The following is a 72,089-nucleotide window of genomic DNA, read 5'->3' as shown; positions in this document are numbered from 1 at the left end:
TGTTACGATGTTTATTTTTATGTATTGAATTTGTATTAACACTCATATATTCCACAGGGGGTGCCGGCCAGATATAAATTTTACAAGTTATGAACCAACAGACAGTTGTAATATGCCTAGTTTTGGTGTGTTGGATCATGGCGGTCCATCCGGGAGTCATCACCAATAGGATAATATGTATCATGGGATATCAACACATTATGATTTATAAGTGAAGTGATAAAGTGTATATGTAAAGTTTGTATGAATTTGAGAAACTCACTATTTTATTGGTTGTGTGGTGAAATCGAGTAACTTGATGGTCCTGTCCTGACTCAATTACCCGAAAGAGAATAGTGATTATGATAACAATGCTGATGAGTCTGGAGATGACACACCCTTACCTGATAAGGGTGATGATGATGATGAGGACGAGAATGCTGAACCCGATTTGACAAGGGAGCATGCTCCACCTCCCATTAGACCAAGAGTGTACAAATCCTATGTGTCGTTTCATTCAAGGGAGATTCCCTACCTTGATCATTTTCCAAATATGCCAGATGTAGATTCCCTCACAAGGGTTCTTGAAAAAATTCGGACAGCAATGTGGGATGAATCTAGAGTAATGGTGTTGTCAAAAGGCATGCTTTTTGCTGATAAAGCGCACCTAAGCAGGAGGGTGCGAATGTACATCATAAAAGAGTGTCGTGAGATCATGGTTCATGAGTCATCTTCGGAAGTATACAAGGTTATTTATCATAGATAGTTTCAAGGTTGTAATTGGATGCTGCGTGCGAGAAAGTTGAAAACAAATATGTGGATTGTGGGGAAATACATTGGCACCCACAATTGTGAAATGGACACATTCAGTGGGAATCATTTTAACTTGAATGTTGACTTGGTTTCTCTTGTCTTGATTCCACACATTGAAGCGTCCATAAGGTACAAGATCAAAGAGTGTATAACATATGTCCACCAGGTACATGGATGTATCATTAACAAAAGAAAGACATTTCTCGGGCGCAAACGTGTGTTTGAAATTATTTATGGTAACTGGATAAGTCCTTTGCCTCTCTACCCAGGTACATGGTCACATTGCAACACTTTAACCCCGGGATTGTTGTTGAATGGAAGCTTGAGTGGAGTCCGGGAATACCATAACACATATTTAGATATGTGTTCTGGGCATTTAAACCAACCATTGATGGTTTTATGCATTGTCGGTCGGTAATATTCATAGACGACACTCATGTCTATGGAAAGTATGATATTAAATTGTTGATCGTCGTTGCAGTAAATGCTAATGGAAGTATATTTCCTCTAGCATTTGCTATTTGTGCCAGTGAAAGCCAAGAGACGTGGACATTATTTTTAAACCACTTGAAGGATCACGTTGTCAGACATCGTTCAGGTATTTGTCTAATATCTGATCTGTATGGCGGTATTTTAAGTTCTGTACAGAATTTGCGTGCATGGCAGGAACGGTATGCCTACCACCGTTACTGTGTGAGGCACCTGAAGGCCAACTTTCAGGGGGCTTATCCGAACAAGGACTTGCATGATTTAATGTGGATGGCTACAACAGATCACCAAGAGTGTAAATTCAAGAGGCGAATGGAATTGATCAGGCAGGAAGACTAATGAGCGTATAGTTGGTTGATGCGACATGAGCTTGACAAGTGGACTTTGCATGTAGATGGTGGTAGAAGATGGGGAATTCTGACTACAAATGTGTTAGAGTCTTTCAACGGGTTATTCAAGTTTGCACATGGATTGCCTGTCAGTGCCATGGTGCGGATGTCATTATCACGCGAAACATAGCGCACCACCAATATGCGTTATGTTTATTGTCTTGTCGACCTGAAAAGCTTCCATTCTGGAAAAGCTGTCTTGTACCCTAAAGAACCATTATCACGCAAAACATAGCGCGCTACCAATATGCGTTATGTGTATTGTCTTGTCGACCTGAAAAAGCTGTCGTTCAGGAAAAGCTATCTTGTACCCTAAAGAATCATTATCACACGAAACATAGTGCGCCACCAATATGCGTTATGTGTATTATCTTGTCGACCTGAAAAAACTGTCATTTTGGAAAGGTTGTCTTGTACCCTAATGAATCATTATCACGCGAAGCATAGCGCACCACCAATATGCATTATGTGTATTAGCTGCCTATAAAAGCCTAGCGCATTTTAGTTATTATTTGCGCTTAACAAAAAAAATAGAAAAACTTTCCATTAATTTTTTATTTTTCTTGCATTACAAAATGTTTGGACGCAATGACGTACCAAGGTGTTATTGTGGCAAACGTGCGATTTTGAAGCCATGTTGGTCAAATTGCAATCTGGGGCAGAGACGCTGGATATGTCAACAACTTGTAAGTTATTATTTTGGAAAAAATGTTTGTTAATATTTTTTATATAACATGTTAATGAATAGTGTTGTGTTATAATACACATTGGTAGAACGAAAATAAATATGGATTTCAAGAATGGTATGATGAACCCATTAACCAGGAATACTACAAATCATGTTTGCACTATGTTTGGAATATGACCGGTGAATACGAACTCCAGATCTTTAAACTACAACAACAACTTGCGGTTGTGAAGAAGAAACTAAAAGAGGCAGAAAAAGAAAAAAATAGGTTGGAAGAGAAATTTAAGTGGTTGAAGCACAGAATAATTAGCGATAGTGACTAAACAAACACATGGATATATTGAGTGTAGTATTTTATCTTTATGTTTTACGTGTCATGTATTATCATTAATTGTACCGAATTTAAATTATGTTAAGTTGTCATTTTTTATTTGTGTTGTAGTATTAAACTAATAAATAACCCGAGAAATAAAAACACATGCGCAAATTATGTAAAACATAAATAATGTTGCTATTATATATTTAATGGTATATATACAGATAATAATAAATGTCAATGTGTCCCACAACCTGTATGCTTTAAAGCATTGGCTGGCCTGAGGCGCATCCCATCCCGCTAAGCTACGCTATCAGGATCATCCTCATCGCGTCGCCTCTTTATCGGAGGATGCGCTGCAGCATGATCGTCGGTAAGGCTGGCAGACTCGATAGAAGCGGTCGTCGGTCCAACAGTAACCTATAGAATAATAAGACATTTTAGTATATGAAATATAAATTACTAACGTACGTGTTAGCTAAAAAAAATTAATGGTCATACCATGGTCTCGGCGGGCTCCTGAATAAAACCAGTCGTGTCCGACATGTCAGTATCGCACAAAGTGGCCTCCATGACGGGCGATGATAATGTCTTTAAAAAGAAAACTCTTTAGATACTGATGACTAATTAATGAGATAAAAACAAATAGAAATAATAGTAATACAAACAAACTTGCGCTTGAGTAGCGACACACTGCTGCGCCTCAGCAGCCCTCGATGATGAGCCATAACTCAGTCATCCCCCACTATGCACCTCTCATATTGGACGATCGATGGACCTGGTCGATCAAGAAAATATGGATCCCACTCCTGCTGCGTAATTGTCGTGCCCGTGATCAACAATGGAGCTGACGGGGTCAACTTCGAAGTCCCTGGCGACAGCTGCAGGCCGAATGACGGCATATCATGAGGAGCATCGTGTGAATTAGGGTGGTCACCCGACTGATCTTCTCTAATATCCTCCACGGGTGCCTCAACGCCCCCTTGCGGGGGACCACGTCGCCGCTGACCACCACAACCTCGTGGGATACCCCTTCCTCTCTTGCGAGGCCTGCCACGTCTACCACGTTCAGGCTCCACTGGTGGCACGCAATGGTAGTCCTCTGGCGGCACATAAGCAACCTCGTATCCTAATCGCTCATCATTCGAGCACGCCTCAATGTCCGGGCAGCCAGATTTGTAACTTGACGGCCATACTCGTGTAAAGTTGCCGCTCCCTCACCGGTATTCTGTAGTATCTGCAGTCCCAGCTGGTAGAACTAATTTAATCCAATAGCCTACATAACATGTCAAATATTAATTACGGAATGATAATTTAACGTTATAAGTAAGTATAACAAATAACATACCAGTGACTCATGCCTCCCAGCGTATGGAATATACCGACCACCAGCGCGATGAACGGGATTCCCGACATAAAGACGGGTAACGTTGCGATGCCAACCCATATACTCATGCTCGCCATCCGTACGTCCAGGTGCAGAGAGTGGAGGAATCAGGTCATACCTCTGGTCCCAAACCTCAATCTGGGTCTCTATCCAGTCCACGTATGTTTGGTCGACCCTGGAACTATCATCCCGCTGGTAATGTGTCCTAAGCCAAGCGGATGGGATAGGTACAAGTTGCGGTCGACCAAACTGGCGAAGGACTCGCTCGGTGGCATGATGCTCGATAATATCGAGACATATCAGTGGGACAGAAGAGCTCCACATAGCTCGGTCGTAGGAGCAATAATCGGGCAAACCAGCTATGAGTGCGTCACTGTATGGCCTCCATATGAACTATTAATTAAACACAACAATCGTGAGTAAACGCAACACATATAAAGCCATGCCAAGTAAACTTAAGTATACATGTACCTGCGCGCCTTCAAGCAAATCCAACAAATCCCTGTAATAGGGGAGATGATGTCGAGCCTCGACCTTGCATCTGTAGCCTCGCCTATCAATCGACCTCCTAGCTAAAGGCAGAAATGGTGGAGGTGGTGCATCTGGAGCGATGGGTGGTAGAGGTGGCTGGAACTGCAGGAACCGCTCCCAAGCCCAAACCTAATATACATTGTGGACGTAAAATTTAAGTTATTATTTTACTATGTATGTTATAATCATGAAAATAATTGACTGTGTTTTCACCTGCAGCAGCGACAAAAATCAGGCAACGTCTCTCTGGGTGCCCATGCTCGCCCGACACATCTGCCTATACAGGTAACCTAGAACAGTTGCACTCCAGCTATAACTAGGTAAATCATCTAGCCGCTCAAGATGATGAAGAAATCTCAAGATGACTAGGTTTTCCGAAGTGTTCGGGAACAATACACCACAAAACATCAGCAACATCAATAATCTCGTGTACTGGTAGATAACCGCCGCCGGTGAATCATCTGCAATGTCCGCATCCATTGCCTCCAGATGCTGTCAGACGGGCGTCAACTGCAAACCACTGGCCCCACTCATTGCAGTCTCCTCCGCTGGCTGGAAACTGGTGAGCCGCTGCAACATCTGCAGGTAATGCAATCACGTATATTCTCTAAGAGCATGCGGGTAAGCTACAAGTAGTCCATCAACCGGCAGACCAAAAAGAACCTCCACGTCCTCAAGCGTGATGGTAGCCTCGCCGATGGGTAGATGAAATGTGTGTGTCTTCGGTCGCCACCGCTCTATCATAGCCGTTATCAACGCCCAGTCGAACTGCAACCGGCCGATCTCTATGATCCTGTAGAAACATGTATCCTAAACGCATCTAACTATACGGGGATGGAGTTGGTGGGCCTTAATGAAGTACCACATATCGTTTATACGTCTGGCGCGGAATGTCTGGGACAAACACTGCCCATCTCATACGTATGAAGATCTATGCTCGGCCTGTAGCAACAGTAGCTCTAGCGATGCAGGTCCGGGATGCACAGGCGGAACCTCCATGACGATGACTGTAAATTGAACAATATTAATTAAAGTATTTTTCTTTTTAATTGGTTAACATCTTTAAATTTATTGCAATATCTTTAATATTAAAATTTGTTCGATATTTTTACTATATTGTTACTTAGGTTGATACATTTTCTATATTATAATTTTATAAGTTAATTTATAATTGTATATGTGTTGGTTTATCATTTTATATATTAGTTTATTATTTTATATGTTACTTTATTATTTTATATGTTAGTTTACTATTTTATATGTTTGTTTATTATTTTATATTTTAGTTTCTTATTTTATTTGTTTGTTTCTTATTTTATATGTTAGTTTATTATTTTATATGTTAATTTATTATTTTATATGTTGGTTTATCATTTTATATGTTAATTTATTATTTTATATGTTAATTTATTATTTTATATGTTGGTTTATCATTTTATATGTTAGTTTATTATTTTATATGTTACTTTATTATTTTATATATTAGTTTGACAAATATTGTTATTTTTTAATGTTATTTTTTACGTTTGTTGACTAGAATTCGAGAGAGTTTGTGTTTGAACTATCATCTTCTTTCAGATATATTTTGGTTTAACAAATAATTAAATAATTAATTTCAATAACTACAAAGATACTACGCTAAAGGGCACTACATTTTACTACGCTAAAGGGCACTACATTACAAATACATGCACTACATTAAAATTACGGGCACAACATAATACTTCATGAAACTAAACAATATTAAAGTCACATATTAATATATGTACAACAATAACATCTAAATAAGATTAATTATTCCTAAAATAACAATTTATCTATTTTACTAATCTTTTAGCACATAATAATCTAATTCGGATAAAACACAACAAATTGATTTAATCACAAAACAATCACGAAAATACATATACCGAGTAAAAAATAACTAATTAACATTTTTTATAACAACTAAAAACATTAATTATTCATAAAACAATAATTTCTCTATTTTACTCATTTGTTTAGCACACTAATAATATAATCCGGATAAAAAATAACAAATTAATTAAATCGCAAAACAATCACGAAATAACATAGAACACAGTAAAAAATAACTAATAGGCATTTTTTATATATGAGTTTTAACAAAAAATAAGTCAGAATACCTCGATTTTAATTTTTTGGAAAGTTGAAGATTTGATGATTTGGAGCCGAAACGAGCAACCCACTACGCGATAACGTCTTAGATACGATGTTAGCTTGCTACAATATCGAGAATCTATACTTTTTGTGGGACCGGTGGACTCCAATCGAGCTTTTTTTCTTTATAAATTGGGGGGGGGGGGGATTACTGGTTCGCGTCTGGTGGGAATGAGAAGGGCACACTTTTTTATATAGGTTTAGCGCTCATATATATTACGTTATAGTATAGCGCGGTATATATGGGCGCTATACCTTCCCGTCCATTTTAGTTCAAATAAAGAGTGATTATTTATCGTGCTATACTTTAACGGACAAACATATCATTAAGAAATCACCGGATATATATATATTATGGTGCCCAATTTTTTTACCTATTTTGCTCGCTTGAGTCCAAAAATATCATACTTTGGTTCAGGACTCGTAAACGGCTGACCCGATGTAAACAAATATCAAAATCTAAATCGATGTCGCATCTGCTTTTTTGTAATCATCACATTGTGAACTTGTCATCCTTCTTTAATTTAAACTTTATAAATTATTATTACTAGTTACATCAGCAATGCAAATCAAACAGTGAAATCACAAACGTATTCTGAATTTCCTCGGATGATACATTAAAGAGAATCAGATCCATAGCACTCAAGTTCGACGGATAGCCCTCTATATATATGCTCTATCATAGGTGTAGGGGCCGGCGACTGTAGCTTTTAGTCTGTTTGTCCGAACAATTTAAATGATTGTTTCATGGTATATAGGAATAGTACTCAATATATAATGTATTAATAAGGTAAGGATTAGTAATGCTGGAATTAGTTATAGTGAGATTATTTTTTATCGACTATTCCCTTCGTTTTAATTTGTGTGAAGCTATTTTCATTTTAGTATGTAATATGTATAAAAAAGAATATCTTTTTTTTATATTTGAAAATAATTTACCTTTATATAATAATTTATAATCACACAAAATATATATGTCTAATTTTACATTACAAGATCAAAAGTCTTCTCTTTTTTCTTAAATTCCGTATCCAATCAAATAGATTCATATAAATTGAAACAGAGAGAGTATTTAGTTTGGTGTATTAGAAGTTTTGAAATGACAATTTTATCTTTGTACATGCTTATCCATATATTAAAAATCATAGTATTGCTAACAACATGGTTTACTATGTATAAGAATAGTATTGAATAAGGTGTATAACTAATTAATAAGAATAAAGCATCATTAGGTAGGGTGTAAAAGTATAATACTAAATATGGTGTATTCGTAATGTTATGATTAGTTATGATGAGATTATTTCTTATCGAATATTTAGTTTGGTGTATTAAAAATAATGAGCATTGCATAATTTCTTACAAAAATTATTTGTTTACAAATATACCTTTTATATTTTTCACCACAAAAAAAAACTGGAATTAGCTACAAACGTCGTCGCTAAAATGCTCGTAGCTAGTAGAATTTCTTGATAATCCGTCGCTAAATGAGATTAGCGACGGAATTTTCTATTTAGATACAGAATTTGTCCGTCGCTAAAACCTGATTTTTTAGTAGTCTTTGAAAAGGATTTGGTAAAGGTTTTAAAAGGGCAATTTTATCTTTATATATTATGTATTGCTAATGTCATGATTTACTATGTATAAGAATAGTACTGAATATGATGTATAACAAATATATGTATTAGTTATATATTGATTGAAAAATACTATTAAAAGATTAATAATACCAAAGCTAATACATGTATTATTTTCTATAATACATTCTACCAAACTAGTTTTATACATGAACTAAATATTTAAAGATAAAATTATCCTTGAATTAAGTAATTCCCACCATAATAATCCATATGCATAACAATTCTTTTATTATTATTCCCGCATAAACAACACCCTATATAATAATCATATTTTATAATTCTTGCATAACTAACATGTGGACCATATATATCATAAACAACCCTATGTTGTCTTACTCTATACTCCTTGTGTATATGAACTAAAATATATAATTGAAAACATTTCAGATACATACTATTTCATTTTTTTTAGATATTGTAAAGTAAACCAATTAATTAGTTCGCGTACTAGTTAAAAAAGAACTAGTTTCTCGACACGTGCGTTGCACGTGTATGTCGAGCCATGTCGAACATGGTGTAAATAATGTTAATATTATTAAAACAAAAATATTTGAATATGATAATTTTCTTATCGAGATTAAGATGATTGGATATTGTCTAAGGTTATGAATATGAACAATCAAAGTATAATTAGATACATGTAGTTCTTATACTAAGTCTAAACACAATATAGTAGCAAAAAATTGGATCCTTTCTAGATAATTAACAAAATAACTTCAAACTTAAATTTCTTATTAGGTCAAGTTCGAAATCAGTGCACCATAAACAATCAACAGAAATTTATTGATAATCATAACTTTTATGAAATTTCACTCTCTCTTATCTAACGTCAATTAATAAAAGAGCACTTTTTCTAAATAAGAACTTGGAGAACATATTAAAATTTGATGTCACTGAGAGTAATTGAAAAGTATACATTGTTTCTGACTTGCACATTTACTATAGCATTAACTTATTTTCTAAGATAAAATATTTCTCACAAAAAGTTTTATCTAGATATTCTTTTGCATATGAAACTCACTCAAGATGGGACACGTCAAAGGTGAGAATAATCAAATTTGTGAAAATTTAATCAAGAATAAATAATTAATAAATTAAAAGTACTAAGTCTTACACATCGAAAACATTTAACTTATCAAATGTTGAGCACTACATCTTTTCCAAGAACTACCAATGAAAGTATAAAATTTCATAAAAAAAGGAAAGTCAAAGAACAAATTAAAATTGGATATAAGTAAGTATTTGAATTATACTACCTTATTTGCGACCAATAATGAACTGTGTGACTATAACATTAACTTCTCTTTTGAAGATAAAAATATTTCTCCAAAAATCTGCATCAAAATATTTTTCTCCATACGAAAGACGAAGCTAGCCCAAATCAACAAAATTGGACACTTCAAAGTTGAAAACTTTATTATTTTATATAAATAAAATATGTCAAAAACCAATATCCGATGAATTACAAATATTAATAGGGATTTTTACACAAATAGTCGGCCATATTCATTGTTTACTTTTTCTAGCCATATACATAAATTATACATTAAATATATACAATTATATACATATAATACATAAATTATACATATATTGTACTTACACCGGACATTTTTAATTTAAGTGGTTGGGTGAGCGACTATTTGGATTAATTCTTTTATTAAATAGCATCACACACCAAAAATATTTAACTTATCAAAATGTTAGAAGTACACAATCATCTTTTGAGAGGTACATGAAAGAATTAGATCATTCGTTTTAAGCTATGGCAAAAATCTAAAATTGCCTTCATAGCAAAGAGGCCAATACTATTCTTATTTCAATATAGTTATCATGTAATAAACAGACCATCCATTAGGGGTAGTTTTTCAAAAAATTGAATGATATGTACTAAAGAAAAAAAAAAAAAAGAGAGAGGCAATAATAGTACTCAGACAAATATTAATTCGGTGCAAAACCAAATATTTGTCCTCACAAATAAAAGAATAAATATACTAGATACATAAAAAAATTATTGAATGAATAAACCTTTTCCCCAACTGATATGTTAATTCAGAGATTTGCTAAAACTACCATAAAACATTTGTTCTCAACCAATGGCCCCAATATCTAAACATAAAAATCAAATTTTCCATTTCATAGTGAGTTCTTGCTCATGAGAGTGATAAACAAAGATTAGTTGTACATTCACATAATTTAAAATGCTTTATTATAATATTTTAAATAGCCGACTTCAATTTGTTTAAGAAAGTATATAGATATTGTTGCACTACAATACTTCAAAGTCCCAGGTAAACTTGAGTGTAAATGTAAACTTTTTATTTTTCAATTCCATAGTTCCTACAATGTTGGTCTAACTTAAGCTTAACGATTTAATTAAATGCTTCATGCACCAAGAGAAAGATTAAACTAAATATTCTTAATCTTGACTGTCAAGTGACTGTAGCTATACATGTAACACTAAAATGAATAATTAATTTATTAATTATTATATAAGATTCTTTTAATTAATGCGATAGTAGATGTAAGAGAAACCTGGCAGACTCTTGGTGCAATTTCAATTATCCTCTTAACAAAGTTAAGTAAAATATTCTCTAACCAAAGCCTAAGTTATTTAATGTATAGATAATAATTAGGACTTATATAAAAAATTAATATAGATGAAACACTGACTTATTGAGTGTCCCGGTATGGCGGTATCAATCGGCTCATCCTTATACACATACAATTAAGGAAAGGACTTAAGGACATACCTGCTAATTAGTTATTGAAAACTTTGAAAAGTCTAGTATTTGCTATTGTTTCTGTGACGCTACGTAGTAGTATAACCATAGCCATGATTGCAAGAGCCATACCTTAAAGCGAGTGGAATGCCACTAGCATCTTAGTGCAACTTAAAAGTCAAAATCAACGTGGATTTCTTCTTCCTTTTACCTTGAAATGGGTCCGGAACCAAAGTGTGATTCTTTTGGACTCAAACAACATAAATAGATTAAAAAAAAACTGGGTACCATTTTATATATAGCACGATTATTCACTGCGCTATACCTTAATGACAGTTTTGTCCGTTAAAGTATAGCGCGGTGAATAACCGCGCTATATATAAAATATGACCCCACCAATAATTTATTTGCACTTAACTGACCCACCATTAATTCATATGGGTATAGCGCCTATTATGCATGCGCTAACATCAAATAATTGTACCCCCGAACTGATTTTTTTTCTTATTTAAGGAGTTTCAGAATTTGGTAAAAATCTATTCAGGATCCTTCAAGTCTTTCGAAATATTTGTTCGTTAAGTTATTTTGCATTTTATCATAATGTCCGAAGAGCGAAAAATTAGAGTTTTATTATATTGAGGAGGGGGGAGGGGGATGAGGTTGTGGCGGAGAATAACTCAGTATGATATCTCCACAGTGTCATATTAAGTTGGCACTTACAATGGGGTACGATAGATTGGTATCATTGTTATGTAAAAAGAATGAGTGTGAGCAAACGTTCGGTGAATATTAAAGTAACCGGAAGATATCTGTATTCTGTTACTCCATAAGAGGTTGCTTGTTATGCTGAGTTTAACATCGAAGACGATGAAATTTTGATAGATTTTTTGAGGACTCCGGATGAACATCAGGAACTTCTTGTTATAAACATGTTGGAAATGTACTTCAAGGCTGAAGGCGTTCGCAATAATGAGGTTTCGCAAAATAGGAATATCCCTGAATCATTGGGTGATTTTTTTGGAGCATTTTTATCCGAACAGGTTCCGGGTGAAAGAGTTTGGTCAGATCTAAACTTATCTCCACGGGCGAATGAAGACCGAGGACATAATTTCTCCCCAAGTTTACATAATCCAAAAGCCGAGTGGTAAACTTCAATTTTCCTGTGTGTTACGAAGTTTATTTTTATGTATTGAATTTGTATTAAAACTCATATATTCCACTGGGGGTACCGGCCATATATGAATTTTACAAGCTATGAACCAACGGACAGTTGGAACATGCCTAGTTTTGGTATGTTGGATCATGGTGGTCCATCCGGGAGTCATCAATAATAAGATAATGTGCATCATGGGATATCAACACATTATGATTTGTAAGTGAAGTGATAAAGTTTATATGTAAAGTTTGGATGAATTTGAGAAACTCATTATTTTATTGGTTGTCCAGTAAAAACGAGCAACTTGAAGGTCATGTCCTTACTCAGTTGCCCGAAGACAACATATTTAATCGCGATTTGGCAGATGCGCAGAGTTAGGAAGATGATAGTGATTATGACAACAATGCTGATGAGTTTGGAGATGACACACCCTTTCCTGATGAGGATGATGGTGATGAGGATGAGAATGATGAACCTGATTTGACGAGGGAGCATGCTCCACCTCCCGTTAGACCAAGAGTGTACGAGTCCCATGTGTTGTTTCATTCAAGGGTGATTCCCTACCTTGATCAGTTGCAAAGTATGCCGGATGTGGATGCCCTCATAAGGGATCTTGACGAAATTCGGACAACAATGTGGGATGAATCTAGAGCAACAGTGCTGTCAAAGGGCATGCTTTTTGCTGATAAAGCACACCTAAGTAGGGCGGTGCGAATGTACATCATAAAAGAGTGTCGTGAGATCGTGGTTCATGAGTCATCTCCGGAAGTATACAAGGTTATTTGTCGTAGATGGTTTCAAGGTTGTAATTGGATGCTGCGTGCGAGAAAGTTGAAAACAAATATGTGGATTGTGAGGAAATACATTGGCACCCACAATTGTGAAATGGACACATTTAGAGGGAATCATTTTAACTTGGATGTTGACTTGATCTCTCTTGTCTTGATTCCACACATTGAAGCGTCCATAAGGTACAAGATCAAAGAGTGTGTAACATATATCCACCAGGTATATAGATGTACTATTACCAAAAGAAAGGCATTTCTCGGGCATAAACGTGCATTTGAAATTCTTTATGGCAACTGGGATAAGTCATTTGCCTCTCTACCCAGGTATATGGCTGAATTGCAACACTTTAACCCTGGCACTGTTGTTGAATGAAAGCTTGAGCGGAGTCCGGGAATACTAGAATACATATTCAGATATGTGTTCGGGGCATTTAAACTAGTCATTGATGGTTTTGTGCATTGTCGGCCGGTAATATCCATAGACGACACTCATGTCTATGGAAAGTATGATATTAAGTTGTTGATCGCCGTTGATGTAGATGTTAATGGAAGTATATTTCCCCTAGAATTTGCTATTTGTGCCAATGAAAACCAAGAGACGTGGACATTGTTTTTGAACCACTTGAAGGAGCACGTTGTCAAACAACGTTTAGGTATTTGTCTAATATCTGATCGGCATGACGGTGTTTTAAGTTATGTTTTCATGTATGGCAGTAACCGTATGCCTACTACCGTTACTGTGTTAGGCACTTGAAGGCCAACTTTCAGAGAGCTTATCCGAACAAGGACTTGTATGATTTAATGTGGATGGCTGCAAACAGATCACCAAGAGTGTAAATTCAGGAGGCGAATGGAATCGATTAGGCAGGAAAACCTAGAAGCTTATCGTTGGTTGATGTGACATGAGCTTGACAAGTGGACTTTGCATGCGGATGGTGGTAGAAGATAGGGAATTCTGACTACAAATGTGTCAGAGTCTTTCAATGGGTTATTGAAGTCTGCACGTGGATTCCCAGTCACTGCCATAGTGCGTATATCATTCAAGCAGATGGCGGAGAGGTTTGTTGAAAGATCTAGAGGTGCATCGTCATTGATGGAAATGGGTGTTGAATTTATACCACAACCAATGAAACAATTTGAGAAATATAGGAAGCGAGCACAATGGCATTCATTTTTGCAGTATTGCAGTGAGCAAAATATTTTTTGAAGTTCGCACTAGTCTGCATCACAATCGTGGAAATAATACACACACCGTCAATGAAGCCAGAAGATTATGCTCATGTGGAAAATGGTCAATCTATCACTTGCCATGCTCACATGCTATGAAGTGCTTTCAACATACAGGTTTCGCGGCAACGATGTACGTTGATAAAGAATATAGTGTTGCTGCATACTTAAACACCTATAGTGGACAGTTGTAGCCAGTGGGTGCTGAGCATTATTGGCCGCCGAAACCATTTAAAATGGTGTGTAACAAGGATCATGTGCGTCAACGGCAAGTACAAAAACGAACGTGTATACGGAACCAAATGGATGTTGGTGATACCGTTTATGCGCGTAAATGTGGCATATGTTCCCAAACAGGACACGGCCGCCGTAAATGTCCTTCAGCTGGTTTGGAAAGCAGTGGTAATTCAGCTCCAGATGGAAGTTCATCCAATGTGCCCAATAATCAAGGATAAACATAGTGTTTTATTGGAGTAATTTTGTTGTACTAAATTTATGTAAATGTTTAGGTTGTAAAATGTATGAAATAAAATTATGTTTCCAATGGGATTAAATCTAATTGATATTTAGAATTAAAGATTCAATACAACAGTTTAACATACACCCCAAGGAATAAAAAATAATTGTCATTCTCCATTATCGTCGCTGTCTGGCACTATTTCATTGTCACCGACTTTATCTTCTTCGTCAATATCTTGTACGCACCCTTCGGGACCAAGGGCATCGTAATCTAGGCCCCAGTTGACATACATTTCTCGTATTTCATCGCTATCATCAATAAGACCACTTTCTTGATTTCTAAAACAATATGGGACTCCTACGTCCAACGTATATGGTAGAAACTTAGGTAGTCCCTCCCACTCGACAGCTGTTGGGAAAACAAGATAATCATAGTCTCTATGCAATTTTTTATTTTCTAATAAATCCAGTACTGATCCTCCGTTCCTTCCAGGTAGTTAATATTATCGATTGCATGATGAACAACAAATGTCTTTTCCATCTCTAGAATTTCCTTCATCAAATGCCGAATCACTTCTAGTTCATCTTTGTGTGTGTTTGTTTGGAAAGTTGCAGACAATTATTGTGGTACAACAAGCCCGTGCCAGTGACATAGTACTTCATAATCACATCGTTTTGAGTAAAGGGGAACCTATTGTAGTTTTTCGTCCCAAATTTGCATACCTTCAGGCTTTGTAGAATGCACTTCGCCCTCAATAATATGCCTTGCAACTTTGAGATCAGTGTGTATAATGATAGGCTTATTTTCTAAGAGACGCAGAATACCATACCACTTGTCATCAACCAAATCAGTATAGCAATCTAGCCAAATCAGTATAGCAACCTAGCATATTTTTTTCAAGGTAGGGATCGATTATGTTATGACGTGTTCTATTTGGTTCTTTTGAACTACCTTTACCTTTTTGCCTCTTCGTAAATCACTTATTAAATGTTATTGGCATTTCCGAATTGGATGTTGTTCTGGTTCTTCAAATGGTATTTGAATATTAATCTCTTGGTTCAACTTACGAAGAACTAAGCTGCATGTCGACCTGTAAGAACGTAAAACATAGCGCCTCACCAATATGCGCTATGTGTATTGTCATGTCGACCTAAAAAGATTGTCGTCCTAAAAAAGCTGTTGATATGAAATACTTGACCCACTTGTACCCGAATGAATCATTATCACGCGAAATATAGCGCATCACCAATATGTGCTATATGTATTGTCATGTCGACCTAAAAAAGTTGTCGGCCTGAAAAAGCTAATGACCTGAAATGCTAGACCAACTTGTGCCCGAAAGAATCATTATCACGCGAAACATAGCGCCTCACCAATATGCGCTATGTGTATTGTCATATCGACCTGAAAAAGTTGTCCGACTGAAAAAGCGGATGACCTGAAAAAGCTGGATGCACTTGTACCCTAAAGAATCATTATCACGCGAAACATAGCACCTCACCAATATGCATTACGTAACCTAAAATCACTCTTAGCTACCTATAAAAACCTCGCGCATTTTAGTTATTATTTGCGTCGTAATGAAACGAATAGAAAAACTTTCCATTAATTTTTCATTTTCGAGCAATATGACATATTTGGATGCAATTACGTACCAAGGTGTTACTGTGGCAAACATGTGATTTTGAAGCCATGTTGGTCAAATTGCAATCTGGGGCGCAGACATTGGATGTGTAAACAAGTTTTAAGTTATTATTCTTGGAAGAAATGTTTGTTAATACTTTTTATATAACATGTTAATTAATAGTCTTGTGTTATTCTCTCATTGGTAGGACGAAAAGAAATGTGATTTTGATGAATGGTATGATGAACCCATTAATGAGGAATACTATAAATCATGTTTGCTAAACATTTAGAATCTGACCGGTGAATACGAACTCTAGATCATGAAACTACAAGAACAACTTGCAGCATTGCAGGAGAAACTAAAAGAGGCAGAAGAAGAAAAAAATAGGTTGGAAGAAAAGTTTAAGTGGTTGAAGCACAGAATAATAGGCGATAGTGACTAAACAAACACATTGATGCGTTGAGTGTAGTATTTAATTTTTATGTTGTACGTGTCATGTATTATCTTTAATTGATAACGAATTTAAATTTTATGTTAAGCTGTCGTTTTTTTGTGTTGAAGTGTTAAACTAATAAATATCTCGAGAAATAAAAACACATGCGCAAATTATGTAAAACATAAATAATGTGGCTATTATATATTTAATGTCATATATACAAATAATAATAAATGTCAATGTGTCCCACAACCTGTATGCTTTAAAGCATTGGCTGGCCTGAGGCGCGTCCCATCCTGCTCGGCTACACTATCAGGATCATCCTCATCACGTCGCCTCTTTATCGGAGGATGCGCTGCAGCATGATCGTCGGTAAGGCTGGCAGACTCGGTAGAAGCGGCCGTCAGACCGGCATAACCTACAGAATAATAAGATATTTTACTATATGAAATAATAATTACTAACATACGTGTTAGGAATTTTTTTTTATTGTCATACCATGGTCTCAGCGGGATCCTGAATAAGATCATCCGTCTCCGACATCTCAGTATCGCACAATGCAGCCTCCGTGACGGGCGATGCCGATGTCTTTAAAAAAAATAAAAATGCTTTAGATATTACTGATTAATCAATGAGATAAAAACAAATAGAAATAATAGTAATACAAACAAACATGTGCATGAGTAGCGCTGCAAGGCTCTGTCGGAACATCGAGGTGCACTGGAGTAGATGAAGTATGTGCTAAATCCTCAGCATCCCTCGGTGATGAGCCATAACTCAATCGTCAAACCACTATGCATTTTTCGTGTCGAACGAGAATTAGCAACCGTCGATGGGTCTGGGGGATCAGGAAAATACTAATCCCACTCCTGTCGCGTAATGGACGTGCCCGCGATCAATATAAGGCGCTATAGTATAGCGTCTTATATATGCGCGCTATACCTCCCGCCTATTTTAAGGTCAAATATAGCGCGATTATTCACCGCGCTATACCTTAACGGACAAAATGCCGTTAAGATATAGCGCAGTGAATAACCGCGCTATATATAAAATGGTGCCTAATTTTTCTTAACCTATTTGTGTTGTTTGAGTCCAAAAGAATCACACTTTGGTTCCGGTGCCCCTTGAAATAGAATACGTTTATTGGGGCAAATATTCAATGCACGTGTTTTCCAATCAACTTATTGTGATTCACTTGCTTTGTTCAGTGAAATCAAAAATTGTAAGAAAACTTCATTTCCGGCGACAATTTTGAAAGTGTATGGAAGGACATCGTAGCGTTAAAAAAAAAGTATTGATCTAACTTAGCTGAAGGAAAAGTCTAACTTCAAAAAAGAAGATAGATTTGAATGGTTGTGTCTATTACCAAAGGAGTACGAAACGTTGCTATTTGAACCCTAGGCATTTGCCCCATCGTGTATCTTATATTAATGAATAATTTTTTTTATAGAAAAAAGTATAAATTCTTTAGAATAACAAATGTTAATCCTATTTAGTATTTTTTTTTATCTCTCTCATATAATAAATTGTTTTGTCATGAAGAATTGTTTTGTATTGAAGAGGACAATGTCGGCATTTCATAGAATGGCAGTTGTTGGGATGTCCCGGTCAAAATATAGACCAAGAAGGAAAAGAAAAGTCCATAAAAACAAACAAGAAACCAAAGGCGGCTACAACTCTGGCTGCCATTGCCATTTGCCCCCTCTGGTCAAATAAATCATCACTTTCCTTTCTCTTTCCAATTCTACTCCTCTCCCCTGCATTTGCTTATATCATCATTACCCTTGTCCTTCTTTATTTTTTCTCTCCATAGCAAAAGCAGCTAATTACAAATTTTGCTATTAATGGAGATGGAAGTGATGATAGCTTCACCTCCAGTGGACTTCAACTTCGATAGTGCTTGTACTACTCCTTATATAAGTGCTTCTTCAAGCCCTCAACGTTTTGGCAATTATTTTCTCAGCGCCCCTACTAGCCCTGCCCACGGTGGCGATGCCCTAAGAACAACCGGTGGTGAAGTTCCATTCAATTGGGAGGAAAAGCCTGGAATTCCAAAATCAAGAGCAACCCGGGATGAGAATGATGATTTTGCTTTTGATTTTAGTGGTCAGTTGGAGAGAAGCTCTGTATCAGCTGCTGATGAGCTTTTTGATGGTGGAAAAATCAAGCCTTTGAAATTGAAGCCACCACCAAGATTACAGTATGAAGGCAAACCATTTGATTCGCCGAAATCTCCAAAGAAAAAGTTGAAGAAGAAAGAATTAGATCCATTTGCAGCAGCCCTAGAGCAGAGTAGTCGAACAGAAAATGATCGCCCTGGTAGGGAAAGAACTCAGCACTCTACAAGTTCTTCAAGGCACAAAAAGACAAGATCTTTATCTCCTTTCAGAGCTTCCGATTTACTGTTTGACAGTGAAAGCAAGCAAGAAAATACAAACATATCTTCTTCTTCTTCATTTTCATCGATGATAACACTATGGTACAGCAAATGGAAGCTGAAAGACTTGTTTCTATTCAGAAGCGCGTCAGAGGGTAGAGCAAGTAACAAAGATCAGTTAAACAAGTTTTTGAAGAAAACTCATAGTAAAGAGTCAAGCTTTAGATCAACTGGTAGTAGTGTTGGATCGTCATCGGTATCAAGCTCCTTGAGGAGGAGGGAGGTTTCGGCTCATGAGTTGCATTACACGTTGAATAGGGCACTCTCGGAGGAGATGAAGAGGAAAACTTTCTTGCCATACAAGAAAGGCGTACTGGGTTGCTTAGGCTTCATTCCTGATGCAAGTTTTAGAGGTGTTGCTTCTTCTATGTCCATGACTCGTCGTTAATGAGTCTCTATCTGTAAGAAACGAAAAAACATTAAATACTATGGATTCGTTTTCGTGTATTTGGCAAGACTCTTATATATTGTTCATAAGACATTCACCCCAAATCTCCTATGCAGATAATTATTTCTACAATACTAGTACTACATTTCAGATATTAATCTGGGCACGCTACAGGATAGTTCAGAATTTAGAGAATTTATAAACAGACTGTTATTTGATCTCAGAAATCCTAGAAATCGAAGGCGACATGGTGAAAAACAGTATCTGATCAACTCATCATAACAATTCATGTTTAATTTCTGTCCTCTTATGTTAATTACTCGAATTGCTACACTGCTCGAATCTCCAGCCCCTCCGAAAACGAGCACCCCCACAAGAAAAACTGCATGCTGCTGACACAAAGAAAGCATCACGTCATATAAGGGAAATGTTCCTCTCCAATCGATAGGATCTTCATTGTATATCCTTCTTCATGAGTCTCACGAATATGCCTTCATTTTCTTTTGTTTTTGCGTAGGTTAGGTTTTATGTCCCCTCGTTAGTGTATTAACCTCTGAATTTTAATTTACAAGGTAGGGTCCTTGCCAAACCCCGTCACCTAAAGACGGATTTAAAAAAAAAAAAGCATCACGACGCTGTCTATAATATGAAAAGTTAATTGCTTGCAACAAAATAGTTCTTTCTTTTTCATTTTATGTAACACTCTTTTATTTTTAATCCTTACAAAAAATGATATATTTTCTGTTATTTAGAAATAATATATTTTTGAACTTCTTATTTTGTGGTTCGGGGACTTGAAACAGGTCTGTTATGTCATTTGGGATTTGTGTGTAAAATTTGGAGTTATTCTGAGTTGGTTAAGATTGACTTGAGGTGCGATTTGTAGTTTTGATGTTACTTTGTGTGACTTGAGACCTCGAGTAAGTCTGTGTTATGTTTTGGGACTGGTTGGTATAACTGGACGAGGTACCGAGGGGCTCGGGAGTGTTTCAGATGGATTTCAGGTCATTTGAGCTTGGTTGGACTACATAAGATTTGTTGGTGTCTAGATGTTGATGTTTGGCGAAAATCCATGTTTTTGCATGTAAATTTCCTTGCATTATGCCTCGATATTGTTAAATTTAGTACGAATATTTGTGACTCGAGCTTAATAATGATGTTTATATGTATAGGGGTCAATCGGAAGTGATATGGAAGGATTGTGCGCAAATTGAAGCCAAGATGGAAGAATTTAGAGGGAGAATGATTTTTTGCATCCAGGTTTGAGCCAGGCCTCAGTCAAAATGCAAACGACAAACACAAGATAGAGTTGGGCGCCCAGCTTTGCGCCAGGCGTCCTACGTGGCGCCCAAGCAGGAAACCTTTCCTATTTCGGCTATGACTTGGTAGTTTCGAACTTACACTCCCCCAACATGTATAAAATGGTTTCTAAACCTATTTTTGAGGTTAGACATTATTCGCGAGGCGAAAGATGACTGTAACAATTGCAAAGCACCGGATCACACAGGTTCATTCTTCCATTCTTTCTTAGTTTGTAAATTAATGCTTTCAATTATTAACGTGGTTGTTAGCATGACTATGAGTAGCTAAATTTCTTTCTAGGATTTTGATGGAACCTTTTGAAGGATGAATTCTTGATATGTTTTCATATAACTAGCCTTTGGATTTCTCTACCTGTTTAACTACGTACTTATTTTAGTTAATTGATCAGCTCTCAATTAATGGTGCCTATTTATTATGTATTGCTTGGAAAAGAGTACATATTTAGGTGGTTATTGAACAACGTCATTCCTAACTTATGTGAGAAATCAATACGACAGGTTTAAAGGTGAGTTTAGGAGCAATAAAGCCTTGACGTAGTCATAGTAAGTGGTAAGGTAGTACCAGCTAGCGTAGTTCGGGAGAATGTCTATTAAATTTTCTTCAATTCTTGCTCAAGTTTTGGAAGATTAAGAAGGGAAGCTCACTAAGTCTTCATCCTAGAGATAAGATTCTACACCCTAAACCCTAATTTTGAAATTTTCTGAAAGTGGGTAACTAGCAAGATAAATTTCTGGGCATGAGAGGTTTTTATTCTACATGCATGTGTTATCAAAGGGTGTAGGAATATTGTTGAGCTAAAAATGGTAAAGATTGAGTTGTGGGATGATGAAATCCTTCATAAAAATGATATTGAAACCTTATGCACACCTAGTGTTTGATAAAATGCTCAAGTGAGCTAGAGCCATGATCATATTCCTAATTTTGGTTCAATTTGTTATATTTCTACAATAGATTGAGGTTGCTAAGAATTCTGGAATATTTAGAGTGTAAGGAAGCTCAAGTGAGGTATGTTGGCTAAACTCTTCTCTTAGAATTGAATCCCATGATATTCATGTAAATTATGTAGGTCCCGAGTGATTCATTATGAAATTGGCTATTCCGAGTAAGATTGGGTTGGAAGATATATGTTCAACAAGCATCCCAAATGCTCTATTCATGTTATGTTACCAATTGAGGATGTGTTAAAATATGGGCTGTGCATTAATAATGTTTCGACTTTAAGTCAACTTCAAATGAAGGCTATTATGCCAAATTTTGTGAAATATCTCTATGTGCATTAGACTCTAAATTGCTCACATGTGTACTACACACTTTGATTTGAATTGTGTTTATTGTTGATGATGAGGATGATATTGAAATTGATAATGTGAGCATGAAATAATGAATATGGCCAACGTGCCAAGAATGATCTTATAATTATGGCCACTAGTGCCAATGAAATGAAAAGATGTGAAAGTATTATGAAATGCGATGATTGATATAAAAAGGTTGATGTCTCAAATAAGACGGCCTAGCCGGTCGGGTCATGATCGGACACCATGCCGCACACATGGTGGTGATTGTGTTGGAAATTGTAATTGAAATGGTAATTGTGGTTGATGTCCCTAATGGATAGCCTAGCCGATCGGGTCGTGATCGGACTCCGTGTTAAAGACGGTGGTATTGATATTGAGAGAAATTATGGTTGATGTCTCTAATGAGATGGCCTAGCCGATCGGGTTGTGATCGAACTCCGTACTAAGAGTACGTTGGTACTGGTATTGTGAATAATGGTATTGTGGACAATGGTATATCGATACAAAAAATCTCCCAATGTGAGATATAGAAATTAATTTGAACACTGTCTTGATCCTAAATTGAGGTTTGATGTTGATTAAGTCTTTTATTGATATTATGATAATCTTATTTGTATTATTTGTCATTCTATTAAGAGGGTGTTTAGTTATACATACTAGTGCTATTCGACAGTACTAACGTTCCTTTTGCCTGGGGTGCTGCATCTTTCAATGGATGCAGGTGGTTCCACAGCAGAAGATATTGGTCAGTGATAGCAGTGCACCTTCTTCCCAGCTGACTTGGTGAGCCCCACTTCATTCCGGGGTCATGAATTTTTTGTACTTTGTGTATTCTGTTTGAGGTATAGCCGGGGACTTGTTGCCGGCATTATCATTGTACTCTTCTTTATCTATAGAGGCTCCGTAGACATAATGTGGGTTGTGTATTGGTGCTGGAAAAAGACAAACTATGTTATATTATGTTGTGGACGTATTACTTGTCCATTTAAGACTTTAAAAATGATGAAACTATTGGAAATGAATTAGTATTGTAGACATGAACACATTTTCGTCTAATTAATGATAATATGTATTAACTCTATTCATGGATGAGTTTGGGTAGAATGAAATCTAACAAGCTTTCTCGGTCGGGTTCACTCAGTTGAGCGCCGGTCACGCTCGCGTGACAATAACTAACCTCGACGAGGTAATAGTGACAAGAAGTACAAATGATACTTGCTATAACTTGTACATTTCATAAATTTAACAAGTATGAAACAGTAATATGATCAAATCATGAAAACATGGATAAAACCACCTTGGTGCTCACAATTACTCAAGTACTCTATTCAGTCAATGATCCAGCATACAAAGATGATATGCAAGTAAATCAGGTAAATTATCATGGAAATTGCAAGTAAAGATGAGATGCAACAACCAAACAACACTAGCCAGATTTCCTCAAAATTTCCATAATCATACCAAACCACTGATCAGTTTTCCTCAATCCGTGTGTACACCATCAAGAGAGAAATATGAGAGGGTGACCCAAGGGGCATGGATCCATATTCACATGCAGCACAGACAATTCAATGTGCTATCAGCCCGGCATGGTCACAAGCCCAATATCATAATTTGCCCGGCGTGGTCACATGCTATATCACAATCCGCCTGACGTGGTCACATGCATAACAATACAATCCACCTGGCATGGTTACATGCATAAAAACACAATCCACCCGGCGTGGTTACAGGCATAACAACACAATTCGCTCGGTGAGGTTACATGCATCAAGTTCAAATCATATTATATAGAGACAAATATACAAGAACACATGTATATGATCAATGAATATCAGATTTCATGCTCCTGGACTGTTATAAGTGACATGTTAAAGTGTATGCACGTGAAAAGTGTGCTATCATAGCTCAAATCGGTAATTTCATCACGAATATAGCAAATATCAAGTTCAATCAGGAGATTAGACTCTAGGTAATCTCAAAACATGGATCAAATAGCTCACAACAAGGTTACAACTATGAGAAACATCACAACTTATAGCTTAACGATCAATTCAAGGTATGTCATAGCCTAAGCACCACCCCGAGTATGGATAAATACCTCGGTGCTCACACATGGGCTCGATCCCCACACATATGCGCACCTATGCACATAGCTATCACTAATAACTCAGGCAACTAGTGCCTCAACCATGTTTAAGTAAGATACATACCTCAAGCAAGTCAACTCACTCCTCTAACAAGCCTTTTTCACGTGAATCAACCTTCAGACGACCCGAATCTAGTCAAAATAACATAATATAACGAATAAAATCCATAGGAGCCGATTCCAATTGATAAAGCTAAGATCTTGAATCAAATATGCAAAGTTAACCCCAGGCCCGCACCATGAAATTTGATAAAATTCACAAATTCCGAACACCCATTCAAATACGAGTCCAACCATTCCAATTTCATCCAATTTCAACCACAAATCGACCTTCAAATCATCAAATCTCACTCTCCAACAATATAGTCTAAAATCCCCAAATTTCACCTTAAATTCACATAAACTCGGTGTAATAATCAATGGGTAATCAATATCTATCATCAAAATTGCATAATCTTTACTTTCCTCTTTAATTGCAGCATAAAGCCTCCCATAAATTGCCTCCAATCGAGCTCCACAATTCTAATTATGAGAAAAATGACCAAACCCTCGATTTAAACCTTCTTCCTAGTGATCCCGCATATGCCGCTAACTCAGTCGCACCTGCGACGCCGCATTTGTGGTCAAAATTCTGCATCTGCAAAAACCACTTAAATCCCGACCATTCGCACATGCGGGCCCTTCTCCACATTTGCGGGAACGCTTCTGCGATCCAACTTCCGCATCTGCAGACTCCCAAGTCTTCGCCAACGTTCGCTTCTGCGCCCTCTTTATTGGATCTGCGGGCTCGCAGATGCAGCAACCACCTCGCATATGTGCTCCTCCCCAAGTCCTGCCTAGCCTACTTCAGCGATCACCAGGCTGCTTCTGCGGCATCGCACATGCGACCAATCCCTCGCAGGTGCGATTGCTCTAGAACTCCCAAACTTCAGCAATCTTTCAAATTCCAAAAATGATCTGCCAACAATCTGAAACGCACCTGAGGCCCCTGAGACCCCATCCCAACATACCAATAAGTCTTATAACACAATACGAACTTACTCGAAGTCTCAAATCACGTAAAACAACATCAAAACCACTAATCGCACCTCAATTCAAGCCTAATAAAACTAATGAATTTTCAACTTTCAAAACTCATGCCAAACCATATCAAAACAACTCCGAATGACCTCAAATTTTGCATGAAAGTCGCAAATAACTCAACATGCCTATTACAACTTCGAAAACTAAAATCTGAACCCGATATTAACAAAATCAACTCCTGGTCAAACCTCTCAACTTTCTAAACCTTCAGCTTTCCAACTTCAGCCAAAACCAACAAATCAACCTACGGATCTCCAAATCAACATCCGGACATATGACTAAGTCCAAATTCACTATACAAAGCTATTGGAATTATCAAAACACCATTTCAGAGTCGTCCACATAAAAGTAAAACTCCGATCAACTCTTTCAACTTAAACTTCCAACCTTGGGACTAAGTGTCCCAATTCACTCTGAAACCTTTTTGAAACCAATCCAACCACCCCGGTAAGTCACATAACCAAAAATGAACATATAAGAGGTAATAAATAGGGGAACGAGACTACAATACACAAAACTACTGGTCGGTTCATTACAATATTCTAAAATTTGCAATGCTATTTAGGCAAAACAACATTCCTCGATTGAAGGCCAAGAAGTGTGAAATGCGATATTTAGTTTTTGGCTCGCAAGGACTTGTTCCACCATCCCAAGAGCATAATCATAAGCTTGAGTCTAAATTGGAGATCCAATTCATAAGCTTGAGGTGGAGGAAAAAAGTGATTCACGTCGTGTCACGATGTAAAGCGCTTGATAGGAGGCAACACAACTTTACTGTTTTGTTTTATTTTATTTTTATATCTTTAATTTTTATTGTATTATTTTTGCATTGTAAATTTTTTATTTTGTAGGGGCATGGAAAGCTAAGCTATTGGAAGGATGCGACAACTAACTAGATGGTTTGAACTAAGTGTGGGATACCCGCATAAAGTGGGGTACCCGCATAAAGGACTATGCCCGGGAGAAGTTTGAGTATCCCATGAGTTGCTAATGCTTTGGCCTTTGGCCTACCGAGAAGTTTCTTTTACGCTCTTGTTATTTATGGTGTGCATTGGAGATAATGCACAATTTTAAGTGTGGGGTGAGGAGATTGGCTGGGTGATTTTCTATGATATTTTAGTTGTGTTAGTTTAATTAAAGAAAAATTCAAAAACATAAAAAAATAAACTTTTTCCGACGATGGATCTCGCAGACAGCTTTCTTGAGGGATTAAGGTCCAATAAAAAAATCCAAAAATATTATCTTTAGTTATTCATAGGTAGATAATAATCCCCCTTGGGTTTTCTTTGGACATCGGTTCTTTTCCAGGGGATGTAACGTGAAACGTGTATTTTTATTTTTTAGGAAATTGAGGGACAAAAACATGAGTGCTTCTAATTACTTGACTCATTATTCATGTAGTGTTTTATTGCTTAATACTTCTTGACTTTATGATTACTTTCCTAAACCTGAGAGTTAGAATGGAACCGTCCCGATTGGGTCATGTGTTGATATTAAATTTTTTTCTCATTAGCCTTTGTGGGTTGATATACTTTATAATATATTTTTATAAATTTTTAAAGTTTTATTTATAGGATATTTCCCCGCATTATTACTCCATGATATGTTTTAAATATCAAATTATTATATTCATGGCATTTAGTTAAAGTATTATTATGGAGGTTTTATGCAAATATTTTTATCTTATATTTTAATCATTTTTAATTGATTCTAGAATTTATAATTGATAAATAATTTATTTATTGTATTCTTAAAATTATTTACGAGTAACCAGTTAGCCAAACTAGTTATTTATATTTTTATATTACTTTATGCATATTTATATCATTTTCTATAATTTCATTGCATTTTCATATCATTTTTACATTATTTGCAATAATAGCCTATATTTTCGCAATAATTATATTTATTACACTATTTATGTCAAAATAGCATTTTTATATATTTATAATCCTAAGCTACTGTTTTAAGTATTTAATTTTATAAATGGTTATTTATATATATATTTGTAGCTATTTTTACTATTTATTATGAATTAATTTTGTATATTTTAAAAGCTAGCCAGTGTAACGATCCGACCGGTCATTTTGTGTATTATAGCCCCGTTTTCCTATTTATTGACTCTTCTATATTCATTTCTGGTTATGTGACTTACCAGGGTGGTTGGATTAGTTTCGGAAAGGTCTGGGAGTGAATTGGGACACTTAGTCCCAATGTTGAAAGCTTAAGTTGTAAAAAGTTGACTGAAGTTCGACTTTTGTGTAGATGACTTGTCTAGCGCAAAACACCACTTTAATTATGCTCGCTAGTCAAAGATAGTATAGTATAATATCGTATTCACAGAGATTAAATTTAAACAGTGTTTTCGTAGTTTCTAGTTTAATTGCTATTAAGGAGAATCAACGATTTAGATTTATATGATTAATAACTAGAATTAACTAAGAGTCTAAAGCTATTGACTAATGACAATCGAAACAAGGAATAAACACAGAAGGTTATCAATGTGAGAAGATAGGGTTTTGATAGGATAGATGCAAGATAATTGTTTGGGATCTAACTCTTGATAATTTATTTCTAATGTTCAGGTGAGTCTCTTGAATTCACTCAATTATTAGTTCAAACATTCAGCAAAACTCCTCTCTCGATTAAGTTTTAATCTCACAAGATGAACCAATTTAAGCACGTGAAGATATGCAAGAATGCGTAGTGGATTAATCTTTAGGAGAACCTCTCTCGATTATCATCCTAACTAGGTTTAATCAACAATTCAACTAGCCTCTTTCGATTACTAAGAAGAATTAATGAACTCAACCAACAATATAATGCAAAGACATCACAAGTTATGCCTCTCTCGATTACATGAACAAGTGAATATAGATGCAGCAGTTAAATTATCCAAAAATAATTTAATACATAAAACTAGAGTTATAATCCACAAAAAAATATCAAAACACCAAATCCATCAAACCCTAAAGAGAACTACTCCATGGATATGAAGCAATTCATCACAGATATGTTTAAAGTAAAGGAAAACATAAAATGATCCAAACTCGGGTCTTGAGTGAGGAAGGAATGATGAAATCCTTGTGCTTTTGCTTCTCCAACTCCTCCTTATCCTACTTAGGTCTTCAATATGTCAAAAGTCCTAAAAAATAACGTTTTCCATGTATTTATATCAAATAGGGTCGGGCCCAAACGAAATCAAATTTATCTACGCGAAATAGGACAATTACTCTGTAAAATTTGCATAGGTGCGCCACATGGGGCGACACGCCAAGCGGGGCATTTGTGGGGAAATACAGAGAGTCTAAATCTGTCAGGCAACAGAAAAATACACACGTGCGGTGCCCCACGCGCCGCAGCTGTGGGGGTGTCTTAGAGTACGGGGTTTTCCTTGCTTTTTGATATTCAGACATGGTTCTCGACCTCCGAACGCGATCCCAGCTTAATCCCTTGGTATTTTACTCAGACTTCAAAGCTCCAAATAACTCGAATTCATTCCATACATCTACATAGTTCGTAATCACTCCTACAAGGCATAAAAACATAATAAGTACAAAACACTAGCGATTAAAGCTCACACACAATAAAAGTAAAATAAGCGACTAAATACGAGATTATAGCCTACCATCAACACCCCACACTTAACCCAATGCTCGTCCTCCAGCAATAAAACTACACTTCACATAGACACGACCTTTTTAAACAACTCTCATAACTCATCACACCAAGAGTATTTAAAACAGATTAAGCACAATACTGTAACATCCTCGCCTCAAGATTTGACTTACAAGCACCACGCATTATTTATAACCTTCTCACTTACTCTAACAGAGAGGTCAAGCATTACCTTTCCTTCATGAATTAAGTGCCCTCGTGCAACAATAGAGAGTAGTTCCACACATAATGAAATTTATGAAGAATTAGGAACTCAAGATAGAAAGAATTCACTCACTCTCAGAAACAACATTCATATGCCACAAAAGACGTACCATAGGCTTGCCCGTAGTGTACTACTCTACTAATTGAGCTCATTTAGTCATGGATCAAGTAAGACTTTATTTGGTTGTAATGTGGGCTGCAGGACGAGTATGATATATTTGGATAAAAGAGTGACTACACCTCCCTAAGCACTTTAATACCTACATTTCATTGTTCAAAACCCCACTTTTATGTCAGACCAAAACTCCACCTTCACATCAATATACATTAATTCCCTACTTCTTTAAGCACAATTACATCAAGAGTCACCACTATCAAATAATATTTTGCATAACAATACAATATTTTTCTTTTCTCTTTCAATTCAAGTGGCTCTTACTTTTTCAATACAGTGCACCTTTCTCCTTATTTCATTAGTTCCACTCAAAAGCCAAACCAACCACCCCACACTTTAACTTTTACAAAGTTCATATCAAATTCAAGTGCTCACGAGAGGTACAAGGTTCAAATAGATGGTTAATTCGAACAAATGGGTAAGGCTTGTAATATGGTTGCCAAAGAAACAAGATTATAGGCTCAAATGGGTTAACTACGATACATAACAATTAGGTGGGTAAAAGCATATAACTAGCTCAACAAAGAAATGCCTATATCACTTCCAAGACTGAATACAACTACTATTTCACTTTGCAAACACATAGAGCAAGTTCTAGACATCAAATGCAATGCACAGAATACACAAAATCTCACACTCACATAGCACATAACTCACTCAAGATTGGACTATCAAGACACTCACTCAAGATTGGACTATCAAGACAATCTGGTCAAAGAAGTTAAGCAAAGTTAAGATCATACAATTTAAGGTGTTTATGCAAGAGTAAAGAACTGAGCCTAAGCATCACAGCTAAAGCACTCATTATTCACCAGGTATAATAGAGTCAAGATATATTTCCTTCCATCTAAACCATAGCACAAGGTTTCCTACTCCTAACAAAAATAAAAACTAACTACACCCGGTTCAAACAAAACCCTTGGAAAAGAACCGCGGCACAAAGAAAAACCAAGGGGGAATTATTATACTACCTACAAAAGAAAATCTTTTTGTCTTTTTCTTTCGACTTTAATCCCTCAAGAAACCCGTCAAATGATATCCATCGTCGGGAAAACTTGAATTTTTTCCAATTTTTATGGTTTTTGTTTTTCCAATTCTTTTTCTATCTCTAACTACCACACACACACACACACACACACACACACACACACACACACACACACACACACATATATATATATATATATATATATATATATATATATATATATATATATATATATATATATATATATATATATATATATACAACATACAATTTATCCCCCACCCACACTTTAAGTTGTGGAATGTCCCCATGACATACAATTAAAAAGCATAAGGTAAAGGAAACTTCCCTGAATATCTAGTCGGATTCGGAGTCGAAGTCGGGATCCATTCCTCTCCTTCGAACTAATGCACACATCCATGCAGACATCTTTTTCTCAGCCTTCTTGGGGTGGACCCCATACTTATATTTCTCACTCGCCGCAGCCTTCTCTTTTGAGCCCTTCACTTTCCACTCAACACTTGCAGCTGACTTCTCCTTTTTCACCCCTGTTTCTACATTCATCTCGAAAGTTACAGTCTCCTCACCCACTCTAAGCATGAGCTTTCTCTCATGTATATCTAGTATTACTCTAACCGTTGCTAAGAATGGTCTTCTTAAGATGAGGGAGACCTCTTTGTTCTCCTCCATATTCACTACTATAAAATCTACAGGAAATACAAACTTATCTACCCGAACTAAGACATATTCCACTCTCCCCTTGGGTATCAAAGTCGTTTGGTCTGCCAGCTGCAAAGATATTGGCACTGACCTTATCTCTCCAATCTCCTTCTCCAGGTTCCTGTAAATAGATAGAGGCATTAAGTTAATTGAGGCACCATAATCACATAATGATTTATCAAAATTAATAGATCCTAAAGAGCAAGGTATAGTAAAATTCCCTGGATCTCCACACTTTTGTGGGAGTTTGTTTTGCAATATCGCACTGCAATGCTCTGTGAGCTTGACCACTGAGGTCTCTTCTATCTTCCTCTTCTTTGTGAGGATCTCCTTCAAGAATTTGGTATAAGTTGGCATTTGGGAAAGCACTTTTGTGAATGTAAAATTTACATTAACCTATTTCAGCATATCCAGAAATCTCTGAAATTGCTTGTCCAACTTTTCTCTATATAGCTTTTGAGGAAAAGGTAGAGCAGGCATATGCTCACTCTCATTAGATTCATCCCTTCTCAAAATTTCCTTCTTCTTTTTGTCAGCTCACTTCTTTTATTTCTTCTTCTTATCAATATCATTCTTCAGTTGCTCCCCATTTTCCTTTTCAAGTACCACCTCTTTTTGGATTGGAGTGGTATCTTTCAACACTTACCCACTTCTCAAGGTCACATCATTCACTGTTTTTTGGGATTTCTCTCAGTATCGGCTGGCAGAGTACCCGGGAGTCTCTCAGATAATATTGTTGCAATCTATCCCACTTGTCTCTCTAAGGTTCGAAAACCAGTGCCCAATCCTTTGATAGTGCCCCGTGAGCGTCCAACCTCTCATCTGTCTTGTTAATGAGGGCCTTCATTAGATCTTCTAGACCAGGCTGATTGGAATGTTGAGGCTGAAACTACTGCCTCTGCTGATTTTGGAAGACTGGAGCTCCTTGTCCTTGAGGTCTAGAGTTATTTTGTTACCACGCATTTGCAGTACCTCCAGGTGAACTCCATGAAAAACCGGGGTGCCTTTGACCCATTGCATTATAATTTCCCACAACATTCACTTCCTCTGTTGAGGCTTGACACTCATGAGTAGGATGTCCTCTTCCACATATATCACAAGCTGCATGAGGCTCAATTTGTATTATAGCTAAGGGCAGCTTCCATATTTCTTTAGCCATAACATCAAGTTGTACCTGCACAGATGTGTTAGCATCAACCTGGTGAACACCTGACGATCTTCTTCTTTCAGCACTCTCAGAAGGCCACTCATTTGCATCTTCAGACAAGTCATCAAGAATTGTGACTATCTCTTCTGGAGTCTTCTTCATCAAAGGGTCTCCAACTGTATTGCTCAATGTTCTACATGAGGCCGGTGTCAATCCATCCCAAAAGTCCTGGAGTTGCATCCAGAGTTCAATTCCGCTATGTTGACACTTCTTGACTATTTCCCTAAACCTCTCCCAAGCTTCAAACACAGTCTCATTATCTTTTTGGCAAAAGTTATGGATTTCTCTTCTAAACTTGCCAGTCTTAGCTAATGAGAAATATTTATCAAGAAATTTTCTGGTCATCTCATCCCATGTTCGAATCGATCCATTAGGTAAGCTTCGAAGCCACTGCTTTGTATCATCTTTGAGTGTGAAGGGGAATGCCTTTAAGTAAACTGCATCTTGTGACACACTATTGTATTGAAAGGTATTCATAATCTCCTCGAAGTCCATTAGATGATTGTTTGGATCTTTGTTTGGCTTCCCTCTAAAGATACATCAATTCTGAAGGGTTTGAAGCAGCCCTTGCTTCAACTCAAAATTGTTTGCTGCAATTGGAGGTGGTCTAATACTTGATAAACCTTGATTGTAGTCCGGTCTAGCATAATCGCCAAGTGGTCTCCTATGCAAGGGTTGATGTTGATTATGTCTGAGACCCCTCTCTTCTTTATAGATATTCTGCGCATCTCTAATAGCTGCTTTCTCAGCATCCCGCGCAGCTTGTTCTCTTTGTTGGGATGCTTCTCTCGCATCCCGTGCAACTTGTTCTCTTAAGTACTACATGAGTTCTTTGGTTGAGGATTACCCAACCTTTTCTGTTGTCTCGGTGAGATTTCTTTCCTTCTTCAGCTGTCGCAATTGATTTTCAATTTCTGGCTCGTATGATAGCGCTTCCTACGCAGAAGTTCTAGTCATGCACCACTCTGAACTTGCAACCTGCGCACAGTCAAAGAACACCAACCGTAAAAAGGAAAAAATAAAATAAAATAAAAAGAAAAATTCCTGAATTAGCAATACAAACTATTTCAAACACTATTGATTGCCATTCCATGGCAACGACGCCAAAATTTGACGAGCACAAAAAACCACTTTAATTATGCTCGCTAGTCAAAGATAGTATAGTATAATATCATATCCACATGGAATGGATTTAAACAGTATTTTCATTTTTTCTAGTTTAATTGCTATTCAAAGAATCAACGATTTAGATTTATATGATTAATAACTATAATTAACTAAGAGTCTAAAGCTACCGACTAATGACAATCGAAACAAGGAATAAACACAGAAAGTTATCAATGGGAGAAGATAGGATTTTGATAGGATAGGTCCAAGATACTTTTTTGGGATCTAACTCTAGATAATTCACTTCTAATGTTCAAGTGAGTCTCTTGAATTCACTCAATTATTAGTTCAAACGTTCAGCAAAACTCCTCTCTCGATTAAGTTTTAACCTCACAGGATGAACCAATTTAAGCACGTGAATATATGCAAGAATGCGTAGTGGATTAGTCTTTAGGAGAACCTCTCTCGATTATCCTCCTAACTAGATTTAATCAACAATTCAACTAGCCTCTCTCGATTACTAAGAATAATTAATGAACTCAATCAATAATATAATGCAAAGATATCACAAGTTATGTCTCCCTCGATTACATGAACAAGTGAATATAGATGCAACAGTTAAATCATCCAAAAATGATTCAGTACATAAAACTAGAGTTATAATCCACAAACAAATATTATAACACCAAATCCATCAAACACTAAAGAGAACTATTCCATGGATATGGAGCAATTCATCACAAATATATTTAAAGTAAAGGAAAACATAAAACGATCCAAACTCGAGCCTTGAGTGATGAAGTAATGATGAAATCCTTGTGCTTTTGCTTCTCCAACTCCTCCTTAGCCTCCTTAGATCTCCAAAATGTCAAAAGTCCTCAAAATAACATTTTCCATGTATTTATACCAAGTATGGTCGGTCCCAAACTAAATCACCTTTTCCTACGCGAAATAGGAAAATCACTCTATATAATTTGCACAGGCGCGCCGCATGGGGCGACGCACCAAGCGAGGAATTACTGGGGAAATCCAGAGAGTTGAAATCTGTCAGGCAGTAGAAAAATACGCACGCGCGGCGCCCCACGCACCGCGGTTGTGGGCATTTCTCAAAGTACAGAATTTTCCTTGCTTTTTGATATCCAGACGTTGTTCTCGACCCCTGAACGCAATCCCGGCTAAATCCCTTAGGCTTTTACTCAGAAGTCAAAGATCCAAATAGCTCAAATTCATTCCATACATCTACATAGCTCGAAATCAATCCTACAAGGTATAAAACACACAATAAGTATAAAACACTAGAGAATAAATCTCAAACACAATAAAAGTGCAATAAGCGACTAAAATACGAGATTATAGCCTACCATCATGACTTTAGAATGTTTTTTGATGGTTACAATAGCTTCGTATGATAATTTTGGACTTAGGCGAATGTCCGGATTTGGATTTGGATTTGGAGGTTCATAGGTTGGTTTGGTGCTTTTTGGCGAAAGTTGAAGGTTTGGAAGGTTGATAGGTTTGATCAAGAGTTGCATTTATTGATACCGGGTCTGTATTTTGGTTTCAAAAGTTAGAATAGGTCCATTGTGTCATTTGGGACTTGTATGCAAAATTCGAGATCATTCCGAGGTGTTTAGGCATGTTCGGTGTATGTTTTGAATTAAGAAAGTTCATTAGTTTTCTTAGGCTTGAATTGGGGTGCGATTCATGGTTTTGTCATTGTTTGACATGGTTTGAGGCCTCGAGTAGGTCCGCGTTATGTTTTGGGATTGTTTGGTGTGATTGGACGGGGTCGTGGGGGCCTCGGGTTGTTTCAGATGGGTTTCGGACAATTTCCATCATGTTTGGACTGCTGATTGAGTGCTTCTAGTTTCTTTCTTCGCAATCACGAAGAGAAAGACGTGATTGCATAGTGTTATTTGGTGGCAGGTGGTGTTGTTTGTCGCATTCGAGCGGATAGTGACGTGTTTGCGAAGTTCTAGAGAGGTTGTGCATCGTGATCGCGAGCAGAGAATCGCGTTTGCATAGAAGGAAGGTAAGGCTGAAGGGTGGCACACGTTTGTTCATCGCGACCGCGAGGACTGGTCCACAATCGCATAGCTTTTGAGAGTTGGGTCCCTGTGTTTGCGAGGACTATGTCGCGTATGTGTATGAGGTTTTTGGCAGCTCGTGAATTTTGTTCTTCGCGATCGCAAAGGGTATGCCTAGGCAGATTATATAGTACTCTATTTCGAGGGTTTGAGTCATTATATCAGATTTTGAGTTAGAGAGCTCGGGTTTGGGCGATTTTGGAGGGGAGTTTCACAATTTGGATCAGGGGAAGTGTTTTTGACTCAGATTTGTTATTATTGCATGATTCCAACCTCAATTTTAGTATTTGATTAGTGATTTCAATTGGAGAAATTGGAATTTTTTATAAAAGCTTTTCTAAAACATAAATGGAGAATTTGAAGGTCGATTTTGAGGTCAGAATTGTATGATTTTGGTATGGTTGGACTCATATCGGAATGGGTATTCGAAATTTATGAGTTTGGTCGGATTTTTTGATTTTATTTAAAGATCTTAGCTTTATCATATGGATTCAGTTCCTATGGATTTATTTGGTAATATTAGGTTATTTTGGCTAGATTCGGGTTGTCCGGAAATTGATTCGCGAGGTAAAGGCTTCTTAGAGTATTGATTTGTCTTGCTTGAGGTAAGCATCTTATCAAACTTGGTTAAGGCACTAGTTGCCTGATTTATTTGTGATAGCTACGTGCTATGGATGCGCATTGTGTGGGGTTTCAGCCCATGTGCGAGCATCAAGGTATTTATTCATGCTCGGGATAGTGCTTAGGCTATAATATGCCTTGAATTGATTGTTAAGCTTAAAGTTGTGATGTTACTAATATTTGTAACCTTGTTGTGAACTATTTGATCAATATTTGAGGTTCCCTAGAGGCTAATTCCCTGAATGAACTTGATAATTGCTATTTCCGTGATGAAATTGCCGATTTGAGCTATGATAGCACACTTTGCACATGCATACACTTTAGCATATCATTTACACCAGTCCAAGAGCATGAAATCAGATATGCATTGATCATATACATGTATTCTTGTATATTTGTTTCTGTGTGTTATGATTTGGACTGGATGCATGTGACTATGCCGGGCGGATTGTGTGGTTATGCTTGCGACTTCGCCAGGCGGGTTGTGTTGTTATGCCTATTACCACGTTGGGCGGATTGTGTTGTTGTCACGCCCCAACCTCGAGGAGTGTGATTGTCGCTCAACCGAGATAACCCGGTTAAGCAAGCCTGCTAGATTCTTCCTACCCTACCTTACCCATGAATAGAGAGAAGATGTAGTACTGTTAGAACTTCATTCAAGATTTCCCAAAATGTTACATTACACATTCATAGTTTAGAAGTGGGAACATGTGATACAAATACAACATTTCTAGTTTGACTTTCCAAACACCACTATACAATCCACACTATGTCTATGGAGCCTCTAACGATACAAAATAGTACTATGATAGTGCCGGCCAGAAGGCCCCGGCTATACCTCAAAATATCATACATAAAGAACAAAAGATATAAGACCCCGATAGGAAGTGGGGCTCACCAAGTCAGTTGAGGAGAGGGTGTATTGCTACCACTGATCAATGCCGCCTGCTGTGGAATCACCTGCATCTATTAAAGATGCAGTGCCCCTGACAAAAGGGATGTTAGTACATATGGAATATTACTAGTATGTAAGACTAAACACCCTCTCGATAGAACGAGTAACAGTAAAATGAGAAAGAAACATGGAATCAATGGGGCCCTCAAACAACATCAAAGTGTCAAGTTAAGAGAAAGGTAAGTTTCAAGTAAATTTCAACATTTTTAAGTTGGGAGATATTTAGTACTGATACACCACCGTGCTTTTAGCATGGAGTACGATCTAAGCCCGACCGGCTAAGCTATCCCACCCCGAGACATCCACTCACAACACCACCATGTGCATGGCATGGCATCCAATCTTAGCCCGATCGACTAAGCCGTCTCACCACAATGCCATATGTGTCGACATCACATTACATCCTACTAGCAATCATCTTATCCCATTTAAGGGGGGAATATATCAACACATCAATCTCATCCCATATAAGGGGAAACAATCTCATCACATCAACACGGGGATTTAGCCGTCAATAACTCCTACACCGACACGTGTAGTTTTGGGATTAGGTTATTTCGACCTACCCTTTCTCGATGACTAAATGATACTCCCAAAGCATTTATTATTTAAAGTATTTACAACTCATTTCATCATCTTTCACGTATCTTTCCATTTCATTGGCACGAGTGGCCACAATTGTAATATCATGCTCGGCACGTCGGCCGTATTTCATATTTCATACTCGCCCCTATAACTTTCAAGCGTTACCATGGATTATCAACAATAAGATAATTTCAAATCAAGACTTTAAGTGTATATATATGTGCAATAAGAGTCTTAATCACATTGAGTGTCTCTTCCACAATTAGGCATACTAACTTGCAATTGAAACATGATTTTTAAATCACAACACCATTAATACATTGGTCATACTAGATTTCACTCTCGAAGGGAATCATGATATGATGGGAACATTTGGAATATATTTTGAGTACATACCTATTTCAACACAACACTTGTTTCAGAATAATCAAATTTGTTTAGGAAGGATTCGGAACATGGGAAATAAGAAATTGAGCCAATCATAATCGCAACTTACGAGCACATCATGGAGTTTGATTTTTACAAGAGGAGTTTAGCCAACATACCTCACTTGAGCTTTCCTTAAGTACTACAATGATTCGGAAATCCTAGCAACCTCAATCTATTTAGAAACATAACAAAATTGAACTGTAATTAGGAAGATACTCGGGGCTTCAGCTCATTTGAGCATTTTATCAAACACTATTACCCACATGATTTCAAGGTCCTCCTATGGTGGATTGCTTCATCCCACAACTCAATATCTATCCTTTTGAGCTCAACAACCTTCCCACAACTTTGTTGGTACATGCACACATAGATAACAGCCCCATACCTAAGAATCACACTCCCCATTACCCATCTTCTACCCTAAACTCGAAATTGAAGACTAGGGGAACCTTACCTATTGGATGAAGACATTGGGAGTTTTCTTGTGAATTCTTGAAGACTTGAGCAAAGATTGGCGGACCAAGCACTTGGGGCTTCCTCCTCTCTCTCTAAAACACTCCCCTCTCTCTAAAATGGCAGAATTCCTCTTAAAAAATGGTCCTTTAAGTCTATTTATTAAAATAGGGTCGGGTTATAAAATAGGAAAATGGACCCTCTAAACTCAACTCTGCGGTCACAGAGTGGGCCGCAAAATAGATATGCGGCCCATAAAACGATTATGCAGTCGCATAGTTGATCGCAAAGCGACCTCCAAAATTTGTCATTTCTCTACTTCACTCTGCGGCGGATCTGCGGTCCGCAGAGTAGTTCTGTGGTCGCATAACGGACCGCAGAAATGCCCTGTTCTGCAACAATCTTTCTTCCTCTCTCGAATGCACTGTTCAACCCAAAAGGTCCGTACCGCGATGAGCTTGCTCTTCGCGAAGAATTTCTACAATCATCAATCATGTTACTCTACCTTGGTGCCATGAAACCCCGGGTTCTAGGTGAAATTTTGCGGGGCCTTACAGTTGTTATGCCTGTGACCACCCCGTGTGGATTGTGTTGTTATGTATGTGACAATGTCAGACGAATTGTGTTGTTATGCCTGTGACCATGCCGAGCGGATTGTGTTGTTTGCTTGTGACCAAACCGGACAGATTGTGTTGTTATGCACGTGACCATGCTGGGCGGATTGTATTATTATGCATGTGACCATGCCAGTCGGATTGTGTTTTTATGCATATGACCATGCCGGGCGGATTATGATATTGAACCTGTGACTACGCCGGGCTGATAGCACATTGAATTGGCCGTGCTGTGTGTGGATATGGATGCATCCCCTAGGGTCACTCTCTCATGTGCCTTATTGATGGTGTACACACGTATTTGAGGAAAACTGATCAGTAGTTTGGTACAAATATGGAAATATTGAAGAAAGTCTAGCCAGTGTTTGTTTTGGATTTTGCAAATGAACTTTACTTGCAATTTTCATGGTTATTTGTAATGACCTGGCCGCTAGTTTTGAGTATTTTAGCCTTGATCCTCTAATTATTGCCTCCTTTATGTTGTATTATGGTTATGTGGTTTGCCGGGGGTGTTTGGTTTTAGTTTCGGGCGATTTCGGAATGGAGTGGGACATATAGTCCCTAAGTTGGAGCTTTAAGTTGGAAGTGTTGACTGTAGTTTGACTTTTGTGTAGACAACTTTGGAATAGAGTTTTGATAGTTCTAATAGCTCTGTATGGTAATTCTAGACATAGGAGCGTGTCCGGATGTTAATTTGGAGGTCCGTAGGTCGTTTCGGCGTGAATTGGCGAAAGTTAGAAAGTTAAAGGTTTAGAAGGTTGGAAAGTTTGTCCGGGAGTTGACTTTATTGATATCAGGGTCAGATTTTGGTTTTGGAAGTTGGAATAGGTTCGTTTTGTCATTTATGACTTGTGTGCAAAATTTGAGGTTAATCGGAGTTGATTTGATTAGTTTCAGAATCAATTGTAGAAGTTGGAATTCATTAGTTTTCATTATGCTTGAATTGGGGTAGGATTCATGTTTTTGTTGTTGTTTGATGTGATTTGAGGCCTCGACTAAGTTCGTTTCATGTTTTCAAACTTGTTGGTATAATTGGTTGAGGTCCCGGGGCATCGGGTGGATTTCGAATGGTTATCGGATTGAATTTGTGGACTTAGGAAGTTGCTGAAGCTATGGATTTTCTGGTGTGACCGCACCCGCGAGGGATTGGTTGTAGGTACGAGCTTGCAGAAGCGAGCCAGGGGTCGCAAGTGCGGGCCTGAAGGGGCTGGCCAGTGCTTTGCAGTTGCGAGGGATCTTCTGCATCTGTGAGCCTGCATATGCGAACAAGAGTCTGCACATACGGAGATGGGTAAGTAAGGATGGCTTCGCAGAAGCGGACGTTTGGGCGCAGAAGCGCTTCTGCAGATGCGGATCTTGGAGTGCAGGTGCGAATCTGTGAGGACTTAAGTGAATTTCACAGATGCAGAGTTTTCTTTGTAAAAGCAATTCCACAGATGCAGATTTTGGGCCCGCATAAGTGAAAGGCCTGGGAAGTGTATTTAATTGAAGAGTTTCAAAATTTTATTCATTTTTGGACTTTGGGAGCTCGGATTAAGGCAATTTTTGAGAGGGGTTTCGCGTGATTTCTTGAGGTAAGCCACTTTTTGTCATTGTTATTCATTAATATTGAATACCTATTGAATTTCCGACCTAGTGTATGTGTTTTTAAGGTGGAATTTTGGAAATTTTGGACTAGGGATTGGAGAGTAAAATTTGGGGATTTGAGTGACAATTTGGTGTCGGAATTTGATAATTTTGGTATGGTTGGACTCGTGATTTAATGGGTGTTCAGATTTTGTGATTTTGGTCGGGTTCCGAGATGCGGGCTCGAGTTGACCTTTTGAGTTGACTTTTTATTTCTTTGCAAAGATTGTAATTTTACTGTTCGAAATAGATTCCTATAGTTTATATTTATAGTATGAAGTTGTTTTGGCTAGATTCAAGCCGTTCGAAGTTGGATAATCGGGGGAAAGGCCTACTAGTGGATTGAGTTAGCGTGTTTCGAGGTAAGTCTCTTGCCTAACTTTATGTGGGAGAATTGCCCCTTAGGATTGGTATTGTTTGTGATAACTGTGATGTGTGAAAGTCATGTACGCAAGGTGATGAGTGTGTTCACGGGATAAATGTGGAAATTTACCGGTTTAGCTATGTAGATTCCTTTCATGCCTTAATTGAGTTACCTTAACATGTTAGAGTCATCATTTCTAGTTTATCTTCACATGCTCTACTTGTCTTATCTCTTACTTGTTAATTGCCATACATGTTTAGTTGAAGTTGTTGTTTCCTCTATTCCTTATTCATTATTTAACCATGAATTCTTTACTTGAAGTTGTTATTCTTGGAATATCTTGTTGATGAAACCTGTATTGAGTTATAAAGGTCGTGATTCACATTGAGGCAGAGTGTTAAGTTGTGAAATACTATTCTGTTAAGTTATTCACTTTCGGTTGTTATTGTTGAGACTCTTGTGTACATTGTGGTTGAGCCACGTGGACTTTATTGTGAAAATACTGTTATTGTTGATTTCTTTGGCAAGTTGTGATATTGGGCACTTGAGGTGCGATTTGTGATACGCTGTGATATTGATACGCATGCAGTGGTATAAGGTTTTGGGGGTTGAAACACATGCGGTGAGATAAGGTGGGCTTGATACGCGTGGTTAGTAGGGGAACTACTAGAAGCCACACGGTGTGATAAGGTGGATTAAAACGCGAGATGCTATTTCGGGAAAATAACTTTTCAAAACTAAATGCAAGGCTCCGACGGTGATATAAGGAAATATTGTGAATTATTCTTGTGATTTGAGACTACGAGGCGGTACCTCGGTAGTGACACTTGTCTTTGGTTGTTTTGTTTTCCTCAGCATATCATTCCTTGTTTTCTCTATGTTATATTATTTTCTTTAGTTCTGTGTAGCTAACCCCGATATGTTATTTGTCGTTTCAATTTCAATTCTATCATTACTACACTGCCATACACTTGTACAATTTTTCTTATTTATTCCAGTAGGGCGTTGGCTTGACCTTATCACTATTCTACCGAGGTTAGGCTTTGCACTTACTGGGTACGGTTGTGATATACTCATGCTACGCTTTTGCATATCTTTTTGTGCAGATCCAGGTATCTCCTACAAGCCCAAGTATTAGCGAGAGCTCAGTTGCGGAGACTTCAAGGTATACATGTCGGCGTCTGCAGGCCTCAGAGTCCCTATTTACCTAGACCATTCTATTTTCCTTATCCTTTTATAGACATTGATGTATAGGATTATTCAGTACTACTATTTAGAGCTTGTGACTTGTATTCGACGGGTTTTGGAAAATTATATATACTGACTTGCAGAGTTTCTTTATGTTCAATTGTTGAGTATTTGAGAGTTATTTGTTATTTCAGTTATAATCCGCATATTTTGTTAGGCTTACCTAGTCTTAGAGACTAGGTGTTATTACGACATCCTACAGAGGGAAATTGGGGTAGTGACATTATTTACCTAATTTATTTACGTATCATCTTTATATTCTCGATCACTGACTGAGTAGAGTACTTGCGTAATTGTGCACACACAGATGATTCTTTCTGTGCTCTATGACTTGATCACATTATTGTTCTGTACTTGTTTAATTTATGAAACTGTAAAGGTTATAGCAAGTATCATTTATAATTCTTGCTTCTTTTACCTCGCCGAGGTTAGTTATGAAACTCGCTGAGTACATAGGGTTGGTTGTACTCATGATACAGTCTACGCTTAATTGTGCAGATCAAGGTTTCGGACCCAGTCATCAGTAATAGAGTTTCTTGTTGAACTGATCATTGAGAGACGAGGTAGAGCTACATTCTCGACCGCAGTCTTGGCATCTCGTTCCTTATGTACTATTGTCTTTATTTTAGACAATATTATATTTGGCCATTTCAGACTTGTATTTCTGTATTCGAGCTCATGACTCTATATTTACCACTTCTGGGGGGATTATTCTTGTATTGGCGATATTATGTTGTGTTAAATCTCTTAGACTTGTATTACAAAGTTGTTTTAGTATTTGTATTTTGTTTTGGCATGTTTGTCTTGCCTGGCCTAGAAAGTGCTTTAGGCGCCATTACAACTGGTTGGGATTTTGGGTCGTGACAAGTTGGTATCAGAGATCTAGGTTCATAGGTTATACGGGCCATGGGAAAGTTTAGTAGAGTCTTGCCGCTCGATACAGACACGTCTATTCTTATCTTCAAGAGGCTACCGAACTATTAGGAAATACTTTACTTTCTTGCATTCTTATCGTGCAGATTTGTTATTTCCAAAGTTTCAACCTTTACTCATCTATTCTTTCACGGATGGTGAGGACACGTGCAACCTATTAAGGAGGACATGCACCAATACTCCCAGGAAGGACCATGAGAGGCTGGGGCCGAGGTAGAGGCCAAGGTGGGACTCACACTACAACGAGGACATCACCAGTGGAGCCACCAGTCGCTCTAGTTGAGGAGCAGGTCCCTGATACTATTGAGCCGATAGGACCAACTCAAACACTGGGGGTACCTGTTATGATACTTGGTCTTCAGTAGGCTTTTGCTAAGATCTTGGGTATGTGTACGAGCCCGGCTCAGGCGATTACTATACCAGTTGCACTAGCTACTTCACAAGCTGGGGGAGGAGCCCAGGATGCCATTGCCCGTACTCCAGAGCCGCTAGATTAGGGTCATTAGACACTCGGGATGTTACCAGTTCATCCAACTATTGCTACTCGGGATGAGGTTGGACCCCTATGACAAATATTGTGCATAGGAGGTTGGAGTTATTTAGGAAGCTTGATTTGCTCGAGTTTAGTGGAGGAGAGTCAGAGGATGCTCAGGATATTGTGGACATTGTCATCAGTTTCTTCGCACCGCGGGTATTGCGGATGTAAGTGGATTTAACTTCACTATTTTCAGCTAACAGGGGCAGCCTACAGGTGGAGGCGAGATTTTGAGTTGGGTAGGCCAGCTGGCGCAACACCACTTACGTGGCATGAGTTCTCAGTTCTCTTCTTCGAGAAGTTTGTTCCAGTGACTCGTAGAGAGGAGTTGTGTAGAGAGTTTGAGCAGATACACTAGGGGGATATGATTGTGACCCAGTATGAGATGAGATTTGCAGATTTGGCACGTCATGCTATATAGTTGGTTCCCACTAAGAGGGTGAAGATCAGGATGGTCATTGATGGCCTCAACTATGGGTTGTGTTACAATTTAGCTCGAGAGGTTGAGCCAAATGCTAGGTTTGATCAGGTGGTTGAGATTTCTAGACGTCCGGAGCAGGTTCGCAAACTTGAGCTAGAGGAGAGAGAAGCCAAGAGGCCTCGTAGTTTAGGTGGTTTCTGCAGTGCCTCATCCGGAGGTTAGTCACATCACAACATCGGTCGTCTCTTTAGGCCCACTTAGGGAGCTCGTCAGATTCCATGTGGTTCATCAGTTAGCCATAGTTCTTACAATGCTCGCCCAGTACATTCATCATTCAGTTTATTGCTGGCATATAGTTCCTATCGTGCTTCATCTGATTAGGTTTCTACGGGCAGTTACTCAGGTTATCAGGTTCCTCCAAGGCAGAGTTGTTACGAGTGTGGGGACTTGAGTTATCTCAAGAGGGATTTCACTAGACCTATTAGCAGGGTCCCACAACAGAGTTCATATCCTATGGTTTTAGCACCAGTAGCTGCATCACCCGTACAGCCAGCTAAGGGTAGGACTCAGGCAGTTCGGGGTCGCCCTAGTGGGGGAGGTCGATCAAGTGATGGTCAGGCTCATTGCTACGTATTTCTAGCAAGGCCAGAGGTAGTTGCTTCCGATGCCGTGATCACATGTATTGTTTCAGTGTGCCATAGGGATGCTTCAGTGTTATTTGACCCTGGATCCACTTATTCTTATGTGTCATCATACTTTGCTCGTTATTTGGATATCCCTTGTGATTCTTTAGTTATTCTTGTTTATGTATCTACATCGATCGGTGATTCTATTGTTCTGGACCATGTATATCGGTTGTGTGTGGTGATTATTGGGGGTTATAAGACGTGAGTTGATATTTTTCTACTTAGCATGGTTGATTTTGACGTGATCTTGGGCATGGATTGGTCCATATCACGCTATCCTTGAGTGTTACGCTAAGACCGTGACATTGGAGATGCCGGGGGTGCCGAGGTTGGAGTGGAGAGGCTCCCTGGATTATGTTCCTAGTAGAGTGATTTCACATTTGAATGCTCAACATATGGTTGAGAAGGGATTCTTGGCATATTTAGCCTTCGTGAGGGACATTAGTGCTGATACTCCTACCGTTGAGTCAGCTCTGTTAGTGAGATACTTTCTAAATGTGTTCCCAGCAGATCTACTAGGCATGCCGCTTGATTAGGATATCAATTTTGGTATTGACCTGGTACCGGGCACTCAACCCATCTCTGTTGCACCGTATCGTATGGCACGAGTAGACTTGAAGGAATTTAAGAAACAACTTTAGGAGTTTCTAGATAATGACTTCATCAAGCCTAGTGTGTCGCCTTGGGGTGCGCTAGTTCTATTTGTGAAGAAGAAAAATGGCACCATGTAGATGTGTATTGATTACATGCAGTAGAACAAAGTTACAATCAATAATAGGTATTCACTACCACATATTGATGATTTGTTTGACCAGATTCAGGGTGCTAAGGTGTTCTAGAAGATTGACCCGAGATCAGGATATCATCAGTTGAAGATCTGGGATTCAGACATTTCAAAGATGGCTTTCAGGACTCGCTATGGTCACTATGAGTTTCTGGTAATGTTTTTTGGGCTGACCAATGCCCCAATAGCCTTTATGCACTTGACGAACAACATGTTCCAGCCATATCTTGATTTCTTTGTCATCGTGTTGATTGAAGACATATTGGTGTATTCTTGCAATCGGGAGGATCATGGGTTGTATTTGAGGATCGTGCTCTAGACTTTGAGGGAGAAGAAGTTATATGCTAAATTCTCCAAGTGTGAGTTTTGGCTTAATTCGGTGGCATTCTTGGGACACGTAGATTATAGTGAGGGGATCAAGGTGGATCCGAAAAAGATTGAGGCAGTTCAGAGTTGGCCTAGACCGTCTTCAACTATAGAGATTCGGAGCTTCTTGGGTTTGGCAAGTTATTATCGCCATTTCGTGGAGGATTGTTCATCCATCGCAGCTCTGTTGACTAGATTGACTCATAAGGGTGCTCCTTTTAGATGGTCCGACAAGCGTGAGGTGAGCTTTCATAAGCTCAAGACTACATTTACTACATCCCCAATGTTGGTGTTGCTTACATGTTCGGGATCTTACATCGTGTATTGTGATGTGTCACGTATTGGGCTTGGCGCGGTGTTGATGCAAGATGGTAGGGTGATTGCCTACACATCTCGGCATTTGAAGGTTCATGAGAAGAATTATGATGTGCATGATTTAAAGTTGGTAGCCATTGTTCACACGCTGATGATTATGAGGCACTATCTATACGACGTTCTATGTGAGGTCTATACCGACACTCGGAGTCTCAAGCGCATGTTCAAGCAGAAGGACCTTAATTTATGGCAGCAGAGATGGTTAGACTTGCTGAAAGACTGATATCACCATATGATATCATCTCAGAAGGCCAATGTGGTGGCCGATGCATTGTGTAGGAAGGCTGAGAGCATGGGTAATTTGGCATATTTAACCGAAGTAGAGAGGCCACTAGCCATGGATGTTCAAGATTTGGCCAATCATTTTGTGAGATTGGATGTTTCGAACACTATTCGGGTACTTGCTTGCATTGTGGCACATTCATCGTTGTCGGAGCGTATCAAGGCTCGCTAGTTTGATGATCCTCACTTGTCTGTGTTGAAGGACACGATGCAGCGGGGTGGTGCTAAGGAGGTTGTGATTTGTGTTATGCGGCTTGAAGGCCGGATTTGTGTTCCAAATGTTGATGGGTTGAGAGATTTGATCCTTGAGGAGGCTCATAGCTCATGCTACTCCATTCATCCAGGTGTCACGAATATGTACCTTGACTTGAAACAACACTATTGGTGGTGGAGATTAAAGAAAGATATTGTTGCTTATGTCTCTCGGTGTTTGAATTGTCAACATGCGAAGTATGACCATTAGAAACTGGGAGGGTTGATTTAGAGATTAGAGAAACCGGAGTGGAAGTGGGAGACATCACTATGGATTTTGTGGTAGGCTTACTGCGGACCTTGAAGAAATTTGATGCAGTCTCGGTTATTATGGACCGGTTGACTAAGTCCACTCACTTCATTCCGGTGATGACGTCCTATTATTCAGAGAGATTGTCTAAGATTTACATCCGGAAGATTTTCCTATTGCACGGCATGCCCGTTTCCATTATTTTTGACCGAGGCACGCAGTTCACATCATAGTTTTGGATAGCGGTGCAGAGAGAGTTAGGCACATCGGTAGAGTTGAGTATAACATTCCATCCCTAGACGGCCGGCCAGTCCAAGCACACTATTCTTATATTGGAGGACATATTACGTGCCTGTGTTATTGACTTCGGAGGTTCATTGGATCAGTTTTTTCTGTTAGCAGAGTTCGCCTACTACAATATCTATCAGTTGAGTATCCATATGGCTCCGTATGACGCCTTATATGGGAGGCGATGTCATTCTATGATTGTTTGGTTTGAGCATGGGGAGGCTAGGTTGTTGGGCATTGATTTGGTCCATGATGCCATGGAGAAGGTTAAGGGGATTCAGGAGCGACTTCGTACAACTCAGTCTAGACAGAAGAGTTATGTGGACCTGAAGGTCCAAGATGTAGCTTACATGGTGGGTGAGAACGTTGTGCTCGGAGTTTTGAACATGAAAGGTGTGATGAGGTTCGGTAAGAAGGGCAAGTTGAGCCCTCTATATATTGGCCTTTTTGAGGTGCTTCAGAGAGTTGGAGAGGTGGCCTATAGACTTGCTTTGCCACCTAGTCTATCGTGAGTTCACGTAGTGTTTCATGTATATATGCTCCAGAAGTATTATGGTGATCCGTTACATATTTTAGACTTTAGCACGGTGTAGTTAGATGGTGATTTGACTTATGATATAGAGTCGGTGGACATTTTGGATCGGTAGGTTCGAAAGTGAGGTTGAAGAATATAGCATCAATGAAACTTCATTGGAGAGGTCAGCTAGTCGAGGAGGCTACTTGGGAGACCGAGCAGGAGATGTGGACCAAATATCCTCACCTTTTGAGACTCTATGTATGATTCTATACCCGTTTGTGGATGAACGTTTCTTTAAGTGGGGGAGAATATAACGACCCGGTCAGTCATTTTGTGTCTTATAGCCTCGTTCCCCTATTTATTGCCTCTTCTATGTTCTTTTGGGGTTATGTGATTTTCCGGGGTGGTTTCATTATTTTTGGGAAGGTCTTGGAGTGAATTGGGACACTTAGTCCCAAGGTTAGAAGCTTATGTTTTAAGAGTTGACCGTAGTTTGACTTTTATGTAGACGACCCCGAAGTGTTATTTTAATGGTTCCAATAGCTTCGTATGGTGATTTTGGACTTAGGAGAATGTGCCGATTTGGATTTGGAGGTCCGTAGGTTGGTTTGGTGCTTTTTGACGAAAGTTGGAAAGTTGAAGGTTTGGAAGGTTGATAGGTTTGACCGAGAGTTGACTTTGTTGATACCGGGTCTGGATATTGGTTTTGGAAGTTGGAATAAGTCCGTCGTATCATTTGGGACTTGCATGAAAAATTTGAGATCATTCCTAGGTGTTTAGGCATGATCGGCGTATGTTTTGAATCCTAGGTGTTTAGGCATGTTCGACGTAAGTTTTGAATTCAGAAAGTTCATTAGTTTCTTAGACATGAATTGGGGTGTGGTTTGTGGTTTTGCTATTGTTTTGCGTGGTTTGAAGCCTCGAGTAGGTCAGCATTATATTTTGGGATTGGTTGGTGTGATTGGACGGGGTCCCGGGGGCCTCAGTTGTGTTTTGGATTGGTTTCAGACCATTTACATTATGTTTGGAGTGTTGATTTAGTTCTTATAGTTTCCTTTTTCGTGATCGCAAATAGGAGAATGCGATCGCGAAGAGAAAGACGCGATCACGAAGAGGAAGACGCGATCGCTTAGTATTATTTGGTGATAGGTGGTTTTGTTCGTCGCGTTTGCGAGGATAGTGACATGTTCGTGAAGATTTAGAGAGGCTGTGCATCGCAATCGTGAGCAAGGATCCGCATTCATGTAGATGGAAGGAAAGGCCAAGGGGGGCACGCATTTGTTCATCGCGGTCATGAGGACTAGTCCACGATCACGTAGCTTTTGACCATTGGGTCACCGTATTCGCGAGGACTATGTCGCGTTTGCGTAGGAGGTTTTTGGCAGCTGGTGTTGCACCCTATTTTGCGCAGGTCAAAACAAAATACAACTGGTGGTTCTTCTTGACGAGAGCAAAACACACTTAAATTCTGCTCGCTAATCAAATATAGTATAGTATAATATCGTATCCATAGGGATTGGATTTAAATAGTGTTCTCGTATTTTTTAGCTTGGTTTCTATATAAGATAAACAACAGTTGGAGATTTATAAGATGTCTAACTAAAATTAACTAAGAACCTAAAGCTATTGACTAATGACAATTGAAACAAGGAATAAGCAAAGAAGGTTATCACTGGGAGAAGATAGGGTTTTGATAGAATACGTGCAAGATAATTATTCGGGATTTAACTCTAGATGATTCACTTCTAATATTCAAGTGAGTCTCTCGAATTCACTTAATTATTAGTTCAACATTCAACAAAAACTCCTCTCTTGATTAAGTCTTAACCTCACAAGATGAACCAATTTAAGCACGTGAACATATGCAAGAATGCGTAGTGGATTGGTTTTTAGGTAAATCTCTTTCGATTATTCTCCTAACTAGGTTTAATCAATGATTCAACTAGCCCCTTTCGATTACTTAGAAGAATCTATGGACTCAACAAAAAATATAATGCAAATATATCATAAGTTATGCCTCTCTCGATTACATGAACAAGTGACTATAGATGCAACAATTAATTCATCCAAAAACGATTCAATACATAAAACTAGAGTTATAACCCATAAACAATCATCAATACACCAAATCCATCAAACCCTAAATGGAACTACTCCATAGATATGGAGCAATACATCACAAATAAAATTAAAGTATAGGAAAACATAAATTCAATCCAAACTCGGGTCTTGAGTGAGGAAGGAATGATGAAATCCTTGTGCTTGTGTTCTTCCAACTCCTCCTTAGCCTCCTTAGGTCCAAAGTATGTCAAAAGTCCAGAAAATAACGTTTTTCATGTATTTATACTAAGTAGGGTTGGGCCCAGATGAAACTACCATTTCCTAGCAGAAATAGGTTTCACTCTGTAATAATTGCACAAGCGCACCGCATGGGGCGACGTGCCATACGAGGGATTAGTGGGGAAATCCAGAGAGCTCAACATCTGTGAGGGAACAGTATTTGCACTGCTGCGGCGCCCCATGCACCGCCCCATGCATCACACTAGTGCAAAATTCTTAGAGTGTTGCTTTTTGCTTGCGTTTTGACGTCCAGACTTGGTCCTCGACCCCCGAACACGATCCCGGCTTAATCCCTTAGGCTTTTACTTAGACTTCAAAGCTCCAAATAGCTCTAATTAGCTCCACAACATCTACATAACTCGGAATTACTCCTACAAGGCATACAACACACAATAAGTGCAAAACACTATCAATTAAAGCTCAAACACAAATAAAGTGCTGTGAATTAAAGTGCAATAAGCGACTAAAATACGAAATTATAGCCTACCATCAACACCCCGCACTTAAACCATTGCTCGTCCTCGAGCAATCAAGCTACACTTCATATAGACATGACCTTTTTCAACAACTCATAACTCATCACACCAAGACTATTTAAAATAGACTAAGCACAATCCCGTAACATCATCGCCTCAAGATTTTACTCCAAAGCACCATGCATTTTTCACAACCCGCTCATTTACTCTAACACAAAGGTCAACGACATTACCTTTTCTTTATGAATCTAGTGACCTCACACAACAATAGAGAGTAGTTCCACACACAATGAGATTTAAGAACAATTAGGAAATCAAGATAGAAAGAACTCACTCACTCTCAGAAACAACATTTCATGTGCCACAAAAGACATACCATAGGCTTGCCCGTAGTGTAGTACTCTACTAATTGAGATCATTCAGTCAAGGATCAAGTAGGACTTTAATTGGTTGTAATGTAGGTTGCAGGATGAGTAGGATACCGTTGGATATAAGAGTGACTACACCTCTCTAAGCTCTTTAATACATACAATTAACCGTTCAAAACCCCACGCTTATGTCAAACCATAACTCCACCTTCACATCAATATACATTAACTCCCTACTTCTTTAAGCATAAATACATCAAGAGTCACCATTATAAAGGAATATTTTTCACAACAATACAACTATTTTTCCTTTTTTTTTTAATTCAAGTGGCTCTTACTTTTTCAAAACAGTGCACCTTTCTCCTTAGTTCAATATTTTCACTCAAAAGCCAAACCAAACACCCCACACTTCAACTTTTACAAAGTTCGTAACAAATTCAAGTGCTCACGAGAGGTACAAGGTTCAAATAGATGGTCAATTCAAACAAATGGGTAGGACTTGTAATGTGGTTGCCAAAGAAACAGGAATACATGCTGAAAAAGGATTAACTACGATACATAACAATTAGGTGGGTAAAAGCATATATCTGGCTCAACAAATAAATGCCTATATTACTTCCTAGACTGAATAAAACTACTATTTTATTTTGCAAACACACAGGGCTAGTTCTCGACATCAAATGCAATACACAGATTACATAAAACCGCACACCCACATGGCACATAACTCACTCAGGATTGGACTATCAAGACACTCTAGTCAAAGTAATTAAGCAAGTTAAGATCATATACTTTAAGGTACTTATACAAGAGTCAAAAACTGAGCCGAAGCGTCACACTAAAACACTCACTATTCTCAAGGCATAATAAAGTCAAGATATATTGCTTTCAATTCAAATCACAGCACAAGGTTTCCTACTCCTAAAAAAAATAAAACTACTACTAACTACACCCGGTTCAAACAAAACCCTTGGAAAAGAACTGCGACACAAAGAAAAACCAAGGGGGACTTGTTACACTACCTAACAAAAGAAAATCTTTTTGTCTTTAAGTTGTGGCATGTCCCTATGGCACACAATTAAAAAGCATAAGGTAAAGGAAAATTCCCTGAATATCTAGTCGGGGTCTGAGTTGAAGTCGGGCTCCATTCCTCGCACCCGAACTAATGCACACATCCATGAAGATAGCTTCTTCTCAGCCTTTTTGGGGTACACCCCACACTTATCTTTCTCGCTCACTGTAGCCTTCTCTTTCGAGCCCTTTACTTTCCACTCAACACTTGCAGCTGGTTTTCTTTTTTGCACCCCTTTTTCTACATCCATCTTGAAAGTCACAATCTTCTCACCCACTCTAAGCATGAGTTTTGTCTCATGTATATCTAATATCACTCTGCCCGTCGCTAAGAATGGTCTTCCTAGGATGAGGGGGACCTCCTTGTTTGCTTCCATATTCACCACTATAAAATTCACATGAAATACGAACTTATCCACCCGAACTAACACATCTTCCATTATCCCCTCGGGTATTAAAGTCGTTTGGTCTTCCAGCTGCAACAACATTGGTGCAGACCTTATCTCTCAAATCTCCTTCTCCAATTTCCTATAAATAGATAGAGGCATTAAATTAATTGAGGCAACATAATCACATAAAGATTTATCAAAATTGATAGTTCTTAATGAGCAAGGTATAGTAAAAGTCCCTGGATCTCCACACTTTTATGGGAGTTTATTTTGTAATTTTGCACTGCAATGCTCTGTGAACTTGACCACTGAGGTCTCATCTACTTTCATCTTCTTCGTAAGGATCTCTTTCAAGAGTTTAACATAAGAAGGCATTTGTGAGAGCACTTCTGTGAATGATAAGTTTACATGAACCTATTTAGCACATCCAGAATTCTCTCAAACTACTTGTCCAGCTTTTTTGTACATAGCTTTTGAGGGAAAGGTAGCGCAGGCATATGATTGCTCTCCTTATGTTCCTCCCTTCTCAATTTTCCTTCCTTTTTCGTTTTCTGAGCTTTCATTGGTCCCTTCTTCTTCTTCTTCTTCTTCTTCTTCTTCTTCTTCTTCTTCATAACTTTTCAGCTGGTCCCCACTCTCTTTTTCAAGTATCACATATTTTTGGATAGGGGTGGAGTCTTTTAACACTTGCCCACTTCTCAAGGTTACAATATTCATTGTTTCTTTGGGATTTCTTTAAGTATCAGCAGGGAGAGTGCCTGGAACCTTTTCAGATAATATTGTTGCAATCTATCCCACTTGCTTATATAAATTTTGAATTGCTGCCCCTTGTACTTCAAATTTTTCATCAGTTTTCACAATGAAGGCCTTCATGAGATCTTCTAGACCAGGTTGATTAGGTTGTTGAGGCTAAAACTGCTGCCTCGACTGATTTATAAAACCAGAAGCTCCTTGTCCCTGACATCTGGGATTGTTTTGTTGCCATGCATTAGCGGTACCCACAAGTGAACTCCATGAAAAATCGGGGTGCTTCTGACCTATTGCACTAAAATTATAATTTCCAAAAATATTCACTTCCTCAGTTAAGGCTTGACACTTATGAGTAGGGTGTCTTCTTCCGCATATATCACAGGCTGCATGAGTCTCATTTTGTATCGAGGCTAAGGTGAGCTTTCGTATTTCTTTTGCCATAACATCAAGTTGTACCTGTATAGATGTGTTAGCATCAACTTGGTGAACACTGGTTGATCATCTTCTTTCAGCACTCTCAGAGGTCCACTAATTGACATCTTCAGATAGCTCATCAAGAATTACAACTATCTCCTCTAGGGTCTTCTTCATCAAAGGGCCTTCAACTGCATTGCTCAATGTTCTAACAATCTCCTTAAACCTCTGCCATGCTTCAAAAATAGTTTCAGTCTCTTTTTGGAAAAAGTTATGGATTTCTCTTCTAAACTTGCCCGTCTTAGCTGAGGAGAAATATTTATCAAGGTATTTTCTGGTCATCTCCTCCCATGTTCTAATCGATCATGTGGGCAAGCTTTGAAGCCACTGCTTTGCATTATCTTTAAGTGAAAAGGGGAATGCCCTTAAGTACACTGCATCTTGTGACACCCCATTATATTGAAAGGTGTTCATAATCTCCTCGAAGTCCATTAGATGCGTGTTTGGATCTTCGTTCATCTTTCCTCTGAAAACACAACAATTCTGAATGGTTTGAAGCAACCCTTGCTTCAACTCAAAATTTTTAGCTATAATTGGAGGTGGTCTAACACTTAATAAGCCTTGATTGTAGACCAGTCTAGCACAATCAATCAGTGATCTCCTAGGCATGGGAGCTATATTTCTGAACTGGTCTGCAGCCAAGGGTTGATTTTGAGCATTTCTCCGACCTCTCTCTTCTTCATAGATAATCTGTGCATCTCTAATAACTGCTTCCTCAGCATCCCGTGCAACTTTTTCTCGTTGTTGGGCAGCCTCTCTTGTAACCAAATTTACATTATCATCAGCATTTCCACTCATAAGTTCTTTGGTTGAGGATTGCCCAACCTTTTCTGATGTCTCGGTGAGATCTCTTTTCTTCCTCAGCTGTCACAGTTGTTTTTCTATCTCGAGCTCATATGGTGGCACTTCTTTCGTAGAAGCTCGAGTCATGCACTAATCTAAACATGTAACCTGCGCACAATCAACGAACACCAAATGTAAAAAGAGAAAATAGAAATAAAAAGAAAAAATTCCTGAATTAGCACTACAAACTATTTCAAACACTATTGATTGCCAATCCCCGAAAACGGTGCCAAAATTTGACGAGCGCAAAATATACACTTAAATTCTGCTCGCTAATCAAATATATTATAGTATAATATCGTATCCATAGGAATTGGATTTAAACAATGTTCTCGTAAATTCTAGCTTGGTTGCTATCCAAGATGATCAACAGTTGAGATTTATAAGACGTTTAACTAAAATTAACTAAGAATCTAAAACCATTGACTAATGGCAATCGAAACAAGGAATAAGTAAAAAAGGTTGTCAATGGGAGAAGATAGGGTTTTGATAGGATAGGTACAAGATAATTATTCGGGATATAACTCTAGATGATTTACTTCTAATGTTCAAGTGAGTCTCTCGAATTCACTCAATTATTTGTTCAACATTTAGCAAAAACTCCTCTCTCGATTAAGTCTTAACCTCACAAGATGATCCAATTTAAGCACGCGTAGATATGCAAAAATACGTAGTGGATTGGTCTTTAGAAAAATCTCTTTCGATTGTTCTCCTAACTAGGTTTAATCAATGATTCAACTAGCCTCTTTTGATTACTTAGAAGAATCTATGGACTCAACCAACAATATAATGCAAAGATATCACAAGTTATGCCTCTCTCGATTACATGAACAAGTGACTATATATGAAATAATTAATTCATCCAAAAACGATTCAATATATAAAATTAGAGTTACAACCCACAAACAATCATCAATACATCAAATCCATCATACCCTAAAAGCAATTCATCACAAATAAAATTAAAGTATAGGAAAATATAAATTCAATCCAAACTCGGGTCTTGTGTGAGGAAGGAATGAGGAATTCCTTGTGCTTGTGTTCTTCCAACTCCTCCTTATCCTCCTTAGGTCCAAAGTATGTCAAAAGTCCAGAAATTAATATTTTTCCATGTATTTATACTAAGTAGGGTCGGACCCATACGAAACTACTTTTTCCTAGCCGAAATAGGATTTTCACTCTGTAAACATTGCACATGAACGCTGCATGCGGCGACGCACCGTATGGGGGATTAGTGGGGAAATCCAGAGAGCTCAACATCTGTCAAGCAACAGAATTTGCACTGCTGCGCCACACCACGCGCCGCAGTAGTTCAAAATTCTCAGAGTGTTGCTTTTTGCTTATGTTTTGACGTCCATACTTGGTCCTCGACCCCCAAACATGTTCCCAGCTTAATCCCTTGGACTTTTACTCAGACTTCAAAGCTCCAAATAGCTCGAATTAGCTCTACAATATGTACATAACTCGTAATCACTCTTACAAGTCATAAAATACACAATAAGTGGAAAACACTATCAATTAAAGTTCAAACACAAATAAAGTACAGTGAATTAGAGTGCAATAAGTGACTAAAACACGATATTATAGCCTACCATGACTTCTAATATTTATAAAAGAGAGTCTCCATATAATATTTAAGGTATATTAGGTTGCCTATAAGTTTGTAAGGTTATTATCCTAATGGTCTGCTAACCGGTGATATTTGGGTAAGGGTTTAGTTTTTCTAAGGGGAAGGTGTGAGACATCACTTAAAATCTACCTGAGGTAGATCCTTAAACTTAGGCTAGGTTTGGGAAAAGAGAAGCCTATATTCTGTTTAGTTGGTGAATGAAATTGCTAAGTAAGATTTAGAAAAAATGTTTTAAAGCTTGTCTGAAAACTCATTATTTTGGGAGAGGTAGTATATTTTATTTTTTTGAAAGAGAGATGTTATTTGTTTGTAAATTTACAAATTTTTAGAGCAAAAAATCATTTCTTTTAAAGTGTATATACTTTAAGTTGGAAATGGGGTATAACTTATTTGTTGAAATGCCTTAGATTTCAAGCCCATTCGTTGTTTCCTGTAAATGGCTAGGTGTGATTGCTTTTATTCTCCTTTGAAAATAATGCTTGTATTTTACATGGCTCATTCGATGATTTTTCAAAGGGAATTGGTTTTCGTATTTAAATATACCAAAAGCTTGAAAATCAATGAAAGTTGTTAGTGATATGAACATAAGTAAACTGTTTGTTTTGTTGAAACGATTCGTTAAAAATTATTAATGATCAATCATTAGTATATCTAAAGTAAAACTTCTAATTTAATTTTTACTTATGAGTCTCAGTTTGCTTATGTTCCTAAACAAGCAAAATATCAAAAGTATTCTAATAACAAAGTTAGTTTTTCAAAGATACACACATAGAATGATAAATAACAAACAATTATCATTCAGAATAGAAGGAAAGGGAGCTGGACTCTTTAACCATTAGGCTGGTAGGTAAACCAAGCCCAACGGGTTTTGGCTTAACAACAACGGACTCCAAAAAAACAAGGAAAGGGAGCAATCTGGATTTGGAACTTGGGCCTGAATCCCAAAGGGACTCAACAGGCCCAATTCGAAACATGCATACAAAACGATTAAGAAAGTCATTAGTGTATATCGATATAGAACAAAAAAGATAAAAATCATAACAAATGATGGTAATAAAAAGCTAAGGAGTAAAGTCAATTTTATTTTGTGATAATCCTATGAAGATTAAAAAAATTTAGTTAATAAAGGCTTAGAGTAAATCCTTATGCATGAAAAAATCCTCCTATGTTGACCCTGATACTTTAGAATTCATGAGGGTCTCATGGACCCCGAGCAGTACTTGTGTCGGAGAGGGGTATCGTAATCACAAACCAAGTTTTACAACCAAATACTTAGCCACCCACTCTTACTCTTCCTCAAAGGTTTAGACACAAATGAAGTGTCAACTTAGCAATTATCATGAAAGAAGCAGTGGACACAAAGGTTCAGACACACTGAATTTCAACAAAACTATAGAGAACATCATCATTAGAGTGGAAGGATATAAACAGTTCAGAACCAATCACAACACTGACATTAGGATATTTTATCAGAACCTTAAATATAAAGGCCAACTACTACAAGTAGGCTTATAGGGTCCAGTAATATCAATGGCCTTAAAGTTGATTATAGCATGCATCAAGATACTTAGGGAGGTTATCACACACATATAAATACAAGGAGAGCTAGTGGCTTATTATCATTAAACCAATTCAAGTTCAGAAGTGTTGGGTTAAGTTATCTGAGCATAGGTAAGTGATAGGGAAAGACATATACATTGATTTTATTAACTCTAATGAACGTTTAACACTTAAGATTCATTAACCAGGTTCATAATACGTAAAATAAGCCAACAAACACTTTAGTATTCTTCAAAACTGTCCAGAGCTGACATATGTATATGCTTGAGACCCAACATCATGGAACAATTACAATAGCACTAACTTAAACTTCCCTAAGATGATAACAAACAATAGAGACATCTATGCAAGTAGAAAAGATCAGTTTTCCTAATAGCATGATATCTAGTATGCAACAATGTACAATTTAATAGGTTTTCCAACTGTTAGAGCAAAATAACACTCCAGTTCATGATCAGATTTTTCCTATACATAGTAGTATTAGACAGATAGGGAGCAATAGGTAGAGGTGTCCATTCTTAGTTGATTAGAACAAAGCAGACAAACCATAGTAAGTTCATTTAAATAGGTAAGTGAGTTTATTAACAAGTCACATCAACAGAGTTCAATTCATGATATTCATATACACAATTTACCATGATGAGCAATGCAACATGATCTAGTCTGGGGTTACTCAAACAAAGCAGATTAACATGAGCAAGTCTTTTAACAGGGATCATTCATTTGAGTACAACATAACACTGCAATAGGGTTAAGATTATATATGGCTACATGTGTATATCTTAGCAGGAAACACAGTGATGCAAGGGTACAATTTCTCAAGCTAAAGGCATAAAAAGGGTTCAAGGACATAACTGGACCAACTAAGGCAGCAAAACAGACGTGAACACAAGTACATGTGTCAATGAAAGACATTCAGTTAATGTTACAGTAAAGGTCTCAAGCAGACATTGTTATAGATTTCAAAGTCATAGGATAACTAGTGATGACAAATCTGGCCAAAACACAGAATGGACATGTTCAGTGATAGCCATACTAATAAGTTCACCACATGATCTCAAACCATAGTATAGACACAGATGAATCACCAAATGTACATCAAGGCAGACATATCAAATATAAGACATGAGCTGCAAAGTAAACTATTCATTTAGCCAAGATAAGACAACATAGCTTCACAAGCGTGAAGGTCAAGTTAATCCTATTACTGGAGATATGAAATCTTAGCAAGACATCAAGAAGAGTTCAAAATATTATTTAACTAACTTATCTAATGTAATAGTGTTTATATGATTATTAATTCAGCTGACAGAGGTGGATCATACATAAAATCAACATGACGTTTCAACTCGACTACTCACAAAGACTTTACAGGATCTGTTAATAAGGATATCAATGCAGGATCATCCTAACTAGCTAAACTATGGAGGTTAAGGTTCATATGACCATCACAGATTGAATAGCTACACAAAAACAATATAGCTATTAGGAAATATCATCAGCCTCAGAAGAAACATGATGACATGCATAGCAGGACATAGTAGAAGCTATATACTAGCATGCATATCATCTCAGACATGATGTCAAGGTGGCACAGTGCAGCAAGTATTAGCATAACTTTCAAGAGAGGTTAAAATCCTGATTTAGTCTACCTTGGTCATCATATACATAACCATTACTTAATTAACATATATATATATATATATTACTTAATTATTGTTAAGTATCACACATAATATTATAAGCATATGACTTTAACTCGGTTAACACAAAAGCTTAACAAAATTTAAGAGTAACAACAATACATATAGACTTTCAATTAGCTAGGTCATAAGAGATGGAATTCATGCTCAACACAGATTTGATAACAACCAAGACAACATGATTCATCAGGAGAGTCAATAACCTAGCAGTAGAAAAATATGTAAAAGTAGAACATAACAAGTATAGTCACATAACACTAATGCATATCATAAATGAAGGGAAATACAGGGAAAATATCATAAATGAAGGGAATTACTAACCTCTTGTATGGTAGCAAACCAAGTAAATATCGATTCTTAGACGTTTGGAATCACAAACTGACAATAGTCCACTCACAGTAATTGAACTCGACCAAAAATGAAAGAGGAAAAAGAGAAAGTTAGAGAAGAACTACTGACAACTTAGCAGAAGAAACTTGAATTCTTAATTCTGTATGTGCAGTGGTGTTAGGTGTGTATTGATATCTTGTTAGGTGAGAACATTTAAGATCGTATTTATAGTAGCCTTTAAGCCTTAGGGTTCTAATATATTCAAATAGTTAGTAGATGGTGATGATGGGTTGATGATGATAGCAATATAGATGCAATTAGAGAGAAAAAGAGGGAAGTGCAATGGAGATTTTACTTGGCACGAGAAAATGAGGAATTGACCGTTGAAGTGTGAAAAGCAATCGGTCAAAGCCCTAATGTCCAAAATTCCATGTGTTTGACCTCTAGACATCGAATAGCAATGATAAAGCCAGAAATAATGTCCATGCATGCTCCAGATTGAAAGAACAGAGATGAAGTCCCAAGTCACTCTTTTAGGTCTAGGGTTCAGATTTGGGATTTCGAATCGTAATGATGAAATAGGAAATGTTCAGGTTTGATTCGTGGTGTAGCAGGGGAAAAGGAGATAATTTGAGATGATTCAAGTGACCTCGCACAAATTTGTACAAATTGGAGATTGATTGGGGCTGATGAACCGAGAGAATAGAGAAGGAAAGGGGAAAATAGAGCAGACGGTCAAGATATAAATGAGTAGGGCTTGGGGTGGTCTCTAAAGTTTAAAATGCAAGACGGAATCTGAGCCGTTCGATCGTTTGATCAACGACGCTGATATTTCAGAGAGATGAGAATTATTAAATTGGTTTTTGAGGAAATATTGATGGTCGTTGGATCTCTGTAATTTAACGCTAGATATGGGGTCTGAAAAATATTTCAAAATAAAGGGAATAGAGATGGATTAATGTGGATCGTTGATGATAGGGGCCAACAATCCAGATGTATTATATTTCTTTTGTGAGTGTAAGAAAAAGGTAACGTGGCATGCTGCTATTGGCTTGGATGTAATGGCACAAATTTCCAACATAGGATAGAGGGGGTGGGTCTGGACCAGGTTGAAGGCGTTTGAGCTTGTGTATTTGGTCCAAAACAGCTGAAATGAATTTTAAGACATAGCCACATTGAGTTTGATTAGTTAATTGCAATTGTAGCATGTTGAGCTTTTAACCCCTTTTAAAATCGACTTAATAATGCTTAATTAATCATAATTAAGTACAATAAAATATAATCATCAAATGTATTAATAATTACTATAATTAATTATTTATTATAATTACTATTTCATTTATTGAATTGTAACACTAATTTTGGCTAATTAAAGTAAATAAGATGATATAATTATAAATTAAGGACTAATTCATTAAATTAATTATGAATCTTATTGATTAAAATATAGAGGTTATTTAATAGTTCAAAATAGGAAGAGTAATATAATTTATAGCTTTCAATATCAAATCGCTATTACTTCAATAATATTAGTTATTATTACCTATTATATTTTAGAAAAATAAGTATTGTTGATAAAAAAATATTTTATCATATTTATTGCTAATTAATAATCATAACTAGTTTAATTTTAAAAGGGAGGGTCAAAATTGGTCGTCAACAGCTGCCCCTCTTTGACCTGAGATGATAAAAGAGTTTGCGGGCAATGAAATTGACTCAAGACCAATGTTGTCCCCACTGCAGGGATGTATTGCAGGAATGGTATATGGATATGGGAAAGATTATGAGTGGTAAGGTTAGGTGCCGAATTCTGACTTTGAATCACCTACATACCTCGGGCTTAACGAGGACTAAGCCTCATGTAATTCTCGAATGATGATTTGGGGAGGGTGGTGCTTCTAGGAGTTGCCCCAGTATCGCGTTATGATGCTATTGTAAGATGGGAAGGTATTGTCACGACCCAAAATTCACTAAAGGTCGTGATGGCTCCTAACACCGCCGTCAGGCAAGCCAACAATGAATGATTAACTTAATTACTCATTTTAGTATTTTTGAAATCGTAGTTTTCATCAATTAAATAGTAAGAAATAAGATTTACAGGGTAAATGATAATGTTTTCACGATTACAATAAAGAACAACCCATAAACACCCCCAAAATCCAGTGTTACAAGTGCATGAGCATCAACTAGGAAATATAACACAATACAACCTCTGTCTAGAATACAAATTAGACAGGAGAACATAAATAACTCTAATGGAGACTCTGCAGGCTGCAGATCGTAACATGAAATGCAGCTCATGGTAAGTCCCCGCAATAGCCACGCCTCTGCACCCGAAAGACCACCCGACATATATGTACCTGCACAAAATATGTAGTAAGTGTAGCATGAGTACGTAAATTAACGCGTACCCAGTAAGTATATAGCCTAACCCCAGAGAAGTAGTGATGAGGGGTCGACATCGATACTTACTAGTGGTCCAATAAGACAGGCACAGTAAGAAGTAAAATAGATATGGGGCAGAGTAAACAAACAAAATAAATAGGTGTAAATACGTGGTACAATCCTGCTCTCAATAATAAATTCAAGCTCTCAATTACCAAATTCCTCCTCAAGCGGGCATATATATATATATATATATATATATATATATATATATATATATATATATATATAGGTCGTCATAATCCAAATCAGGAAGACTCATAGATACACTGACTTCTTGTAAAATATCACGCACGATTCCATGAGAGTATTTTATAGAAATGCCGAGGTGTACGGCCCGATCCCATCATAATCTGTGCACTGCCGAGGGTCGAACGGCACGAACCGTAGATGCAACTATTATACTGCCAAGGCGAACGGTCCGGTCCCATGAGAGTGTGGTACATAGTACTGCCGAGGCGAACGGCCCGATCCCATTAGAATAAGAATCTTAAACGGGCCCTTGACCCCACTCACGAATAAACATGTGAGTTATAATTTTAAGGAAAACCTTTCGAAAAAAATGCATTGCGCGGAGAAATCCGTAAGAGGAAACACAATTATTCTACGGCTAATCATGAAACTCGTCAAATCTCTACAATAGCAAATCTATCACTCTACGCATGTCTAGTCTTAAGTAGTAATGCGAAGTAAAAGAATTTAATAGGCAAGAGATAACTCGAATAGTACAGTTATAGCATGACGTGAACCTGAATCTACCAGACAATAACATGAATGTAGCTACGTACGGACTCTCGCCACCTTGTGCGTATATAGCCCGCGCAACAAGTAGCACATATAACGTACAACACCTAGGGGTAGTTTCCCCGTCACAGAATTAGATAGGAGACTTACCTCGCTCCGAAGTTCCATAACCGGCTCCAACGCCGCTCTAACACCTCAAACCGGTTCCCGTCGCTCCAAAACTAGCAATCAATGTGCAAATCCATAAATATATACTCTAATACTTATTATAAATCAAATTATAATAATTTCCAACTCCGCTCGAAAAAATAGACAAATCTAACCCTCGGGCCCACGTGCCCGATTCCGAAATTTTTCGAAGATAAACATTACCAATAACATTACTAACTCAAATATATAATTTATTCCCAATTCCATGCCCGAATTCGTGGTCAAAATCCAAAAATACCAATTTCTAGGTTTTTCTTAAAAATCCCAAATTTTTACAAATTTTCATGTTTAAATCCATATATATACCATGTATTTAACTTGAAATAGGTGGAAATCACTTACTTTGTGATTGATCCTGAAAATGGTGCTCCAAAATCGCTCCATGGTCAGCTCCCATGGATGAAATGAGAAGAAAATTGCCAAATTCCCGTTTAAAAACTTCACTGCCCAGGTCCGTCCTTTTATACGTTCGCTGAAAGACCATCGCGATTGCGAATGCCAAAAATTCACTGCCTCCAGTTTCCTCTTCGCATTTGCGTCAGCTAGGCTGCGTTCGCGATGCCTTCAGGCCCTACTGCTTCGCGTTCGCAGTTGAAGCTCTGCCTTCGTGAAGGCTTAATGGCTACAAGTCGCCCAGTCCTTTTCCTTCTTCGCGTTCGCGACCCCTGTGTCGCCTTCGCGAAGGCTTTCCCAGCATCTGTCTCGCGTTCGCATCCACTACCTAGTGTTCGCGAAAGCCAAATCCCAGCAGCCCCAAAATTCCTCTTCGCGAATGCATGAGATCCTTCGCGTTCGTGAAGGAGGAAACCAGACACCAGCACAACAACTCCAAAGTTACCCAACATGGTCTGAAACCACCCCGAAACACACCCAAGGCCCCCAGGACCCTGTGCAATCACATCAACCTGTCCCAACACATGACGCGGACTCGCTCGAGGCCTCAAATCACATCAAACATCATCAAAACCATGAATCGCACCCCAATTCGAGCTTAATGAACTTTAGAACTTCAAACTTCTACATTCTATACCGAAACCTATCAAATCACGTCTGATTGACCTCAAATTCTGCATACAGGTCACATTTGATATTACAGACCTACTCCAACTTCCAGAATAGGAATCCGAAGCCTATATAAAAAAAACATCCACTCCGGTCAAACTTTCCAAAACCCCCGAAATGACCTACGGACCTCCAAATCCACATCCGGATGCGCTCCTAAGACCAGAATGACCATACAGAGCTATTCCCAGGCTCGGAATTCAAAACGGACAACGATAACATTAAAATACACTTCAACCCAAATTTATGAAATCCTTCCAAAATGCCAAATTTCTATAATAGGCGCCGAAACGTTTCCGGGTCATCCAAAACCCGATCCGGACATACGACCAAGACCAAAATCATCATACAGACCTGTTGGAACCTTCGAATCCCAATTCCGAGGTCATTTTCTCAAAATTCACACCTTAGTCAATTCTTCCAACTTAAAGCTTAAGAAATTAGAGATTTCTTTCCAAATTAACTATGAAATTCCCCAAATTAAATTTTGACCACGCGTGCAAGTCATAATACCTGAAGTGAAGCTACTCAAGGCTTCAAACTGCCAGACGTTGCGCTAGAGTTCAAAACGACCGGTCAGGTCGTTACATTCTCTCTCACTTAAACATACGTTCGTCCTCGAACGTGCTAAGAACTGCTCCAGAGTTGTCCAAAATCACTGTTTAACACCTCGTGCACCTACCCGTGCCGCCATCACCCAGTCGAGCACACTAGCTCGAGCCATACTGAAGGTCCTTCCTGCTACCTTAGCTATCAAGCTTTAGAACCAAATTAAAACATCTGGAATTCTCCACGATACTAGATTCTAACACATGAACACCATATCAATCACCAGACACTGAACCCAACGTGACCATGTTCCTCCGCTAAAATCACACCATGCACCACATACTCATTTGCCCAAGGCAAATTCCCCCGAGCACAATAGCTGAAATTTCCACTGACCTATATATAATGGATCTCACCAGATAGGTCGTCATAATCCAAATCAGGAAGATTCATAGATACACTGACTTCTTGTCAAATATTACGCACGATTCCATGAGAGTATTTTATAGAAATGCCAAGGTGTACGACCCGATCCCATCATAATCTGTGCACTGCCGAGGGTCGAACGACAGGAACTGTAGATGCAACTATTATACTGCTGAGGCGAATGGCCCGGTCCCATGAGAGTGTGTTACATAATCCTGTCGAGGTGAACGGCCCGATCCCATTAGAATAGGAGTCTTAAACGGTCCCTTGACGCAACTCATGAATAACATGTGAGTTATAATTTTTAGGAAAACCTTTCGACGAAAACGCATTGCGCCGAGAAATCCGTAAGAGGAAACACAATTATTCTGCGGCTAATCATGAAACTCATCAAATCTCTACAATAGCAAATCTATCACTCTACGCATGTCTAGTCTTAAGTCGTAATGCAAAGTAAAAGAATTTAATAGGCAAGAGATAACTCGAATAGTACAATTATAGCATGATGTGAACCTGAGTCTACCAGACAATAACATGAATGTAGATACATACGGACTCTCGTCACCTTGTGCGTACATAGCCCCCACAACAAGTAGCACATATAAAGTACAACACCTAGGGGTAGTTTCCCCGTCACAGAGATAGATAGGAGACTTAACTTGCTCCGAAGTTCCATATCCGGCTCCAACGCCGCTCTAACACCTCAAACCGGTTCCTGTCGCTCCAAAACTAGTCAATCAATGTGCAAATCCATAAATATATACTCTAATACTTATTATAAATCAAATTATAACAATTTACAACTCCGCTCAAAAAAATTGACAAATCCAACCCTCGAGCCCACGTGCCCGATTCCAAAATTTTTCGAAGATAAACATTACCAATAACATTACTAACTCAAATATATAATTTATTCCCAATTCCATGCCCGAATTCGTGGTCAAAATCCAAAAATACCAATTTCTAGGTTTTTCTTCAAAATCCCAAATTTCTACAAATTTTCATGTTTAAATCCATATATATACCATGTATTTAACTTGAAATAGTTAGGAATCATTTACCTTGTGATTGATGCTGAAAATGGTGCTCCAAAACCGCTCCATGGTCGGCTCCCATGGAGGAAATGAGAAGCAAATTGCCAAATTCCCATTTCAAAACTTCACTGCGCAGGTCCATCCTTTTTCACGTTCGCTGAAAGACCATCGCGATCGCGAAGGCCAAAAATGCACTGCCTCCAGTTTCCTCTTCGCATTTGCGTCAGCTAGGCTGCGTTCGCGATGCCTTCAGGCCCTACTGCTTCGCGTTCGCGGTTAAAGCTCCGCCTTCGCGAAGGCTTAATGGCTACAGGTCGCCCAGTCCTTTTCCTTCTTCGCGTTCGCGACCCCTGTGTCGCCTTCGCGAAGGCTTTCCCATCTTCTGTCTCGCATTCGCATCCACTGCCTAGTGTTCGTGAAGGCCAAATCCCAGTAGCCCCAAAATTCCTCTTCGCGAACGCATGAGATCCTTCGCGTTCGCGAAGGAGGAAACCAGACACCAGCACAACAACTCCAAAGTAGCCCAACTTGGTCTGAAACCACCCCGAAACACACCCAAGGCCCCCGGGACCCTGTGCAATCACATCAACCTGTCCCAACACATGACGCGGACTCGCTCGAGGCCTCAAATCACATCAAACAACATCAAAACCATGAATCGTACCCTAATTCGAGCTTAATGAACTTTAGAACTTCAAACTTCTACATTCTATGCCGAAACCTATCAAATCACGTCCGATTGACCTCAAATTCTGCATACAGGTCACATTTGATATTACGGATCTACTCTGACTTCCGGAATCGGAATCCGAACCCTATATAAAAAAAGTTCACTCCCGGTCAAACTTCCCAAAAACCCTGAAATGACCTACGGACCTCCGAATCCACATCCAAATGCGCTCCTAAGACCAGAATGACCATACAGAGCTATTCCTAGTCTCAGAATTACAAACGGACAACGATAACATTAAAATACACTTCAACCCAAATTTATGAAATCCTTCCAAAATGCCAACTTTCTATAATAGGCGCCGAAACATTTTCGGGTCATCCAAAACCCGATTCGGACATACGTCCAAGTCCAAAATCATCATACGGACCTGTTGAAATCTTCAAATCCCGATTCTGAGGTCGTTTACTCAAAATTCATACCTTAGTCAATTCTTCCAACTTAAAGCTTCCGAAATTAGAGATTTCTTTCCAAATCAACTATGAACTTCCCAAAATTAAATTCTGACCACGCGTGCAAGTCATAATACCTGAAGTGAAGCTACTCAAGGCCTCAAACCGCCAGACGTTGCGCTAGAGTTCAAAATGACCGGTCGGGTCGTTACATTCTCTCTCACTTAAACATACGTTCGTCCTCGAACGTGCTAAGAACTGCTCCAAAGTTGTCCAAAATCATTGTTTAACACCTCGTGCGCCTACCCGTGCCACCATCACCCAGTTGAGCACACTAGCTCGAGCCAGACTGAAGGTCCTTCCTGCTACCTTAGCTAACAAGCTTTAGAACCAAATTCCAACATCCAGAATTCTCCACGATACTAGATTCTAACACATGAACACCGTATCAATCACCAGACACTGAACCCAACGTGACCATGTTCCTCCGCTGAAATCACACCATACACCACATACTCATTTTCCCAATGCAAACTCCCCCGAGCATAATAGCTGAAAATTCCACTGACCTATATATAATGGATCTCACCAGATAGGTCGTCATAATCCAAATCAGGAAGACTTATAGATATAATGATTTCTTGTCAAATATTACGCACGATTCCATGAGAGTATTTTATAGAAATGCCGAGGTGTACGGCCTAATACCATCATAATCTGTGCACTGCCGAGGGTCGAACAACACGAACCGTAGATGCAACTATTATACTGCCGAGGCGAACGACCCGGTCCCATGAGAGTGTGGTACATAGTCCTTCTGAGGCGCGTGGCCCGATCCCATTAGAATAAGAATCTTAAACGGGTCCTTGACCCCACTCACGAATAAACATGTGAGTTATAATTTTAAGGAAAACCTTTCGACGAAAACGCATTGTGTAGAGAAATCCGTAAGAGGAAACACAATTATTCTGCGGCTAATCATGAAACTCGTCAAATCTCTACCATAGCAAATCTATCACTCTACGCATGTCTAGTCTTAAGTTGTAATGCGAAGTAAAAGAATTTAATAGGCAAGAGATAACTCGAATAGTACAGTTATAGCATGATGTGAACCTGAGTCTACCAGACAATAACATGAATGTAGCTACGTATGAACTCTCGTCACCTTGTGCGTACATAGCCCCCGCAACAAGTAGCACATATAAAGTACAACACCTAGGGGTAGTTTCCCCATCACAGAGTTAGATAGGAGACTTACCTCGCTCCGAAGTTCCATAACCGGCTCCAACGCCGCTCTAACACCTCAAACCGGTTCCCGTCGCTCCAAAACTAGTCAATCAATGTGCAAATCCATAAATATATACTCTAATACTTATTATAAATCAAATTATAACAATTTCCAACTCCGCTCGAAAAAATCAACAAATCCAACCCTCGGGCCCACATGCCCGATTCTGAAATTTTTCGAAGATAACCATTACCAATAGCATTACTAACTCAAATATATAATTTATTCCCATTTCCATGCCCGAATTCGTGGTCAAAATCCAAAAATACCAATTTCTAGGTTTTTCTTCAAAATCCCAAATTTCTACAAATTTTCATGTTTAAATCCATATATATACCATGTATTTAACTTAAAATAGGTGGGAATCACTTACCTTGTGATTGATGCTGAAAATGGTGCCGCAAAACCGCTCCATGGTCGGCTCCCATGGAGGAAATGAGAAGCAAATTGCAAAATTCCCGTTTTAAAACTTCACTGCCCAGGTCCGTCCTTTTTCACGTTCGCTGAAAGACCATCGCGATCGCGAAGGCCAAAAATGGACTGCCTCCAGTTTCCTCTTCGCATTTGCGTCAGCTAGGCTGCGTTCGCGATGCCTTCAAGCCCTACTGCTTCGCGTTCACGGTTAAAGCTCCGCCTTCGCGAAGGCTTAATGGCTACAGGTCGCACAGTCCTTTTCCTTCTTCGCGTTCACGACCCCTGTGTCGCCTTCGTGAAGGCTTTCCCAGCTCATGTCTCGTGTTCGCGTGTACTGCCTCGCATTTGCGAAGGCCAAATCCCAGCAGCCCCAAAATTCCTCTTCGCGAACGCATGAGATCCTTCGCGTTCGCGAAGGAGGAAACCAGACACCAGCACAACAACTCCAAAGTTGCCCAACTTGGTCTAAAACCACCCCGAAACACACCCGAGGCCCTCGGGACCTTGTGCAATCACATCAACCTATCCCAACACATGACACGAACTCGCTCGATGCCTCAAATCACATCAAACAATATCAAAACCATGAATCGCACCCCAATTCAAGCTTAATGAACTTTAAAACTTCAAACTTCTACATTCTATGCCGAAACCTATCAAATCACGTCTGATTGACCTCAAATTCTGCATACAGGTCATATTTGATATTACGGACCTACTCCAACTTCCGGAATCGGAATCCAAACCATATATAAAAAGAATCCACTCCCGGTCAAACTTCCCAAAAACCCCAAAATGAACTACGGACCTCCAAATCCACATCCGACATGCTCCTAAGACCAGAATGACCATACGGAGCTATTCCCAGGCTCGGAATTCCAAACGGACAACGATAACATTAAAATACACTTCAACCCAAATTTATGAAATCCTTCCAAAATGCCAACTTTCTATAATAGGCGCCGAAACATTTTCGGGTCATCCAAAACCCGATTCGGACATACGTCCAAGTCCAAAATCATCATACGGACCTGTTGGAATCTTCAAATTCCGATTCTGAGGTCGTTTACTCAAAATTCACACCTTAGTCAATTCTTCCAACTTAAAGCTTCCGAAATTAGAGATTTCTTTCCAAATCAACTATGAACTTCCCAAAATTAAATTCTGACCACGCGTGCAAGTCATAATACCTGAAGTGAAGCTACTCAAGGCCTCAAACCGCCAGACGTTGCGCTAGAGTTCAAAATGACCGGTCGGGTCGTTACATTCTCTCTCACTTAAACATACGTTCGTCCTCGAACGTGCTAAGAACTGCTCCAAAGTTGTCCAAAATCATTGTTTAACACCTCGTGCGCCTACCCGTGCCACCATCACCCAGTTGAGCACACTAGCTCGAGCCAGACTGAAGGTCCTTCCTGCTACCTTAGCTAACAAGCTTTAGAACCAAATTCCAACATCCAGAATTCTCCACGATACTAGATTCTAACACATGAACACCGTATCAATCACCAGACACTGAACCCAACGTGACCATGTTCCTCCGCTGAAATCACACCATACACCACATACTCATTTTCCCAATGCAAACTCCCCCGAGCATAATAGCTGAAAATTCCACTGACCTATATATAATGGATCTCACCAGATAGGTCGTCATAATCCAAATCAGGAAGACTCATAGATATAATGATTTCTTTTTAAATATTACGCACGATTCCATGAGAGTATTTTATAGAAATGTCGAGGTGTACGGCCCGATACCATCATAATCTGTGCACTGCCGACGGTCGAACAACACGAACCGTAGATGCAACTATTATACTGCCGAGGCGAACGACCCGGTCCCATGAGAGTGTGGTACATAGTCCTTCTGAGGCGAAAAGCCCGATCCCATTAGAATAAGAATCTTAAACGGGTCCTTGACCCCACTCACAAATAAACATGTGAGTTATAACTTTAAGGAAAACCTTTCGACGAAAACGCATTGTGTAGAGAAATCCGTAAGAGGAAACACAATTATTCTGCGGCTAATCATGAAACTCGTCAAATCTCTACCATAGCAAATCTATCACTCTACGCATGTCTAGTCTTAAGTCATAATGCGAAGTAAAAGAATTTAATAGGCAAGAGATAACTCGAATAGTACAGTTATAGCATGACGTGAACCTGAGTCTACCCGGACAATAACATGAATGTAGCTACGTACGGACTCTCATAACCTTATGCGTACATAGGCCCCGCAACAAGTAGAACATATAAAGTATAACACCTAGGGGTAGTTTCCCCGTCACAGAGTTAGATAGGAGACTTACCTCGCTCCGAAGTTCCATAACTGGCTCCAACGCCGCTCTAACACCTCAAACCGGTTTCCGTCGCTCCAAAACTAGTCAATCAATGTGCAAATCCATAAATATATACTCTAATACTTATTATAAATCAAATTATAACAATTTCCAACTCCGCTCGAAAAAATCAACAAATCCAACCCTCGGGCCCACATGCCCGATTCTGAAATTTTTCGAAGATAAACATTACCAATAACATTACTAACTCATATATATAATTTATTCCCATTTCCATGCCCGAATTCCTGGTCAAAATCCAAAAATACC

The 72,089-nt window shown here is 38.4% G+C and overlaps 1 protein-coding gene and 1 non-coding gene across 3 annotated transcripts; both read left to right on the top strand.

Annotated features, from left to right (window-relative positions):
- Positions 1–18,517: 18,517 nt before the first annotated feature.
- Positions 18,518–21,157, top strand: LOC107802266 (uncharacterized). 2 transcript variants are annotated; one of them, XM_016625728.2, is made up of 2 exons: positions 18,518–19,662; positions 20,822–21,157. In XM_016625728.2, exon 1 carries the CDS (start codon positions 18,669–18,671, stop codon positions 19,647–19,649), a length of 981 nt encoding a protein of 326 aa, XP_016481214.1. In that variant the 5' UTR covers positions 18,518–18,668; the 3' UTR covers positions 19,650–19,662; positions 20,822–21,157. The 2 variants fall into 2 exon arrangements, with proteins under 2 accessions (XP_016481214.1, XP_075108466.1); XM_075252365.1 differs by having other exon boundaries at positions 18,518–19,614; positions 20,822–21,156.
- An 11,504-nt stretch (positions 21,158–32,661) lies between these two features.
- On the top strand, positions 32,662–32,768 carry LOC142180494 (small nucleolar RNA R71). The gene has a single exon (XR_012709117.1). It is a non-coding gene; the product is annotated as a small nucleolar RNA R71 (small nucleolar RNA).
- The last annotated feature ends 39,321 nt before the right edge of the window (positions 32,769–72,089 follow it).

Source organism: Nicotiana tabacum, chromosome 4, assembly GCF_000715075.1.
Source record: "Nicotiana tabacum cultivar K326 chromosome 4, ASM71507v2, whole genome shotgun sequence".
Classification (NCBI taxonomy): Eukaryota; Viridiplantae; Streptophyta; class Magnoliopsida; order Solanales; family Solanaceae; genus Nicotiana; species Nicotiana tabacum.
The sequence above is the reverse complement of the archived record's forward strand: the minus strand, read 5'-3'. Positions and strand labels throughout refer to the sequence as shown.

What these genes read in the sequence shown, in the direction of transcription:
- LOC107802266 (XM_016625728.2), top strand. Translation starts at nt 18,669, where the DNA reads ATGGAGATGGAAGTGATGATAGCTTCACCTCCAGTGGACTTCAACTTC.